Genomic DNA, 72,089 nt, shown 5'->3' on the forward strand with positions numbered 1-72,089 from the left:
GTACACTCTAGCAGGAGAAGTTTAGTACGATATTCGATACATACATTATCGATAGGTGATGTGTACACGCTTTAGAACATAGCTCATCTTTATGCTTTAAGTTCGTGCACAGGGGTTTGGGATACACAAAAGCGATTGCTACATGCTCTAGCGGAAGAAGTCTAGTACGATAGTCGATGCATGTAAAATCGATAGGTTATGCTAAGATAGCAGCACACTTACATGATTTTAGCACAATCTAGTAGAAAAAGTTTAGTATGATAGTCGTTTCGTGCAAAATCATTAGGTAATGTGTAAACGCTTTGAAACAAGGCTATTCTTTGTACTTTAAGTTCATGTGTATGAGTTATGCTAAGATAGCAGCACAACCTAGCGGAAGAAGTTTTGTACGAGAGTCGATACATGCAAAGTCGATAGGTAATGTGTACACGCTTTGAAACATGGCTATTCTTTGTACCTTAAAGTCATACGTATAGGTTATGCTAAGATAGCAGCACAATCTGGCGGAAGAAGTTCAGGGTGATCTCCTTTAGCCCTTTAGCCCATTAGCCCTTTAGCCCATTAGCCCTTTAGCCCTTTAGCCCATTAGCCCTTCAGCCAATTAGCCCTTCAAGGAATGTGCGGTAAGGAGGAGGAAGAGTCCTTTCATCCTTTTTGCCCTTCTGATAAGATGTAACCCCTGGGTTCCATACCCTATCACGATTTTTTTCAGCCATGTTTATGCGATAACTTGTTCGACTGATTTTTACACACAAGACGAATGATGGAAGGTAAATAATTTGAAGTTATACTTTGGCTATATCGTTTACCGAGCGAGTTAGCTGCGCAGTATGGGTACAGTGTGTTTTTGATTTTTACACTATGCAAATCATTGAAGTTGTAGTTTTGCAATATTGCTTACTGAGCGAGTTAGCTACGCGATATGTGCACAGTGTGTTTCCATAGTTTTTGATTTTACACTAAGCAAATCATCAAAATTGTACTTTTGCTCTGAACACATCAAACAATGTTCTGATCATATGTTCAGGTTAACAACATCGATTACAGTGTTCGATTCTAGTCTTGTTATGTTTCATTCTGATCTTCTCAGAACAAGGGTACCCCCTAACATGTTCTAAACACATGTTGTATTGAGTACAGTGTTCGATTCTAGTCTTGATCACTTATTTCGTGTTCTGAACACATCAATCAATGTTCTGATCACATGTTGAAGTTAACAACATCGATTACAGTGTTCTATTCTAGTCTTGTTATGTTTCAATCTGATCTTCTTAGAACAAGCATATCCCCTGACGTATTCTAAACACATGATGTATTGAGTACATTGTTCGATTCTAGTCTTGATCACTTATTTTGTTTTTCTGAACGCATCAATCAATGTTCTGATCACATGTCGTATCGAGTACAGCGTTTGATTCTACTCTTCTTATGTTTCGAAAGTCTAAACATGCACAATAATGTTATCGCTGCACACGCTTGCCTTCGCGATGCAGGTTTAAACTTGTTCGATATAAAGCTATGCCTTGACATAAGAGGCGGAGGAGGAGGAGGAGGAGAATGATAAGACCTTAACAGCCTATGTATAGTCGCCATTGTTTTTAAAGATGATAGCTGTCAAAAGAATTTTTCAAATTATCCACCACCACATTTCAGCTAAAGAGGGCAGCAGGGTGCTCTGTTGATTAAGCACATAGAATTTCAAATTGCCCTCCACCACATGCATAACAGCAGCTGTTATCTTGCGCAGTAGCCTCTAAGCTAGCTTTCTTCATAAGAGTAGCCGCCATCTTGTGCGAGCACCCCTAGGCCGTCTCATAAGGAGCTATGTATAGTCACCATTGTGTGTCTGCCATCTTGCGTAAGCATCCCTAGGACGTCTCAAGGCATCTTGTTTCTCATAAGAGCAGCCACCATCTTGTAGAAATAGATAGCTGCGAATGCCAAAGGGCTTAAGTAGGAATCGAACCGTTGATCTCATCATTAGACTATGTTTTTTCTTGTTCCTGATACTACGAACCTACGTATTAGGCGGAAAAATTTTGTCCGTTTTGCTCTACGATGCATCGTTTTCGAGATATTTAACATTTTGCATTTAAGCCTCCAAATTTAATGAATCGAACCTGCACGGTACGTTATACTCTCTACCATAGCTAGAACTGATCATGTTACGAAGACTCGCTTCAATACAAGCTAAAACAGAGCAAATGCCAAAGGGCCTAAGTAGGAACCGAACCGTTGATCCCATCATTAGACTATGATTTTCTTGTTCCTCATACTGCGAACCTAGGTATTAGGCAGAAAAATTTTGTCCGTTTTGCTCTACGGTGCACCGTTTTCGATATATTTAACATTTTGCATTTAAGCCCTAAATTTAATGAATCGAACTATCACGACACGTTAGCCTCTAAGCTAAGAGTAGCAACTATCTTGCGCAAGCACCCTTAAAGCGTCTCATAAGGAGTTATGTATAGCTGCCATCTTGTGTCCGCCATCTTGCGCAAGCATCCTTAGGGCGTCTCAAGCCATCTTGTCCAAGGACCCTTAAGCCGTCCCATAAGATCAGCCGCTATCTTGCGCAAGCATCCCTAGGGTATCTCATAAGGAGCCATGTTTAACTGTCATCTTGCGCAAGCATCCCAAGGGCGTCTCATAAGAACCTGTGTATAGCAGCCATCTTGCGTAAGCACCCTTAAGGAGTCATGTATAGCCACCATCTTATGCAATTAGCGTCGAGAGAGGGCTGCTGTAGAATTTTTCTTTTTAAATTATCCGCCACCACTTTTCAAAGGTATCTAGCTAAAGATGGCAGCACCGCGGATGACAGGTGACGAATTTACATCTACTACGATAAAGAGGGCAGCACGGTGCTCTCTGTATTAAAGATGGCGGATGACAGCTGTCAAAAAAGCACATGGCTATTTTTACCAAACAAGAGCACGTGGAATTTGCCGCCATCACATAGAGGGCAGCACTATGCTCTGTTGATTAAAGATGGCGGATGGTAGCTGTCGAAAAAGCACGTGAGTTTGTTTCCAAACAAGAGCACGTGGAATTTTTCAATTTGCCGCCACCACATTTCAAAGGTATCTAGCTAAAGATGGCAGCACGGTGCTCTCTTGATTAAAGATGGCGGATGATAGCTAACAGAACTTTTCAAATTGTCCGCTACTACGTGCTTAAGGTAGTAGCCATAAAGAGGGCAGCACGGTGTTCTGTGGATTAAAGATGGCGGATGACAGGTGATGAAATTGCCCGCATGATAGTAGCACAGTGCTCTGTTGATTAAAGATGGCGGATGACAGCTGCACGTGGCTTTGTTTCCAAACAAGAGCACGTGGAATTTACCACCACCACATTTCAAACTAAAGAGGGCAGCACTGTGCTCTATAGATTAAAGATGGCAGATGACAGCTGTCAAAAAAGCACGTGAGTTTGTTTTCAAACAAGAGCATGTGGAATTTTTCAATTTGCCGCCACCACATAGAGGGCAGCACTGTTCTCTCTGGATTAAAGATGGCTGCTTGTCGAAAAGCATTTTTCAAATTATCCGCCACCACATTTCAAAGGTAAGTAGCTAAAGAGGGCAGCACTGTGCTCTATAGATTAAAGATGGCGGATGACAGCTATCAAAAAAGCGCGTAGCTGTCAAAAAGCACGTGGATTTGTTTATCTCGAGCTAGTGAGGTTAAGTTGGTAGCACTAAGGTTTAGGCCCGTCAAGATGGCAGCACTGCCGATGACAGGTGACGAAAGAGGGCAGCACGGTGCTTTGTAGTTTAAAGCTGGCGGATGACAGCTGTCAAAAAAGCACGTGGCTGTCAAAAAGCACGTGGCTTTGTTTTTCTCGCGCTAGTTAGGTTAAGTTGGTACTACTGAGGTTTAGGCCCGTCAAGATGGCAGTACTGGGGTTAGCGATGCGTTGTTGTCGATGACAGCTGTCAAAAAGCACGTGGCTTTGTTTACAAATCTGTCGAAAAGCACGTGGCTGTCAAAAAAACACGTGGCTTTGTTTACCTCATGCTAGTGAGGTTAAGTTGGCACTACTGAGGTTTAGGCCCGTCAAGATGGTAGTACTGAGGTTTGCGATGCGTTGTTGTTGATGAGAGCTGTCAAAAAGCACGTGGCTTTGTTTACAAATCTGTCAAAAAGCACGTGGCTGTCAAAAAGCACGTGGCTTTGTTTACCTCGCGCTAGTTAGGTTAAGTTGGCACTACTGAGGTTTAGGCCCGTCAAGATGGCAGTACTGAGGTTAGCGATGCGTTGTTGTCGATGACAGCTGTCAAAAAGCACGTGGCTTTATTTACAAATTCAAATTTCCCGCGGGAGGTGGAGGAGACCTCTGGGAGGCCTCTGGCTGAGATGGAGGTGGAGGAGGCATCTGGGAGGCCTCTGGCTGAGGTGGAGGTGGAGGTGGCCACTGGGAGCCTGAGGTGGAGGTGGCCGCAGAACCTGCCTATTATACTACTGGCCATGAAGAAACTTGCTACAGCGCTACTTGCTTTGTTTGGGTCATCATAGGCCTGCAAGTAGATATTTTCTACAATGAACGTTGTGAAGACAAGTTATGAACCTAACATAAATAACAAAGCTACTATGTATTTTTTCGGTATTCGCAAAATACGACTATGGAACATGCAATTACATGTATTTGGTATTTTGCATTATATATATGTAATAACATCTTATGAAACGTAAATCGGAATTAGGGATAGAAGTTGGTGATGGCGATGGTGAGTGGGGGAGGGGGTTGTATCCATTGCAAATGAAAATAACAAGTGGCACAGTAGACAGTTGAAAATAATAATCCAGACCTAAAATGGCACACTAGTTGGAAAAGGTTCGCCATCCCTGTACTAGACCTTTTAAAATCTTACATTGCAATTATCTCACAAGTATCATTTTGCACTTGTGGCCCTTTTCTTGCCAAGATGCGGTATATAAAGCAAATTAGATCAGATTTAGGATGTAGTACTTACGTAGGAAAGAAAAGACTAGCACAGGACAGAGTGGCATAGAAGATTACATCAAAATAGTCCATTGGCTCATGACATACACATCAAATTATTATTATTATTATTATTATTATTATTATTATTATTATTATTATTATTATTATTATTATTATTATTATTATTATTATTATTTATTTCTTCGTTAGCCTATGCCCGTTTACAGAGCGGGTTGGAACTTGTTAGCTTGATGAAGGTTTACCTTTCCTCTTGTCCTCCCAAAATATCTTCATGAACTCGCTGTGCTCTTTCTTGCGTTCTTCCGTCCATTGCTTCCCTGTGGTTCTGTTAGCCTTTTCCGTGGACGTGTGCTTTGCAACCAGAAGCCTTGCGATCCCTGATGATATCTTCTGTAAGTCCTGCTTTATTTGTTCTAACAAGCTGATTTTGACCTTCTTTGATTTAATTACACCAAGCAGTTTTTTGCATACCTAATGTCGTGCATTCTACAGATGTGGCCATTGAATTTCAATCGTCTCCTATGTACGGTATCGGTGAACTTGTCGATTGATTTGTACAAATCTACAGTTTTCTTATTCTTATTCTTATTCTTATTTGTATTCTTATTCTTATTCTTATTCTTATTCTTATTCTTATTCTTATTCTTATTCTTATTCTTATTCTTATTCTTATTCTTATTCTTATTCTTATTCTTATTCTTATTCTTATTCTTATTCTTATTCTTATTCTTATTCTTTGTTCACCAAAACTTTCCTATTGTTTAGTTTCAGATATGAGAGGATAGATTTCAGGTTCATAATTTGCTCGGCACATGAGCGCTCTTTGCTGAACCCTCGTTGGTACCCTTCCAACTGTGGATCAAGTTGTTGTTCCGCCGTGATATGGAGAGCTTTTCAGAGAATCTTTTAAGATACCAATAGGAGGGAAATGCCACGGTAACATATTGTTAGCATTCGTTTTGTTCCCTTTCTTATGCAGGGGATAAATTAAAGCAGAAGTCCAGTCATGTGGAAGTTTCTGGGTTTCCCAAATGTCAGTCAATTTATCAATCATTTTGTGATCAGCATGCTTCCACAATGCTGCAGTCATTGTTTCCTTACTTGGTGAGCTGTTATTCTTGAGGGACTGGATAATCTGTTTGATTTTTTCTTTCTTTGGAGGGGATGAATCTGGGTGGACAAGCATGTTATCTTCAAATGAGAAAATGGGTATTCGAATTTCACAATTGAGAAGAGATTCAAAGTATTTCACTAGAATATGGCAATTATTTTTGTCACTGTAAGCTACAGTAGTTTCTATTATTATTGTAGCAAGGGTACACCTTTCCCGGCTATTTAAACCGCGCGCCATCTGATGGCTCTGCCGTCTATTAACTAATGACATCTCATGGACTAAAAACAAACTAATAGCTGAGGAAATTTCATTTTTGTTACTGGCAAATCTTTTTCTGAGGATTGCTTTTTTTAATGTACTGAAGTTTTCAACACTTCTGCTGGTTCCTCCTCTTCTGCAACCTAGCTATCATATGCTTGTAAATATGTTATCTAGCCAATTAAACACTGGGGTGTGTAAGGAAATTCAGCCTATCAGCATAGTGTACTTCAATTTGATATGGAACTTTCCCCTTACGGAACTATATAAGCCCGTCTTGTCTGAATTGCTCCAGTGCCTGAGACTAGGACTTGACGGAAGCCTATGGAGGCAGGGGCGCGGCCTGCTTGAAGAAGATCCAGCGATACAAGGTAATACCTAAACATGTGATAGCTTGAGGGGAAGGTTCCAGCCGTTTATTCCATTTAATGTAATGTTTTAACTTGGTGGTTTAAACGTAGAATTTTGAGCCTAGTCTTAGGACTCTATTTCTATTCCCTACTGGGAAATATGTAATGTAAGGGAACGTGTGTGGCGACGCTCCGTCGTCTCTCATTCAACTTTTCTATTGCGTGACTGAAGTTTCCAACTCTAAATTCTGAAAATCTTGTCTCGGATTTAAATGTTCCTGCTTTAGTCACCATTTTTAGCACGGGATTAGCCTCTGTGTCATTGGACCTTAAGGCCAATTAGGTTTCCTGATATTTCTAGAAGGAATGGTGGTGTTTCGCTGATGGCCTGTTATATGCAACCTTTCCATTTTTTACCTTTCATCCCGTGTATTATGGGTAATTATGTCCCTATTTATTACGTCTAGTTCTTAGGGTAACTGTGTCTTCGTGTTGGTTCTCTTTAGAAACAGTGATCACTACTATTGTGGAGCAATTGATAAGCCCACCATGGGGCAACCATATATGAACACCTTGAAGTGGGGTCACCCGATGGGTTGCCTAGTTTCATAAGAAACTGATTACCTCTTCGAGGCTAGACTCTTGCATTTTGGAGCTCAGACTCCACTGTGAGTCTGGAAACATTTCTCTTTAAAAATATTGTACCCGTCAGGGGCAATTATTCTCTTTCCTATGTAATTTAACGGCCAGGTGTCAATAAAAAGTTTTTTGTACCTGATTCAGATATTGTTATTGTTAGAGCTGACAAGCTCCTTATTAACCTTTTCAATTCTCCTGTTATTCTATTAGACTTTCTATCTCTCAAATATTAGAAAGGAAAGAAATCAGTTTTCCAAACATGCTATGCTAGAACTTGCTCTAAGTAGTCCCTAGCCCAGGCATTCAACGCAGGTATTTCCTATTCCTCTGTGAACCAGGGAAAACCCGTAAAAATTATTATCATTTTTATTACAGTATTTAATATCTGTAAAGAAGTAAATACACGTGAGGTGGTATCTGGGACACAGAGATGAAACCCTTTGAGTAAAATATATTTGAAAGGTGCTGAAAATAATTTCTATGTACAGAGCGTAAAGAATCTGACACTCGCAGGTGGGTACAAAGAACAGAAAGGGATTATTTAAAAAATGTAACGTTTCGACAGAGGTAAAGGAACATGTTAAAAGAGCGTCTGTCTACGGAGAGGAATTACAAATGTGTGATAAATATTAGTCTAAAGCAAGCTCGGTATTAGTTTGTAAAGACTCATTTAGAAGCACATCCAAGGAAGATCTCTCAACGTTCTTAAAATGTGGTTCACATAATTTATTTTGTTTTCAGTTTCTCACTCAAGTCGGAAAAAAGAAGACAGTCTTTCGCACTAGCGATAAAAACAAAAGTGTCGATTAAGGAGAGAGATATTTTGATTGCAAAAGTAGATATACTGAGCGAGAGGGTTACGCGATTTGCGTCAGAACTGAAATCTTGTATTCGGGAGAATGCGTTCCAACCTTACTGTCATTAACCCTAGAAATGTTTTTCGGAGTTTTCTTATCTTTCCCGTCCCATCGTCGCCACAAGATCTGCCTATGTCTACTTCTTCTTTTTGTCATGCCATATTGTTATCGGATGTCAGCTGTCATCACGGGGATTTGCAGTATTTTGTGCAGTTCGGATCAAAGTAAAAGCGCTGATTACGTACCAGTCTCGCAGATTTACAACCTACTAGCTACTTTGTCGGTTTTAGGAGACGGCGAGGTGTCAAAATTCAGTCCCGCAGGAGTTCATTTACGTGCCAGTAAATCTACCGACAGGACGGTGACGTATTTGAGCACCTTCAAATACTACCGGACTGAGCCAGGATTGAACCTGACAAGTTGGGGTCTGAGCCACTCAGCCTGGCTCTCGCAGGGTTAGTAACCAACATATTCGTCTCCTCCTTTTAAATTCGAGTGAAGCATTCCAGGGCATTATGCTACAGAGTATTAGAGAACATGGCTTCAAATGAACATGTATATTTTTTAAAATCTCGGCTGTATTGTAATCGACCCTCAAAGCTGTGTGCTGTGATGTGGGAGAAGATACACAGGTTCGTGACGCGGTATGTAAACACCAACAGCTGGGTGGCGTCATGCAGCGCGGTGGGTGGCTGGATTAGCAGTTAATTTATGAGTAGGATCTGTTCCTCGTGTGGCGTGCGTAGTTATTGATAGAAATGTCAGAGTGACGCGCACACGCCGGATGTAGCCCTCGCTGGCTGTCAAAGGCCGACACATTTGTTCCATTGCGGCTAATAGAGGTGACAGGCATTCTCAATTGCATGAAGAGGTTGTTGTTTCATTTAACGATAGCAGAAGAAATTTATTCTATCAAAGCTCATCACAACAAATGAGTTTGTGAATTCTTTTTGACGGGTAGTCGGTTGGAATGATTTAAAATACACATAGTTCAATAGAGATTCAAGTACTGCCTAAGCTCTGAAGCAAAGGAGAAGTCTTACAGTTTCACGTATCTCTTCAAGTTATTGTTTTGTTTGGGTCATCAGTCCATAGACTGGTTTGATGCAGCTGTCCTTCCCACCCTATCCTGTGCTAACCTACATCTACTCTAATACGTTCATCGTCCAGTCAAGATACCGGACGACAGCAATATCAAAACGTGGGCTCTATTAACATTGGAGGAAAACTGGTCATTACAGTAGAGTGAAATGTAAACGGTAGTAACACACCTTACAGATTGCACCGCTTACACTTGAACAAGTCCTGGGTGTCTTACGACGTGTTCTCTCTTCCTCTGGTCAAATTTCACCAAATCGTTCTCCTCTGACCAATTTGATTTAGTACCTCTTCATTTGTAACTCGATCTGTCCATCTAACATTTGACTGTAACACCACATTTCTAAAGCTTCTATTCTCTTTCTCTCTGGGATAGTTATCGTCTATGTTCCACTTTCATACAATGCCACGTTCCGACGAAAGTCTTCAAAAATATCTTTCTAATACCTATATCAATATTCGAAATGCTAGTCTTCCTTACTTCTGCTACCATTAGTTGTTTTACTATCAAAGTAATAATATTCATCCACTTCCTGGCGGGCTAAGTGGTTCAGATGATCTTTTGACCCCAACTTGGCAGGTTCGATCCTGGCTCAGGCGGGAGGTATATAAGGTGCTCAAATACGTCAGACTCGTATAGGTAGAATTGTCGGCACGTAAAAGAACTTCAGCAGGACTAGATTTCGGCACTTCAGCGTCTCCAGAAACCGTAACAGTAAGCAAATAAAATTACTATTATGATCACCAACACTCCATTTTCTAATCCAGTTCTTCCTGCATCACCTGACTTCGTTCGACTGGACTACATTACTTTTGGAGTACTTTAACTTTAAATAATAATAATAATAATATAATAATATAATAATATATATTATTATTATTATTATTATTATTATTATTATTATTATTATCTGGATCGGACATTGTTTGAGGAGGGGCTGTTTACTGAAAGAAGGAATAGAAGGAATGGTAAAAGGCAAACGAGGAAGAGGAAGGAAAAAATATCAAATGTTGGACAATATCCAAGGAAATAAATATTCGGACATGAAAAACTTTGCGCAGGACAGGCAACAGTGGAAGAGGTTCATCCCATGACAAGACCTGCCATAAGGCAGAATAGCTAGGTGATGATGATAATAATTCCGTATGGGCATTATTGGCCTGGTGCAGACCCTCGGACGAGGCTGGGAGCCATCTGTCATAATGTTGAATTACGTGCTATTGGGGTGCGCGAACTGCAGGAATGTTTGCGACATTTAAGATTAATTCAGCAATTCAGCCAGGAATCTAAACCGGGGCCTTCTGAATCGATGGCACAAGCCAAGAAACCAGACAAAAGCAATATGGAAATATAGACCATATTTACACTGAAGAAAATTTGGTCATTACAATACTGTAAACTGTAGTAACAATACTTTATCCCGTGCTTTCTCAAACGATTACATTTCTATACAATAAATGTAATATTAAACAAGTAGTGTTTCAATTATTATCATCATGCCTTATTACAATTATATTTCAAAAATGTTATTGGCTATACAGAAGAGTACATTTTTAATGTATTTTTTGTGACCTTTTACAAGTTGCTTAACGTCGCACATAAGTTTTACAGCGATTATTGGATACGGAAAGGCTAGGAGTGGGAAATAAGCGACCGAGACCTTAATTAAGTTACATTTTCCTGGTGTACAAATAGGAAACAACGGCAAACCATATTCAGGGTTGCCGACAGTGGTATTCGGACCCGCTATCTCCTGACTGCAAGCTCACAGCTGCACGCTCCTAACCGGATGGGAAACTCGTTCGGTTGTACAAGGTCTCACCACCGAATTCAGTGTCATAATCAATGGTGCTTTGTTTTGTTTTTTGAAAAATATCCACACCGCATGTAGTTATAAGGGCTTAAGTGAAACTCTGCATTGTCTCACATTAGCACTCGTAATGGTGGGAAATAGCAAACTGCTAATCTAATCGACCGGATAACGATAATTAAGAAAAGGATTGTAAAGAATACGAATAAATAAAGAATACATTCTCATTTATTTACCTAAAATTCGTAACTCATATCCGTAGGATATTTTCAACATTGAATTGCTTCCCCGAAGGAGTAGAACTGTGGATTTTTTCGTGTTTACATCGCTCCTTGCAGAACAGTTCTTTGCTAATTGTCTTGTAATCTTGCACAGTTATTCCTTGACATGTTCTGTAATGATTCACAGAGTATTCTAAAGAAAAATGATACAAAAAAGAAAAGGAATTGGTGTCAAACAAACTGCTGGAAAATGCTATTGTATGAGGTGCGAAACTAGCTTGGAAGTATGGAAAGTTTCCCCAGGAGAAGAACTAAGTTCCATATTGATTTGGAGACTACGGTAGTAATGCCCGTTCTATACTTGAATTTGCACACATTACAAACTAGAAAATATTGACCAAAATAGGTCGTATAATAATGAGTGACGGGTTTTCTGCCTGATTGGCATTTCAGGAACGAGAACAGAAGCGTTCTAGTGTACAATTATGTGGGTGAAGTTGGCCGGAAGAGATTGTTTTACGGCTGGACGAACTGTGAAGAGTACATCAATAGATACACGTGTGTGAGCATTTACAATAGAAACAATGCTAACAAGGTACACCCATCTCGGGTGGATGGAAATGCTGCATGACACTAGAGCCTGTTTGTTACACCACCGCTATCCTCTCATCAAGGTCTCGGGTGATCCATAAGTATAATACCACTTATTTGGACATTGATATTGGTCAGGTACTAACAAGAATGAGGGGCTGCCTGGCGGTAAAGGCGTGCTCGGTTCACCCGGAAGTACGTGGGTTCGATTCCCCATCAGGGAATCGAAAAATTTATGAAACTGGATTTTCACGTTCGGAGGTAGACATGGCCCTCAGGTTCACTCAGCCTACAACAAAAATGATTACTAGGTTAATTCCGGGGCAGAGGCGGCCGGACGTAGAGCTAATGACTCTACCCCACAAAGTGCCGAGGTTTTGGATAGTGGAAGCCTTGTCTTCCATCCCACCATGGGCCTTCGTGGCCTGTTCTTGACCTTGCTTGCTTTGCTCTTTACTAACAAGAATGCACCAAATATTTTTATGATTTGTTTCAAACCCTGGAGGAATGTATTCGTTTTAGTCAAAATGTCTGGCAGCAGGTTACGGAGGGTGATTATTATTATTATTATTATTATTATTATTATTATTATTATTATTATTATTATTATTATTATTATTATTATTATTTGTTTGTTTGTCTGATTCGTTATGCCCAACTGAGGAGCGCGTATGAACGTTTCATCTTGTCTTCCCAAAATCTTTTGATCCTTTCGCTCTACTTCCTTTTGCGTTCTTCAGTCCATCCTGCAGCTTGTCTTTTAGGTTGATCAGCAAATTTATGTTTGTTTATGAGATTTCTGATTTTTTTTCTGTCTTGCAAGATTTCTTCATTTATACCAGTTTTCTGAAGATCTTTGTTTATTTCTGTAAGCCAGATGTTGTGATTGATTTGAGATACTGCGAGATTTAGTATTTTCTGTGTTAGCCTATTGTTTATCCATCCTGATCAGATGACCGTAGAGTTTTATTATTTTCTTCCAACGGTGTCTGAGATATTTGCTGTTACTTGATAGATTTCCTGTGATTTTCATTTCATCCAAATACCATTTTCCCTTTTAGGTCCCAGAATTTTCCTGAGAAGTTTCCTATCTTGTTTTTCGATGTTTTTATTTGTGATCTTCCACCAATTATCAGAATTTCTGACTCATAAAAGGCTTCCGGTTTGACAACTGTGCTGTAGTGTCGTAATTTTGAGTTTTGAGATAAAGATTTTTTATCGTATCTGTATGTATGTTCAGTCTTCAGCCCTAAGGCTGGTTGGATCCTCAACAGCTGTCATAGATGGCCTAGGCATCACTGAAGAGGCGTACTAGAGAAATGAGAAGTGAGGTAGTTTCCCGTTGCTTACCTCACCTATCGTATCTGATCCAGACAATTTTGTATGTTTTTTGTAATTTTGTATTATTATTATTATTATTATTATTATTATTATTATTATTATTATTATTGATTTATTTTACTTAACGTGGGTCAGGTAGGTGATGCCAAACTACATTACAAACACTACATAGTACAACTATATAAGTTTTACAGTTTACTTTACGTCGCACCGACGCGGATAGGTTTTACGTCAAAGACGGGCTAGGGAGTTGGAAGGAAGCAGCCGTGGCCTTAATTAATATACAGTCCCAGCATTTGTCTAGTGTAAAAATTGGAAATCATGGAAAATCATCTTGAGGGCTGCCGACAGTGGGGCTCAAATCCACTATCTCCCGGATGCAGGACCCAAACCGCGTAGCCACTTGCTCGGTGAACGTACCGCAGGGATCGACACAGGGCCAGTCATTAGAGTGAATTACTCAGAGAAGAACATCTAATCAGTTAAATTAAAGGCTGTACAATGAGCAACCCCCGAAGTTTATTTATGAACCTGATAACGTGTCTGGAGTAAACGCATTTGTCTTATGGACTTTAACTCTCCATCTCTAGTTATGACTTGACTTTAAACGCTCGGCCATGTAGTCTACGGATAACCTGCTCGCCTCTTATCGGAGTAGCCGGGTTGGATTCCTAGCAGGACACGGATCTTTGCGCTAGTTCGAGGTCCACTCAGCTACATGTGAGTAGCTATCTGACTGTAAGATGGCGGTCCCTGTTAGAAAGCCGGGAATAACGACCGAAAGGATTTGTTGCTCTGACTAGGCTTCACTTCGTAATCTGCAGATCTTCGGGCTGATTAGCGATCGCTTGGTGGGCCAAGTTTCATCAGGGTTTTTATAAATCAGGAACTACTGAAGATAAAAATACGGAGCTTCCACCACTCCGCTCCTAGATCATGTCTGTAGATATTTTACTCCCCACTCTTCAAGTCATATCAGGTAGGTGGGCATGACATTCATAATTATGCTACTCTTTGCAGTGAGACGCAAATATCGTTACAACTGGGTAACTCAACAACATTCCAATTTGTGGATGCTAGGAGGAACATTAAGGACAAAACGCTTACGTTTTGAGGTATTATTATTATTAGTAGTGTTACTGGTAATTAATTCATTGACTACTGCGAAATTACCTGTACCTCGTTTTGGCAGCGCCGACAACGTTAGTGTCCATGGTTCTGTCTGGAATATATCGTTCGGCCGCCATGTTGCCCGTCATTTTCCAGGCATCACGCCATTCGCTACAAGGGAATCCTTGAAGGCGAGTATTCCACTGATTGGCTGGAGAGTGTTGACGAAAAATGGATAACTCCTTTTCCTTTCTGTGGGAAATCCAACAACTTATCAAACTAAACTTCTCTCAACCTGGTTCTAATTTATCGGGAGTCGTCCTTTTTATCAATACGCTGTCATCTTGTGTTAGACGAAGCCTTTTGAAACAGTTGAGGCTTTCCTCCTTTGGTTTCCTTCTACTTATTATGTAAGGATCTCTGGAATTAAAGAGTGTTCTAAGGGCATTAATGCGTTGAAGAAGAACGTACCAACACGAACGGAATAGCCCTAGTCCCTTGAATTACCTAGGACTGTATAGCATGGTGCCCGCAATATCAGAGGGAACTTGTAGGATTTCTTTAAATGTTCACATGATCACTTTATCTGAATCTTCGAGCAATTTTAGAGGAATTTGCTCAGAGGGAATTGCTTGGAACTGATAAATAAGATATGGTCAAGCTGAGATATTTAGAAGAGAGCATTTTTAATTTTCATGCGAATTAATTGAAAAGTATATCAGAATATTGTTCTGAAGAACCGCATTAAATAAAAATAGCGTAAGAAACAATTATTCCTAAGTAATAATAGTTTTATGATAATCATTCTTAAGACACACAATTCGTCCAATATTGGTTGAATATCGCGGATATCTACATCACTCTACTCGGAGTGTACTCGTGGCGATCACAAGGCAGCAGCCGTGATTTAGGTCGGTGTTCGTGTGCTGTGGAAGTGCATGGTTCGAGACTCGAGCAAGCAGAAGGAAGCTATCATTTAATAATGTGACAAGAAAGGGGAGCTTGTTCCTAATGTGGAACACAGTGTAACGGATCGCACGAGTTAGGCAGAACACGGCCGTCTCTAGTTTATGGGCTTGTAAACCACCGCACACCGGCTGTGGTAACATTCCGTCTACGACCTGATAAATAAAGTTTCAATTAAAGAAGGTATGGGCGTGTTAGCAAGCCCGGGAATAAAATTACTGGGTAACTGTGTAGAGACCAAAGTGTGGAATTGGACAAAAGGTCATATCTCCCAATGGTCTTCCTATCCATTATTTTTCCTACACGCCTCCCATCCACATAGGGATATTTAATCCATTAGAACAATATTCATTGTGTTCATTACGGATTCTTACGTGTAAAGCAAAATGAACCTTACCGTACCGCACTCTAGGAATGTATGTTTGCACGACTTCTTTACGTACTCCTACAGTGTAATGTACTCCCTTTACACGTTAGCATACGGAAAAGAACACAAGGAAAGTTGTTGTTATGGACTGGATATCCATATTTTGCTGGAAGGCGTGAAGGAGAATAATGGATGGGAAGAGCATCGTGGGATATAACCTTTTGCCCGAACAGCGACGACATTTTCCTCCAGCTATTATCATAGCAGTCAGAATTTTAAAACCATACTGTAAAAAGACAAAAATGCATTTACACAATAATGTAAACGTTAATTCCACAACAATTTATGTATTACATCATAATGATCCTTATTTAGAAATATTCTCTTTTAAAAGAGGTAAGGGAGTGTCCACCTGTCCAATTGCCTATATTCTCATTAACACCTTTATGACACTAGTTTTTACCTTACGTCAGACGATTCTCAGCAATTACACAGTCAAAATTGCCATAATTAAAAACACTGAAAAATGCAATACATCTAAAAGTGTTGACACTCTAAAAATCACGAGTCTTGGCTGAAAAATATTTTTTTAAAGAGCGACATCAATGTTCATCAGTTGCTGTATAATGTGATGTTATTCAGGAGACAGTTGAATGGCGCTATTTTGTTTAAGCAGTGGCCATAGGAACCAGTCATTATCTTGATTACGCTATGACTTACAATCAGTGGATATATTTACTTGAAAATTGCCCGAGGACGACATCTATGAAACAGAACTGGTTGAATGACACCCATAAACCTGTATGAGAGTGTGTAGGAAGGGGGGTGTGGAGGATGTTTCGTATAATACACTTTCTTTTCTTCAAAGTAACAGCGGTTTGATTCTCTCTTTTTATTTTTCTTATTCCAGACATCTACTCTGGACGGCATCTACTGGACCACTGTGTTCCACACTTCTGTTTCATAGATGTCCCCCTCGCCAGTAATAAAAAGTTCAGCCAGAACATAACAAATATTTTCTTATAAAAATAACATCACATTATACAACAACTGATGGACACTGATGTCGCTCTTCAAAAAACATTGTTCACCTCATGATGTTTTCAAAGTGTCATTGTTTTCAAATAAATTTTCGTTTTTTTCTAATTATGCCGATTTTGACTATGTAATGGAAGAGGACGACCTCAGCCAAGGTTGAAACTAGTCCCTTTAATGTGTTAATGAGAATATAGCCACTTTTGTCAGTGACAATATAGTTATATTGGCTTTAAAAATTACATTTTGGACAGGTTTTGCCTCATTTGGCGTACATAGAACAACTTATGTACAGAATGTCACTTTCTTAAAGGATCATAGTTACATACTGTCTGTAACAAGCTACCAGTTCACATGGTAATCCCAATTTGGCAGGAAAATGGACTCTGAATGTTCTTCCCCGTGGCCCTTCACTTGAGAACGCCTCCTCAGTCTGCTGACCTCAATCGTATTGAACATTTATGGGATTTTTTGAAATGTACGGTCCAGAGAGGAAATGTTTCGTACGAAGAGGAGTGAAAAAGTGTGGTGACTGAAATGTGATTCAGTATCAGTCGTCAAAAGACTTGTGAATTCCATGTAGCGTAGATGTCAATCTGTCATTAGAGCCGAGGGTTACTCCACAGATATTTGGATTGCTGCTATGAGGTATTTTATTCGTATGTTTATTTAAAGTGGCGACATCTGTATCAATAACAATGTGACGTAGGAAAGTACAACTTTTGTTTTATTGTTTATTTTGTATTATACTGTGTTTGTTGAAGAGCTTTATTTTAGTATGGCATTGTAAATATTTTTGTTAAAAGAACATTGCAATGAAATTATTTTGACTACCAAACATGCATCGTTGATTTTACAAAATGGAAGAGTATGTTTAAGAAACTGACATTCTGTACATAAGTACGCCAAATGAGGTAAAGTATGCGTCAAGGGTGTACTTACCTGAAGGACTAGAAGAAGCTAAACTACACAGAATGTTTTTTTCTTTAGAACTTGCTTTACGCCGCACCGACACAGATATGTCTTATGGCGACGATGGGATAGGAAAGGCTAGGAGTGGGAAAGAAGCGGCCGTGGCCTTAATTGAGGTACAGCTCCAGCATTTGCCTGGTGTAGAAAAATGGGAAACAATGGAAAAACAATTTCAGGGCTCCCGAGAGTGAGGTTCGAACCCACCATCCCCCGGATGCCAATTCGCCTGGTTACACAGGATGTATAATAAGTCAAACGAAGAGCACACTCTTGGTTTGACAACTTTCCGTGAATTTTTTGATGGAAACTTCAACATTTCTTTTGGATACCCTCGAAAAGACACGTGAAATTGTTTCGATTTATTGAAATCTGAGATATCAGTGTTAGAAGAAAAGATTATTAAGTCTACCGACAAAGAAACTGAAGCATCATTAGCACAGGAACTACGTAAAAACGAGAAGGCAAAAAAGTACATTTCGACAAAAAGCGCAAAATTTAATCAGTCAAAAGAAACTGTCGTAAAAAAATCCAGAAAACATGAAGACATTGGTACAGTTACCGTTGATTTTTTTTAAAAAAAACATCTGCCTACCCCTAACATAACCACATCTGACTTGCAGTATGGTCGTCAACTGAATTTCATTTCTTTTAATATCCCTGTATTGTCAGAAGCAACCTCAGTATTTTACATTTATGATGAAAGTGTCGCTCGGAATGGGGACAGATGACGTGTGCTCGATGCTTAAACACTTTTCAGAATATTCTCAGCCCAACAGTAAATCACATCATTCCTTTCTACGACTCGTTTGCTGGCCAGAACAATGATTTCACGGTTATGTGTTTTCTGCACTACACAGTCCATACACTGAAACGATTAGCAACCGTAAAAGTTGTTCTTCCTATAAGAGGCTACTCTTATATCGAAGGAGATAAGGATATGTGTCTTGTCAAAGCAAAATTGTACACTGAGACACCCGATGACTGGAGGGACGTCATCAGAAATAGCAGAATCAAACCATCATCTTTCACTGTCCTCGATTGTGCCACAGTCATCAAATTTGAAACTTGGACAGTCATTTTATCTGTGCTTTATTTTTAAAAGTGCCCTATGGCTAAACGGTCAATTAGAATTTTAAAGCTTGAATAATTGGAGGCATGATTTGTGGTTAAAAAGGCAAACTACTTTCGAAGCTATCTGTAACCTGTTTTTCTGATTTGGGGGGGGGGGGAATTTCAAGATACAGAAAACAAGAAATTAAGAAAGTCTATCGTGCAAAGTGACCCAAATGTACTGAAAGAAATACACAATGAAAGACTGCCCATTAAACCCGCAATATTGAAGGATGTACCGGTAATGAATTTAAAACAATCCCTGTCCAGTCCCGATTCTCAAGCACTCAAATCGGTTTAGACAAAGGAACGATGCACCAACTGATGCTTAAACACTTCTTTCAGAATATTCTCAGCCCAACAGTAAATCATGATCAACGTCCTGACTTCTCTACTGTTCGTGTTCCATTTGTTAAATATTATTTTATACCTACTTTTGAGTTATTTAATCGACTTAAAAACTTAATCTTGAAAATCATTTTGTGCGGGACTGTGGTCCTTCAATTGTTATGGAATGCTCCTTGTTTAGAGCAGGGTGTGTTTGAAACATGTAGATCAGCACTTGGTTTAACGCTGTTCTTCATTATACACTACCTTGTCCATTACGAAAATAAAAATCCACAGCCTGTTTGCTGTTTAAACGGGGTCAGGAAAGGAACGAATGACACACCCATCTAGTGGCGAGGATAGGAACTGGACCGCCTACCGAAGCCTGTCACACTGCTCTGGGGTAGTGATTAATGACTCGTTGCTGGAATGAAAGATAACAGGGAAAACCGTACTGCACGGAGACACACCTGTCCCACCCCCATTTTGTCCAGCACAGTGACCGGGATTTGAACCACAGAACCCAGCTATGAGTGGCGGGCGCGCTTCAACCTGAGCCTCGGAGGTTCTACTATGTCTATCGTGTCTTCTATAAATTCAATATTCCCTTCACCTTTAGCTGGCATACACCTCCAAGCCAACTGGGCCAGCTCCATGTTTCGCTGTGGGGACTGCACATGCCACATAATTTCCCGCATTTTTCTTTCTCCAAAACATCTGATCCCAAAATGTAGATTTTACTTTCAGCGGAACAGAACTCGTGACTCTCATGTACAGTAGGTGTTCCTCTGCAGCAGGGTTCTTCTTACCAACAGGGGAATGTTCCCACTTTCTAGTTTGTCCTAAACCAAGAACATTGAATCTCAAAGCTTTCAGCTTTATATGTTGAATGATCCAGGGAGAGCGATCCAAATATTGTAGAAATGATTGTACAACATATCGTGCGACTCCTTTAAACTATTCGTACACTTTCAATAAAATAACACTAACTTTCAACCGTTCATGGAAAGTACAGTAACTACCGTGAACGGTATTTCTATCCTTATTAAATTCTTCAGGCGAAAGAAACGATTTATTTTGATAATTACATCTCAAAATATAGTTCCTGTTTTTAAGGTTGATCCTATTTTTACCGCAACACATAAACGCTGATTGAGGTGTGTTTTGTTTCACCGACATTTTTATCGACTTTTTATGTACATCTCTTCTTATGCAGATGAGCAGGACCAATCACTAACGGTTTAGGCAGCGTAAAAGAAAACGTTCGGTTGATCGTATTTTTTCTTTTTGAATTCATACACTAAAATTGCCACTACTTGACTTCCTTAGCTTTAGATGGCAACCGGGAGGTAGCGGGTTCGAACCCCACTGTCGGCAGCGCTGAGGATGGTTTTCCGTGGTTTTCACACCAGGCAAATTCTGGGCTGTTCCCAAATTAAGGCCACGGCCGATTCCTTCCAACTCCTAGTCCTTTCCTAACCCATCGTTTCCATAAGGCCTATCTGTGTCGGTGCGACGTAAAGCCAATTGTAAAAAAAATGGTAGCTTTAGATGAAAATTCCATACACCAGAAACCTTTCTCAAGAAATTCTCTATAAAGCACTGAAAACAGTATCAAAATCAGTTATGTGGTTCTGGAGATTAACCCTACAAACAGAGACCCTGAACGGGGATTTTATAATACGCACACATCACTTAGTTGACTAAACTATTGACTGCTATCAAACTCGGGCAAAAGCAAAGCAATGTGAATATCCAAGGAAATGAGCAGCGCTCTGTTTTGAAATATATAGGCAATTTCTTTCATGTAGTGCATCCCACAACAGTTCCATTACGAATGTGATGACATTCTGTGAACTTGGCAGCAGAGCAGACCACATCACATCATGTTGACTAATCTATTGCACTATGTCCCCAATCAACATTCAAATATGCATCAAGCCCCAACTCACTCTTTCTTTCGCAAGCTTTGATGTTAATAACAGAACCAAACCACCAGAACGAGTCATCATCAACATCGTTTAAAACAGTTCCATCCCCGACGCAGTCTACTATACCAATAACAATGTACACCCGTTACATACAAAATGAAAATTATTGTTGTTGTTTTATTGTTAAAAATATTTCTTAGCAGACACAGTAGGGATCCACATGCTACGAAAAACGTAAAAGTAAGCAATTTTCTCAATTGTGCCGAAAGTTCAAGGGATAAAGAGCCCGGAAAGGTTTTTAATAATTTTTGCTGGATAGCTCTATCAAACTAAAAAAAAATCGAAAATTACTTCCGGCCTAAATGCAGTTCCGGAAATACCGCCCAAAATCGCTTGTTTCTCTACACGTTTTGTTTCTGAATCAAATCTTAGCCAAATTAACTTATTCACTAAATTGCTCATGTAATGTGTTCCTCGGTTCAATAGCCTCGGTTTTCTTTTTGTTTCTTGAAAAATATCCACGCCGAATGTGGTTATAAGGGTTTAAATGAAACTCTGCATTGGCTCACATTAGCGCTCGTAGTGGAGCTTAAATGAAACAATGCATTGAAGCATAATAGCGCTCGTAGTGGTAGAAAAGGCAAACTGCTAATCTAACAGATCGAATAACGATGATTAACCTTAGGATTGTAATATCTGCGGATAAATAATGAAAATATTGTCATATTATATTTTATCTGCCTAAAATTCGTAGCTGATATCCCTAGCCCAGGAGAACTCGCACTGATATTATTTCGCCAGAACTCGCGCGCGGTCTTTTCGACCGCACAGAATCCATGGCCATTATTTAATGCAAAAATTATTTTTTCGAACACAATACACCGAAATGTCATATCATAGCTTTATTACACAAATGTATGTCTAATCAGGTGAGAAAATATTCTACAAGACACAAAATAAAGATATATTCATTTCATTTGACTACTTTGAACATCTGTCCGTCAGAACTTATGGCTACCGATGTTTAAAAACTGAACTCTGGAAATGTAAAATGCAAACAATAATAAACATTAAAGAATGAAAACCCACTCCAGTCCCAATGCACCAATCATTAGTAATTTTCATCACCTATGGCTGCTTCAAAACAAATCTCGGAACTTAACACTGAGTGCAATACAGGAAAACCGTTCAGAACTTGCCAGATTTCACAAATGCTGAAGAATTTAGTCATCATCCCCCTCCTCCTGTACGATTTCGACACTTTTCTCCGCGCACTAGACACATGATGGCCATGTGTGCTCTTTACATATGAAACGTGAACATGAAGCGCATTTAGTTTTGGTTTTCCGATTCTTCTTTCTGTCACAATAAGCACAGCGACCATTGTCTGTCTGATTTACAGTTTGGTGACGTTGGTCCTCTTTTTCAATACCGAAAATGCTACGCAAACGCATCATTACATCAGGAGCAATGCAGTCATTCGATGCACGATGAATCATGTTACTATTTCGTAGCATCACTGAGAGCTCCTTCAAATATTTCCGGCGATTTATGCCACTTCCGTTAGGCCTGCCTCTAAAAATAATAAAACTGTTGATGGCAGCAATGTTCAAAAGCATGTAGATTAATGTTAGGGGCCAGCGATTGCTGATTCTAGAGACAGAGTATTCAGACTTCATCCTGTCTACGACATCAACGCCCCCTTTGATGAGGTTATAAAAAGTAAGCATCTCGGCTTTGTTCGCTTCTCCTGAAACTGGGTCGTAGAAAGAAGAAGTACATTTTTGTTTTTTCTTTGTACATATGAGAGAAGTGTTTGCTGTCCTCTATACGCAAACAGGCTAGTATTCGCTTTACGAGGCATGGTTTGAACAAAAACTGAAGGAATTTGTGGTTTATTTTTCTTCATTGTTCCCACGATTGTAAGATTGTGATTGTTGAGCAATGATTCGGCTAATGGTACTGAGGTGTACCAATTGTCCATGGTAATATTCCGTCCAGACCCGGAAATTGGTTGAACCAGCCACTGTTGTCAACTTGATAAGGCCCTTCCGGTTGTTTTCCTACGTAAACTTCCATTTTATACGCATAAAATGTTCTGGCATCTACCATGGAAAATACTTTGATGCCGTATTTATCTGGCTTATTTGGATTATACTGCGTGAATGGCCAACGACCACGAAACCCCTGAAACATCTCATCAATTGTGAGATATTCACTAAGTGAATAATATTTCATGCATCTGGTCACAAAGTCCTCAAAGATCTTCCTGATGTGAGTTAATTTATCAACTATCACCAACTATCACCCTATTACCTCGATCATTTATATCATCAAACCTGAGTGCACGTAAGATAAACTGGAATCGTGTTCTGGACATTGTTAGGCGAAAAGCTTCAACACCCGTCCCATCTGTAGCCCATAAGTCCTTCAAGTTCAAATGTCTTGATTTGACTAATCCTGCCAAATAAAGAAGGCCAATCACAGCCTTGAGTTCTACAATATTTGTATTGGCAGCATCACGTGGCCGGCTATAGTTAGTCCGATTTTTGTCAAGCCATACATTAGTATATGCTACAATTTCCTCCAGTTCACCGTCACGGAAATACAACTGCCAGGCTTCTAATGAAGATTGGACATGTCTTACCTCCCTTATTGCACCTGGTAAATGAGAAGGTTTCACTATATTCCGTTTTCTTTTACGGCCTGTTTCACACATTACATGAGCATCCCACTTTGTTTTATTATCCTTACCAAGCAGATGTGGTACTTGATAAGGCTCCACGCTAGGATTGTCTATATCGTCTTCAGATTCGCCAGACTCCTCACTTTCCGTATCATGTTCACTTTCATCAGATGCTGTAGTGTCATCAAACGGTTCAAAATCGCTATCGTCATCTTCATCATCAAGCGCCTTGCAGTACACTGTTGTCATTGAAGAGCTCGGTTCACTGATTCTTCTTTTTCTACGCTTCGCAGAAGTTGATCAATCCTCTCTATTTCCTTCGGATCCATGATTTCTAACATGAAACATAACACTACACGCAGAAAGAACTATTAAGACTCGCAGTACGGAACACAAACAAAACAACGCCAAACGCGCGGTGGAAAAGACCGCAACTTCTGTCGAGGTCAGAGCTCCTTCCTCCCGGTAACAATGGACAACAAATTTAGATTAACTGTTACTGCACTAGCGTTGTCAACTCTCCAGCGGAGGATAAGAGAAGCAAGAGCAAGACGAGATGTAAGTTCATTGCAGATTACAAGTGAATAAATTAATGTGCGGTGGAAAAGACCACGCGGCGAGTCCTCGCGGGCTAGGATGTTTTCAACGCAGAGTCGCTTGAGTAATGGAGCTTTGTTGCATGGATATTGCAGCCGAGTGTAGTGGCCGCGCGACTTAATGTGCTACTCGGGGGACGCGTGGGTTCGAGCCCCAGCGTTGACTATCCTAAGAAGGATTTTCTGTGATTTGCCATTTTCACTTTCAGGCAAATGTCGAGACAACTCCTATTCAAGGGCCACAGCCAAACCCTTCACGTCACCACCCAGTTACATTCACCATAATTAATTTCGTCTTCATTATATCCTCACTTGAAGTTGACGCCAGGAAGGGCATCCAGCCGTAAAACAGGTATGTAGTTTCATTTCACCTTACCCCCGACCCCGTATCAAGAAGCGGGACTGTGGGGTAGAGTTGGTTGCAGTACCGGTCGAGGAGATGTAAGCTTGCTTTTGGGAGATGGTGTGTTTAATCCCCGCCATTGACAAGCCTGAAGGTTGTTTGTCCATGGTTTCCCATTTTCAGTCTCGCAAGTCAACGATATCCCGTACCTTCCGTAAAACGCAAGTAAGGGACCCCCAACGTGGGAGCCTGTGTTGGTGACCACGGTTTCCTTAGCTGAGTCTGGCACTGATTGTACTTACTTGTGTCAGTCTCTTCGTTTTCACCTTTCCTATCTGACCTCCATTCATCAACACTTGTTCTTTTTCTAACTCGACGGTACTGGGAATTACAGGACCTACGGTGTATTTCAGTTCATGGTACTTCGCATTCCGTTGTCAATACCTCCATTTCAGCATGGATACGTTTTGTTGGTGGAGGTCCACCTCGAATTAAGGTGATCAGTTTCACGACAACATTATAAGCAGCTGAGGCCGTGTGCCTAGAGTACACATTTCGAGTCTGACGTGAGAGACTATAGTAGCGTGATAAATAAAATACATTTCAGAGCATTTCTACTGACTCACTCACTGACTGACTGACTGACTGACTTACTTATTTACTTACTTACTTACTTACTTACTTACTTACTATTTTATAGGTTTATTTGATTAATCTAATCCCTTTTAAAAACATTTTCTCTGTAAGGAAAATACAACGGTGTGGGATTGGATTACTTCGTCCCTCAATTCTTCCAGCTAACTCTTTCCATCGCACATACAGTGGTTGATCATATTATTAGGGCCACTAGGTGAAAGTTGTATTTTTCAAACTTGATAAGACATACACAAACTTCACTGATATACATTTAATTAATCTAAAGTGGACTTTTGACAAATATATTACACAGTTTTACATTTGAAATGTTAATGAAAATCATGAAAAACTAAAGAAACTAGGAAAATCTAATATTTGGTGACACCTCCCTTCGCAGCAATTACCGCTTCGACTCTATCTGGCATACTACAAATGCATCTGAGGCAGCTTTTTTAAATTTCATCATCGTGATGCCACACATTGATTAGTCTTTCGATCAGTTGGATCTTATTCGTGACATTATGAGCACAAATTTTCCTCTTCATTAGCCCCCAAAGGTTCTCGATCGGGTTGAGGTCAGGAGAATTGCCAGGCCAGTCCAGAACCTTCACTTTGTTGTCCAGAAGGAACTTTGTCACAGTTTTAGCCTTGTGACAAGGTGCAGAGTCATGCATAAACACCAATTTGCCATCTGGGAACCATTCACGAACTTGGGGAAGTAGCCGTTTCTCCAGAACCTTAATGTACTGGTGTTGGTTCATGATTCCTTCGACAATATACAGGCGGCCGGTTCCATTACTACTGATGACGGACCACACCATGACACTTAACGGGTGCTTAACGGTCTTGACAATGCAGTCACTATTGTATTTCTCACCCTTGCGCCTCCTCACAAATACAGATCTGTTATCAAGTATATGTATTGATGACTCATCCGAGAAGCAAACCTGGAAAAAAATGTAGTTTTGTATTAAAACCTGTTTACGCCAAGTGCGGTTGAGCATAACAGGCAGGAAGTAAACAGCTTACCCTTTCCCATTCATCAGCAGTCCAATTTCGATGTTGTTTTGCCCATAATAGTCGCTTCTTCATCATGGTTGGTGTCAGTGATGGTTTCTTTGCTGGACGATGACAAGCGAAACCCAGCTCTTTGATCCTCCGACGAGCTGTCATTGAAGATACGTTGATCCCCGCTTGTCGAATCTTTGTTTTAATGACTTTCATTGAAGCTTTTCCATGTTTAATGACGATATTTCTTAACAGGCGTTCTTCTCGTGGAGAAGTGATTCTTTTGCGGCCACATTTACCCACCCGTTTAGGTGACAAATTCGTGCCTTGGTCAAGTTTTTCTTAATTCTGTCCACTGTTGACTTTGAAACAGAAGTGATAGACGCTATTTTTCTATGAGAATAATCAGTATTCTTTAAAAGTGTTTTTATTTCCGAAATTTTACTAGGAGAAAGGTCTTTAGCTTTCCCCATGTTTGTTTTCTAAATACCCGTATTTTTAAGTATATACTGAACTATAATTAACTGTATTCTACTCGTGTCACTTCACTGTATCACTTAAAGAGCAAAATTCGCACAAGAGATGCAAGGAAACAAATCTACAATAAATCACGTGTTTTAGTCCAACAACAGTCAGCAAGCAACTGTAACATAATTGGCGACTCTCTCAATTCTTGACCAGAGTTTTCATTATTACGCTTCTTAATGTAGGGCTGATTGTTGAATTTAACTATGGAAATGTGTAATTAATAATATCCAACCATAAAAATAAGCAATAAGTAAACACTTAGAAACGAACAATGATCCAAACATAAATTCTTCAATTTTTACCTAGGGGCCCTAATAATATGATCAACCACTGTACGTCAGCTGTGTTCCATTGATAGTTGAACATTGTGACTTTTCCTGTATCTCTAAATTCCGTTAATACCGCGCTGTCCGTTCGCCAAGTGAAGCGTAACCAAACTTTAATGCAGACTAATAAATTGCTTGTATAAAGTACAAAAGTGCTGCGACTTTCCTATCGATAGCTAGTTATCCAGATTAGTTGAAGAGCACATTCCCGGCAACGCACAGGTATTGTAGAACTAACCTGACATAGATAAAATTACGTCTTATCTCTGGAGTTGAATGAACCAAATTAAGGCCCCACACTTACCTTTTCCGTAAATCAAATGATCTTAAATATGCCTCCGAGTATTGGCCATCCACCAACAGGTGATAATTTCAGATGGTAACCAGATGGTAGAAAACATTGTCTTGCCATCCATCCACACCTTACATCACAGCCTGCACGGTTGCTAGGTAACATTTTCTGACCATCCATCCACATCTTACATCACAGCCTGCACGGTAGCTAGGTAACATTGTGTGACCATCCGTCCACACCTTACATCACAGCCTGCACGGTTGCTAGGTAACATTTTCTGACCATCCGTCCACACCTTACATCACAGCCTGCACGGTAGCTAGGTAACATTTTCTGACCATCCGTCCACATCTTACATCACAGCCTGCACGGTTGCTAGGTAACATTTTCTGACCATCCGTCCACACCTTACATCACAGCCTGCACGGTAGCTAGGTAACATTTTCTGACCATCCGTCCACACCTTACATCACAGCCTACACGGTAGCTAGGTAACATTGTGTGACCATCCGTCCACACCTTACATCACAGCCTGCACGGTAGCTAGGTAACATTGTCTGACCATCCGTCCACACCTTACATCACAGCCTGCACGGTTGCTAGGTAACATTGTCTGACCATCCATCCATACATAAACAGAACGTTGCTAAAATAATCTCGTTGGTCAATGTTAAGTGGGTTATGTGAGTTATGTGTACGATGCATTTTGAGGTTCGTGAATGTAATGTGTCACCTAACATCTCGATGACATCCATGGAGCTATGGCGCCGAGACTTGCTGTACGGCGGTGACGGCACCTTCCCTCTCAGCCTTTCATACAAGGCACACCAACTTGATCCCTACAATTAATCATTACTGTCTTCACCACACTACAAAGTAGCCCAAGGTTTACGCGCAAAGCTCCTCTCTCCAGATCGGAGGTTAACCGCACGCCCTCCTCGCGTGGGAGGATGAGGAAGTAAATACGAAGGTCGATCAAATATAAACGGGATTTTTGTCCTTGAACATCAACAGTTGGTAGGACTGGCTATGGTTAGGCGGGACCGTTAGGAGTGGGGAGAGCGTGCCGTTTCGTCAGTAATGCTCACGATGTCGGAGCAACAGGTGCACCCCTCCACTGCGCAACGCATAATTATATAAAATGTCTTGCTCATGAAGGAGTTAGAGCGGAGGAAATTTGCCAGAGTTTGACTGCACAGTTCGGTGATCAAACATTGTCAAGGATGCGTGTGTGTAAGGAGTGGCGGAGGAAAGGGGAGGCAGCACCAGTGGAAGCCAAGACTCGACTGTGAGCTTGCAAAGTCCTTGCAACAGTTTTCTTCGAACGGCGAAGCAGTTTGCTGATTGATTTTTTGTATGAACGACGCACAATCAATGCTGCTTCCAACTGCGAGTTGTTGAACAAGGCGAGGGTTGCATATCGCCGGAAAAGACGGGACGAACGGATTCGACAATGCGCGGTCCCATACTGCAGCTCTCCAAGCTACAGGAAATGCACTGGACTACACTTGATCATCCTCCTTACAGACCGGACTTGTCACCCTGCGATTTCCACTTGTTCGGGCCACATAAAGAAGTTCTAGGAGGGTAGCTATTTGAAGATTACTGGAGTGTAAGACTTCGTGCGCAACTGGCTGGTGGCGGGAGCCTGTTCGTTTTACGATGAGGGCATCAGAAAGCTGCCCATACGCTGGGACAAATGCATTTCCAATGCAGGAAACTACTGCAAGTGGAAAAATAAATTGTAATTGCCTTGTGTTTTCCAAATAAATAAATTTAAATAAGAAATAAAATCCCGTTTGTATATGATTCCCCCTCGTAGATATTGTATAGAGAAAGGTTAACCTCATGATCTCCGTGGCTCCAGTCTGGGATAGGACATTCCGAGAATCTGTGAGAATGGTGATATTTTCACGAGGAAATCTTATAGCATAGGCATCTTCATCATCGGCTCTCTGCTTATCATCAGGTTTTTACATGAATTTTCCAAGACATCCTTTTAGTCTTCCAGTATCTTCCATAAATTTTCACACTGTCCATAATCTGATACCTCTTCCTTCGTCTCAACCTTCTCCCCGGAACTTTTCCTTCCAGTGCCTGTGTTTCTATCCGATTCTTCTTTCTCTTTTTAATGGTTTCCACTATCGTCGTCATTTCTTCGCCTACTCATTCCTATACTACTTCACTCCTTAATTTGTCTTGCCAGTTGATCTCCATTTTTCTTCATACCCACATTTCAAAAGATTTCATTATTATTTCCCCCTTCTGAAAGTCCAAGTCTCAGACCCATAAAGAGCAACAAAGCTCTTCTTAAGGTCCATTTGCTTCCTTGGCCATTGCGATCTTGCTCTTCGCCTTATCCGAACAGTATAGATCACATCTGATTGTTTTTCCTTAATATCTGGATGCAGATACTCATTCTATTTGTTCACCTGAGAGACCTATCTCTGCTGTTACATCCTTGTTCTTACTCATGATCATTGCGTCGGTCTTCGTTTTGTTAACTTGCATACCAACGTTTACACACGAGCTGCCAAATTTTTCCACCATGATATTCATCACATTCTCAGCTTCTGCTAGGGCCACCATGTCGTCAGAAAATCTGATGCATTCAATTTTCTTTTCTCCCACATTAACACCTTGCTTGCCTCGATAACAACTTCGATTGATATCCTCAAGGTATATATTAAACAAGGTTGGTGAAAGACATACACCTTGTCTAACCCCTTTGCAAATTTTGTTTTCTTCTTTCGAACTCTGTCTTACTCTTAACCGAAGTGTTTGATTTATGTAAAGATTCTCTATCAGTCTTCTTTCTTTCCAATCTACTCCTTTTTTTCTTCAGTATGTCCATCACTTTTTCCCACTGTACTCTGTCAAAGGCTTTTTCAAGATCAATAAAACCCACAAACACCAATCTCATTTTGCAATATATATTTTTCCAATGGTTCTTAATAACCCAATAGCATATCTTGTCATAGTCTTGTCTTGGCATAGCCAAGGAACTGCATTAATGCTGATAACTCCGGCAGAATAGCCTGACGGTTATGGGGAAAATAGATAGCACACCCCACGTCATTCGGTGGAATTTTGGAATCTTTGGTGAAATATTGAAGTACTTGGAGGAAATTTTAACTCGAAATGTGCGTCGAAGGGAAGGGCTCTGCGTTAAGACATACAAACCAAAATCCCTCTTCTAGCAGGTCAAGAGCAGACATTAGCGTACAGCCTATCAATAAACGAATCCTTCGCTAGAATGCCAATTTAAGATGTAGAGAAAAAGAAATAAAGTTCTTAAAGGGATTTCTAGGGACTTAGACCGTTGCTGGAGTCAAGAAAGGAGCACAATAACGAGTCTGAAGGGATATCAGAAAGAGAAGACTAATGTTTTATGGGGACCACCAGACAGCTGAACAAAATTCTCAAGACTAACTACGACACTCGCTTCAAAAAGTGCACTGCGACTGAGAACAACGAATATTGCGAACAAAGGTGTCTGGGACAGTGTAAGTGGGGTAGGCACTTTATATAGACAACCCCCAGTTTTACTACCGCATGCCCTTCCTCACGCCAACCCCATATGCAGGATTTACTCACTGTTGGGTTTCTATGGCGGCTGGTAGGGTGATGTGTAGTGTGGCAAACACAAACAACCGGTCCTCGAACCAGAGGAAGAAGCTAAACGCGGTTTCGCTCGGGAATCGATCCCAAGCCAAGTAACCTGACCATTCAGCCAAGGAACCCGAGTTTTAGGACAGAAATAAACTTAAGTAAACACAGGAGCCCTCGAGTTGTCCTTTATCAGGATTATATTATAATAGTTTACTATCGATACTAAGAAATGTTCGTACTATAGCTACTCGTTAATACTTTACTGTAAGTTGTCGATCTTCTTATTCATATTAATAATAACCTATCGCAGTACAAACTACCAGAGAAACTTGCAGAATTGATCTGAGCATCTTCAAATACCACCGGAATGAGTCAGGATCGAACGAGCCAATTCAGGAGTAGATTGGAAAGGAAGAAGACTGTTAGAGAATCTTCACATAAATCAAACACCTCGGTTAAGAGTAGGACAGAGTTCGTAGAAAGAAAGCAACATTGGTAAAGGGATTACACAAGGTTGTTGTTCGTATAAGTGTAAAGGCTTCAACATTTAAATAATCTTGACCTCTAGAGGGTTCGACAGGAATCGAATAGGTATTGAAATCCTGAAATTAATCAAATTATCAAGTCAGGTGGACGACAAACAAATAGTCCTTTTTCATTTATTTGTTGGCAATTAAATCATACATCATGCTGTTACCCGCAGCTTTGTTCGCGTGGATTTCGTAATTTGATAAAAGTACTAAGATACTACACTAACATATTTTCCGAAAATTCCTTAAGGTTTGAAAACTCACCGAAAGGTTGAGTTTCATTTACCCCAGTACCTCTCTGCAATCGAAATTTGTGAAATTGCCTTCTATTTTTAAGGAGATTCCAAATACCAATTTCCACGTCTGTAATATCTTCAGTTTTTAAGATATAAGTATCCTCATTCTTCACTTCATTTCACCCCCCTTAAGTGGATTTTCCGAAAACAACAAAATATTCGTTTCTTTATTTTTAAAGGATATTCCAAATACCAATTTCCACGTCTGTTACATCTCCAGTTTTTAAGTTATAAGTATCGTAATTAAAGGCATTGAACCCCCTTTTCACCCCCCATGAATGGAAATTTCCGAAAACAAAAAAAAGTATGAGTCTCTTTATTTTTAAAGTATATTCTAAATACCAATTTTCAGGTCTGTGACATGTGAAGTTTTTGAGATATACTGTAGATATACTCATTTTAAAGATTCATCCCCTCTGTCACTCCTGTTCACTGCCACTTAAGTTGATTTTCCAAAAAACCATAGATGTTTCTTTATTTTTAAAGGAAGTTCCAAATGCTACTTTTCATGTCTGTAAGATCTTCAGTTTTTGAGACACAAGTATCCTTATAAAAGGTATTCAACTGCTTTTTGACGCTTTCTCACCCATCCGGAATTCCAAGAAAATGCGGGTTTCTTTATTTTTAAACGAAATTCCAAATACCATTTTATACGTATCTAAACTGCTAAGTTTTCAGATATAATATTTCAAACAATTCACGCCAATGTCACCCCCGTCTAGCTTCATGGCTGAATGGTTAGCGTGTTGGCCTTTGGTCACAGGGGTCCGGGGTTCGATTCCCGGCAGCGTCGGGAATTTTAACGATCACTGGTCAATTCCGCTGACACGTGGCTGGATGTATGTGACGTCTTCAACATCATTTATTTCTCGTCATGACGCGCACGTCGTCAAATCAAACGACATACACTTGACGAGCGGGAGTCCTCAGACACATCCCGGCACTAAAAGCCACTTGCCATTTCATTTTTTCACCCCACTAGGGATGGAATATCAAAAGTCTTCCCTTATGAGGACCGACACTCTAAAATAAATGTATCCCCAAAATTTAATTTCTTTATGTACAGTAGTTTGGGCTCGGCGATGATGAATCCGTCAGTCAGTCAGGACATGTTATTTTATATACAGTATATAGATTTATGTTTCTGAATTTCTATGTACATGACATTGTTTTTCTAGAAGAATCTGGAAAAGAAACATGATGACGATGATGTGTGTTGTTTAAGGGGGTCTAACATCTCAGGACAGTGAATTAGTCTCTTCCTCTAAAAGAAACATCACACCGAAGTTTAACAAATTGTTCAGACAAGTAGCATAACATATCACACATAAAGGAACAATTTATAGCACATTAAATTAGATTTCCAGACTAGTGACTGTGACATACTGGATTATTGCCAGGTAAAATATGTGTCTTGTGAAGCCAGGAGTGTAATTATCGATCTCAGAAACTGCTGCTGAAGTTTGCCTGGTGATTTTACGACAGTCAATTGTTGTTTTCGAAATGCACTGCAGGCATTTTAATTTCTCCAATAATATTCCAAGGAACGAATACTATCAACTGATGTGTAGTGAATGTGGGAATTGAACATGATGCGGCACAACAAGTGGTTTTAAAGAAAGCGCCTAAGTGCAGCCTAGTGTTCCGTGAGGAGGCTAATGGGACGCACTCAGCCGTCTGGAGTTGGCTGATATTGCACGTCCCATTTCTAATTACTGTGCACCATAATTAAAAGATGCAATTGACCAGAAGTTGTTGCTTACACTTCATTGAGCCATTAACCAGGCAATCGGTAATACCCCGCCGCTGTCGCTGCTCAAATCAACGTGGGCGGCACAATCAAACATACACTCGAGCAGATGTTTTAAGAAAGCCCATATCACTCTCAATTTGCCTGTCCTTTTTGCGGATTAGAATAAAGTTCGCTACTACGATATTTTTTAAGGAAGTCAAAAAAATGTCGCACGATTCCACTTCATATCTGTAACGCGCCTGAAAACCCGCGTATCAGACAATGCACTTCCTAACTGTTATTGTCCTTAAGACTGGTCACGCCCCTCTGCCACGTACCGATATACAGCCCATCAGAACAAGTGTCGTTATTTAATTGTATGTGCTTATGTAGGCAAGAGAACAGCTTCTGTGGCTCAGGCGGTAGCGCGCCGGCCTCTCACCGCTGGGTTCCGTGGTTCAAATCCCGGTCACTCCATGTCAGATTTATGCTGGACAAATCTGAGGCGGGACAGGTTTTCTCCGGGTACTCCGCGTTGTATACAAGAAGCACGATATACATAACACAACTTAAAAGTTTATTTACTTGCAATCTTTTGTACAGTACACAAAATAAAGAAACTTGAGGCTTGCTTCTTATTGTGGAGCACACGCAAAATAATACCGTGAATAAGTTTGCTGTCTGAATAAGACGTATTTACATTTATACAACTTTTGCCCTATGTGTACAATTATGTCTATACTGACGATGTAGAGTGTCACTAACATGTGAAAGTCTCTGATAGCTGATGGCTATGTAAGATCTGGAAGTTTGGCTTGAACGTAATGAACTTCATTCTAGCAGAATGTTATATGGTATAGGCTAAGTTATAAGGAAGGCTGGAATCTTGAGGCGGTAGTTAGTCCGGAGGTGAGACCTCTCAATCAGAGTTCATTCCGTCTATTCAGTCCATATTTTCAAGAGGGGTACCTCCGTGTCTGACTTACGGCGTAGAACTGATCGCTGGACACAGCTGACTGCCTACAGTGGCGGAAACGACGCTCCAATTTATACTGGCTGGCCGACGTCACAAGTCATGAGTGAGCGCTCTAGCTGGACACACTCGTACCTTCCAGGCGCTAAGAAGAGAGAGCGGATTGCATAGCTGCAAGGCTGTCAACTTTTATTCCAGCAACACTCCCCAATATCATTTCATTTCATCTATCAGTCATTAATCATTGCCCCAGAGGAGTGCGACAGGCTTCGGCAGCCGGCACAATTCCTATCCTCGCCGCTGAATGGGGGCTTCATTCATCGCTTGTCTGACCCGGTCGAATGACTGGAAACAGGCTGTGGATGTTCATGTATACAGGAGACTGAACCTTGCATATACTGTACCGTAGGCCTGCTGCATGACTCAGGCGCACAGTGCAATGTACTGTTGCGAATAAAACTCCGTCTGTTTTGTTACTCTGAATTTATTTCAGGTTGCCCCATTAATGCACACACACATACAATTCTAATCAGCAATGAATGGTCGCACCCACTTATTACTGTCTATTTACTAGTGTCTCTCTTCCTTACGGCGCAGCAGGCGGCCCGTCAGAATTAAAGTCAATCCCACCTGTTGTCCGGCATTGTATTCCATGTTACACCTATCGTCACTCGGTACAATTCTGTCGAAATCCTCATTTCAGCACTCAACCTTCCTCTTCGCTTGCACGACTACAAGTGAAAACACGTAAGAGCAAAGCCCACGACTTCACTATACTTAAGTCTCATGATATCTATCAGTTCCTTCATCACTCCTTTGGACTTGCTCAGACAATTCCCGTGGAAGTTTTGATAACCTTTTTCCTAGTTCGCAAACAGTGTCGAACCACTGTGGATGTGGATTCATTAGGCCTCCTCTAGATAAAGCGGAGATCTAGTCCGAGTTCCTAATATTGGTGTGTTGTGATTCCATTTTTCGTAACTCGGTATGCAATATACCCCGCCATCATTTTCAAAAAATCTTATTTTCATCACGTAGGCAATCAGAGATTGTGATGCTCAGTAAACGGATACATTAATGAGTCAACAATACAATTAAAGTCTTCATATCCTGAATCAAAAATGAATCGTCGCCATAAGACCTATCTGTGTCGCCGCGACGTAAAGCCCCTAGCAAAAAAAAAAAAATCAAAAATGTCCAAGTTAGTTTCGTCTGATTCTATTGTGCCTTTAGTAACACCACAGTCTACTCGGTCGAGGACATTTACAGTTAACGTTTCACACTCTTCCCTATTGCAGTTTGCAGTTTGCAGTTATGTCATATGCATTTTTGCTCAGTAATAGGGTCTTCATCCTCTAGGTAACTGATGTGAGCAGGGGGTGGTCATAAAATACCCTGATCATAGAATAATATAACTCTAAAACATTTTCGATGCTAGCAGATATTAATATCCTTCTTTCGAAAGAATCCCTGCGAACTACGGATGGAAACCATACAGCCTATTTGAAAAAAGTAGTAAGTCAGTCTTTCCTATAACTCTTGCTGATGAAACCATTTTATTCAGGATAAAATCCTGTTCCTCTAAATTTGTTCCGTAAGCACTTTTGAACTTGTTTGTTGGATGATGACGAATTCTGTTATTAAGAAAATCAAATCCATCATGAACATTTTGTGCTTTGTGTTATCAGAAGAAAATCTCGACTGTCCACAAGAAAGGCTTCTTAAACAATGACTTCTTGAAATTCAGTCGTTATCATACAAGTGGAAATGGTACGTTCATTCGTCACCAGATGGCTCCCCGGACGTGGCAGAGCGCTAGCGTTCGAAGCGGAAGCTGATCGAACCATCAAAATCAGTATAAGAGTGTCTAAGAGGGTTGACTTTTGATCGCATTATTGCAAGTAGGCAGTTCACCTTCACTTCTTCTTTCTGTGAGCTTTGCTTGGTCGTTTCTTTGGAATGCAGGGCTCTATGAATCTGCAGATCGCTGTAACCATTACCCTTGAACGTGACTTTGAGCGTGCCCATCTCCATCTGGATATTTGATGGCTCACAAATTCTTCTCGCCCACTTGGCGAGTGTCGTGAGAATGCCTCGATTTTGTGCTGGGTGGTGGTGAGAATATGCATGGAGATGGTGATTTGTGTGGGTAGGCATGGTCACTCCAACCTTGTGTCAATGTTATACACCTGTGAATGTCATTTGTTACATACACATGTTATGTGACCCTGTTAGACTGATTCTGATGATTCAGTCAGCTTCCGCTTCGAACGCTAGCGCTGTGCCACGTCCTGGGAGCCATCTGGTGACGAATGAACGTACCATTTTCACTTCTATTATAACGTCTAAATTTCTAAATGTCCCGTGAACAGTCGAGATTTCCTTCTGATGACGTAGAGCACAGTTCTCTGCGAAACATAAAGAATTTTACCTTATTTTCTTGACACGGCATAAGCCCAAAAGCCCATACAATATCAGGTCTGTATTGCATGTTCATTCCCAGGAAAAATGTACTATATAGCCTTAGCCACAGTGGCAGAGAGAAGTTCAGCAGCTTTTCTTACGTTTTGTTGTTCAATACCAGTTACTAGCAAATGTTTTTCGGTTATTTTGTGAGTGAATTTTAAGTCCCCAGTAATCTGGTACTGTACTAAGTCTGCAAAGATATATTTTGTAACCGTTTCTCCATATGCAAGCGTGTATCCTTCGTCTAATTGATTCGTTTCTTATTAACTGAAGGATGCGAGGAACATCACAAGACGCCCAAATCACGCGTTCATTATTAGATGGATTATTTATGGAAGATATCTCTGGATATAATACCAGGTCGATGCTTAACGTACGTTTGAAACCACCTATATCACTCACAAAAGCGCTTAGGCGAAATCCCGTTCCGTCAACAAATTTTATCGTTGTATAAAATAACTCAGTAGTGACGGTCTGGTCACACTGACAGTAAACAGGCTGTTTCCATTAGACTTCTTATTATAATAACCTGCACATTTACACGGGGCGCTCTAAATACATCTTTGACACTATCGTAGCATATATTAGATTTAAATTTCATCTTCTCGAAGCTCATAACTGCATTATTTTTAAGTTATCTTTCATAATATTTGCTTGACCCTTTAGTAGGTTAAAACTGATATCCAAAAACCCAGGTGGATTTGAAAATTCTGACAACTACCGTGTTATTGTTGATTCACTGGAAAGGGGATATTTTTGAGTTTCCCTAACATATGACAGAGCTGTTTTGGAGATACCCCGACTTGTAACTGCTTTGGCTACATCTTCGCGTGAGCAGCTTGTGCAATTTCCCTTTAGTAAACATTGTTTTTGACATTTAATGAAACATTTCCTCACAGTTCTTTAACATTGCTTCCATTTTCGTTATTTGGGTTTGGGCTAATTTTAGATCTACAGTAAGTAATTTTATTCTTTTTCTCAAATCCAAATTTTCGACTATCACATCAACTAGTTCACACTTCAAGGGCAAGTTGTCTTTCTTTTGGCGTAACTGTTCGTTAATTAGTTCTCCCTGAGAAAGGTCATTAAGCTCACTTGATTTCTCTACAGATTTGCTTATTTGCGCTTCTAGAACTCTTTACAATCCCGTCTTTCGGCGCGTGTATATCTCTCTGATTTGTCTATTGATGCAGAAAGCATGGGAATGGTTTGGGAAGGAACTGTTCCTTTTTCCAACAAGCGCTTAGGGGGGAGGCCTAACAGTTCAGATTGTAAATCTCTTTCAAAATCAGAGGACAGATAATGCTCGGAGCATATACGTGCGATTTTAGAGTTAAAAGCATCTTTTCTCTTACACAAAGGTACCCATTGTTTGAATAGAATAAGGTCTTTTGCGACTCTATATAAGGACAACTTAGATTCTTTACGTGGTTTTTACAGCCTGCCACCGCACAGCACGGCATTTTAACAGCACAAAAACGACATACACTGGAATTGACTTCACTCAAGAACGATAAGCACAAGTTCACGACTTTCAAAACATTCGCAAGCCTCAAAAATAAGTAGACAACTAAACAAACAATGTGTAGACCGGAGACGAACAGCAGTGCACCGAACTTCACTGCTTGAGTTAAATCACCAACACCAAAGAGTGTATAAACTGATATTAGCACGCCAGTCAATGCATAGTGTAATGGGACGGACGGTCCAGTGACGTCACCACGGCAGTCTACTGCGTATCCCTCTCATGACACCTACCGTCGCTCGTCAACCGCCCTACCGTCAACTGTCCTGAGAATGGTCTCCCGTGGTTTTCAATTCTGCACTAAGGCGAATGCCGGGACAGTTCCTGGTATAGGCCAAGCCCCTAACCCTCTCACCTTCTCCGCACATCTCCGGGCTTGAGAGACGGCGTTACCATCTAGGAGGCCCGCCTCCCCCTTCAGGGGAATTATAAAAACAATTTAGCAGTAGTAGTTGTGGTAGTAAGAAGAACAAGTGACTAGTAGGGGGTGATCTCGGAGACATTCGCCTTGGGGCCATGGAGTCCACGATTAGCGGTCGATATGCACATCTCCCCTGCCACTCTCACCGCTGTATGCTAGAAGTGTAAGAGCCAATTTTTTTGAGAGAAGTAGCGTTCCTGATGATGGATTTGTAAAAATCTTAAATCTATGACCGCTTGTTCAATATAATGAAAGTGTTAATTTTGTGGACTCCACGTACTCAAAATTTTATTAACTTTATATGAACTATTCGTCCCTGATCGTTCATAGAGCACTAACCACTCATTACTCTGAAAGCTGTGGTGAAGTGTATGATTTTACGTTTATTGTTGTGGTTATTGAGGTTCTCTCAGGAGACTAAACAACGCACTAGTAATTGATCTGTCAAAGGATAAACTTTAAATTACCACGGGTATGCGCGAGCTGCAGCAATGTGCAGCGTATTGTCAGTAGTTTGCTCACATTTTACGGTAAACCTCACCTTGTCGGACATGACATGGTTCATATATCGGGGAGTGTAAACTAATAAAATACAGCAAGTGATCATCGCCTCGTAATCCATGAAAAGCCGTTGTGTGCTGTGTCATGTCCACTCTCTAGGAACTAATACTTTATGGAAATCACTCTGAATATCAACTGAAAGTTGGAAATCGTTACATAGTTCTTGGATCACTTAGAATGTCATCAACTTTCAGATGACAACTACCGACTTATCTATCCCATGCTTAATCTCCAAACATATCGTAAATTTTCAAGACTCTAATAAATTACAAAGTCGACCTGATTGCTATGATCATTATACCGTTGTTAATCGGTTCTTATCCGTTAGTGGACACAATTTCACCACCAGAATGTTCACCGGCAGGTCAAGGGAGTAGTGATATTCACTTGAATCAACAGGGTGCTTTATATAAATGTCATTTTAATAATCGCTTTTAACTCTGGAAGCAGGTAGGAAGGTGCAACTATGTTCGAAATACGAAGAATCTGTGTGATTTATACATACCAGCCCATCAGATGATGGAAACTCCATCTACCTGCAGACAGACCTGTTACTCCATCCTTCCGGCTGTTGGATGCAAAATTTGCTCATCTATAACATTGATTTTGGTCATGATGTTGGTCTTCGAATCTCCAATTGTTCGTGATCGATTTCGATACTCTTTATCCTTGAGATGTCGCCGCAGGAAATAATCTCTTTCGGTGAATCCAGTGATCTTGGTGGCCACAAAAACTTACAGATTACTCTGTCGTCACAGAAGTTTCAAGAGAGTCAGCCTTGTTGAAAATAACCTTGTGGATGCGCCTGGCCGAGACACATATATATGATTTTAGCAAAGAAAAGCGGTTTTTCTAAATGTTTATAGGGCAGATTTTATTTATTTGCCATGTGTGTTTTGGCGCCGGGAGTGTCTGAGGACAAGTTTCAGCTCGCCTAGTGCAGGCATTTCTATTTGACTTCCATGGGCGACCTGTGCGTCTGGATGCCGTGGTAGTATTGAGGTAGGGAGGAGGTGAAATCGGGTGTCCACACATGGCCTACTTTTGTCTAATAATACCTAGAGGACTAATACAGACTTAACGTCTCTATCTAGTGATTATACCAGCACCTGTCCTACCCTGCAACCAGCGGCTGGCCACAACGTCATACCATATAGACTTGATCATGGCCACCTAGCAGGCGAGATGTCCGTGGATGCAGGATAAAAGGTGGGAGGGGTAAGCGGTGCTGCGGGGCAAGCGCCCATCTCAAGTCTCAAGGGCTGACAGTAAACATCGGATCCGTCCGCGGAGATTCTTGCGAACTCAGGTGCTGTCGTGAAGTTTTAAAGTGGTTTTTTGCATTGTGCTTTAGTTACGATATTACCGCATGGCTGCAGAACGAACAGTTTGATAGTGAATATGTCTCTCAGGACAGATGTTTGTAGCTAAGAGTACTTACAGGCTGCCGCGACTTCTCGTGAGACACAGGTAGTATCTGTGGTCAGATAGAGGGCGAAAAACACACTTCTCTTAAAACGTAAACGTTATTTACATTAATGTTTATAATTATATCAGTATACATACATCATCATTATAGACCTTTCAGCGTTCAGTCTGCCAGCCTCCGTGAATCTATATAAATAAAGTTGTAGGGGGCCACTGTCTGTAATTTCATTTGTCTTGCCATTTTAGGTCAACTCAATGCTGAATATGTCGTTTTTAATTTTCGTGTCTGTTTATTCCACCATCACGGCGAAATGGCTGAATAGATCTCGACCAAACGTCATATTTAGAGTATACTCGTCCCGAGAAAGGCTTTGATATGCATATGATTTTAAAATATTTGCATAGACCGGGGGCTTATAGGGAAAAAACAACAGTTTTCCTCCATTTTCTCTTATACTATTAATTTTTCTGTAAAATTCGTGGACTTTATGTGAAACGCCTCTTTATTATAAACATTTTTTTATGTTCATAATTTAGCTTACTTTTCAAATGACGGACACAATTACTATTTTCTGCGGGTATCATGCTCTGCATTGGGTAAATGAAATGGCGTATGGCTTTTAGTGCCGGGAGTGTCCGAGAACAAGTTCTGCTCGCCAGATGCAGGTCTTTCGATTTGACACCCGTAGGTGACCTGCGAGTAGTGATGAGGGTGAAATGATGATGAGGACGACACATACACCCAGCCCCCGTGCCAGCGAAATTAACCAATTAAGGTTAAAATTCCCGACCCTGCCGGGAATCGAACCCGGGACCCCTGTGAACAAAGGCCAGCACGCTAACCATTTAGCCATGGATCCGGACTCTGCATTGGGTGACCGACAAGGAACCTGCAGGTTACTATGGCAACGTCTCTGACTGCTAGCCAGCAGGGAAGTAACGTTATGCGATTTTCGTCATCATTCCTGTAAATTCGTGGTTGTTCCTTGGATAGAAAGCAAGAGAGACGTCAGTCGGCCATTCTGCGGGATATTGGCGGAATATCGTTAGAGGCTATAACCGTCCTCGAATAGCTTATGTAATAACACCATAAGTCGTCTTCTTATCTGCTTACCTAAGAATCCCTGCGCCTAAATTTCTCCTCTACTACCACTTTCCTATAACTCTAGCTCACACCTTATTGAGGGGCGTTTCATTTTCCAACACACCCACTTTGTCCTGTCCAGCTGCCATCAGTTATAATCCTATTTTCTATTAATTTTAACTGTATTTATTTGTTATTTTGCCTTACGTCACACCGACACAGAGAGATCTCATGGTGACGATGGGATAGGGAAAGACTTAGGAATGGGAAGGAAGCGGCCGTGGCCTTAATTAAGGGACAGCCCCAGAATTTGCCTGGTGTAAAAATTGGAAACCACCGAAAACCCTCTTCAGGGCTGCCGACATTGGGATTCGAACCCACTATCTCCCGGATATAAGCTCACAGTTGCGCGCTCCTAACTGCACGGCCAACTCGCCCAGTCTTAACTGTATTACTTTCTTCCATAATTACTCCGTACGTATGCGAGCACTAATCCCGAAACTTGGCAACTTTTCTTTGAGGAAAAATTGCAACCTACACAAATGCACAACTTTCGGCCCCGGAAAATATCGAAATATGGATGCAATTTTAATGACAGTGCAGACCTTAGTTTCGGGATAATTGGTGGCTAAACGGCAAGTCGCAGTACAGAACAGGTAGCACAATCGCCGTTCTATTGTTGATACAATTGCTGATACATTAGACAGCGCTGCATTTATCAATTATAATCAAATCTGTCAAACTCGATTGTGACTTGCATTAGAAAATATGGCCCGTCTTATTGTAGTTGACAGTTGCCAAGTGAGCCTGCCGTTACAGTAGAAACTCCCGACCTCGTTTGTGATTGGCAGTAGGAAATGTTGCCTGCCATTATCCTCAAAACTTCCCCATCCTACATCGGAAACAACGTATTCTGTCCTCCCTGCTTTGTCTCTAGGATAGCGCTAAGAGGCATTCTATTCAATATAATCTTACTCACTGCCTTTACAGTAATTTACGGAGAAATCCGTCTACGATGTAGAATACCGTAGCGAAACAGTGGTACGTTTGCTAGTATATCATACAGGTACAGGTTTTACAGGAAACCCCCATTTTTCATTTTGAAAAAGAGTAACCCTACTAAATGGTCTAATAATTCTACTCTAACTATTCCAAACCCTGGTTGGAGAGGTTACACTTGTGTCTATCTTTATGAACTAAGCTGATGTCGTAGGTGTGTGTGTATATGCTGAACTGATTATTGACACAAATCTCAGATAAAAATACCGTGCTTGGTATCACGACAAATTTTACTGTGAATGGGACTCTGTAGTGATGTTCACCAGCCTGGTATTTTGCTATGGATAGCTGCAGGAAGTGGTAGTGGTGGTGGTGGTGATTGTTGTTTTGATAGGAAGTACAACTGGGCAATCATCCTCTATTAACAATAATCTGAGACAAAAGTGGAGAAGGTCCGGCACTTGGAACAAAGGAGTTGAACTTTTACGTAGGTCACTGAAAATACCGTCACATGATACCGTGAATCACTGGCACAAGTACAATATAACAGTCCTGATACCGTTGTTATGTACGAGAAATGAAATAGGAATTTTATTCAAGTTTTTAAAAACGACAGAAAACTCTCCTCTGCCATTTTTTTCATTTCGTAAGCTCTTTGCAGCATTCTGAATTCCTATTATCTATTTGCTGTAAATGCAGTGCGGTACTAAAATACACTAGTGAATGCGCTTTGTAGGTTAATTCCAGTTTAGAGTCCTGAACAGTGACTTGACGCTTTGGTGCGATATTATCACGTGTGAATGCGCACATTTCATTACTCAGGATTATAAAGTACCTTTACAAACAGAGTGGGATGTCCATTACTTCATCATCGACATCGTGAAATATTCTATGGTGTTAACTGAGCGTTCCGAATAATTCCAAAGTGTATCTGTAAGAGTTAATTTCAAATGATGGTTGAGTTAAAAGGACGGATGATGATGATGATGCTTGTTGTTTAAAGGGGCTTAACATCGAGGTCATCGGCCCCGAGTTAAAAGGACGGTCAATGAGAATGAAAACACGAGTCACCTGGGATGAGTGACAGTTCTGTTCGCCATACTGTATGCAGATTACACCGTCATACTTGCTAGAAATTTATTTCCTTTCGAACATCACTGAAGTACGTAAGTAAGTAAGTAAGTAAGTAAGTAAGTAAGTAAGTAAGTAAGTAAGTAAGTAATTCTTCTTTATTCGTGGCGAAGTTAGGGTTCAACGACCTTTCTTACACTTAACCATAACATTTAAAGATATCGATGGCCACGAATGTTGTGAAAATGAAATACTCCCTAGGCCTCGAATAGCTAATTCCGTCGTGGTCGGAAGATAATAAGAGCTGATCAAAAGTGGTTTAATAGAAAAAATAAATATAAAGAGTAAGTGAAAGAAATGACAGACAAAGCTATAAGAATCGAGCGTCGGTGGAAGGTTCGGCATTGACGATACGGAAACACAAAATAGAGTAGAGTGAGAATTGAATTGAATTGAATTGAATTGAATTGAATTGAATTGAATTGAATTGAATTGAATTGAATTGAATTGAATTGAATTGAATTGAATTGAATTGAATTGAATTTATTGATGATGATTTACATGCCATTGAGGCCCCTTTATGTAGCGTCTCCTTATAACAAAATACAGGTTTATCAACACACTAACTACATATTAAATTAAACATTAAACTTAAAAATTAAAATATAGATACCAATTCCAAAAAATTAAAACATATTTTATATAAGAAGTAATAAAGTATATCATTCAGATGATTTAATATTTTAGACTACAATAATCCGGGATAGAGAGAGAGAGAGAGAGATTTATAAAAGAAAGAAGAAAGAACGAAAGGAGAGAAAGAAATCCAATTAGGGTGACCATTCGGATCCGAAATACAGTCACGCTACAAATTCAATAGAATTTACAAACATCACAACTGAAAATTTGATCCTTCATCATGGTGGCCAGAATTCAGTGAGCAAGCCGTGAACTATTACAACCTGAAATCCATTGAGTTCTAACTAAGAAAGTCTTAGAGTTATTGCACTTAGATTTCATTCAAAATTTGTATGCTGGCAGCTGAGTAGAGGGCACCCGAAGGAGCCATGAACCGAGGACCTAAAATCACAGATATAATGCTACTTTGAGAAGGGAAATTTATTATCAATAGCTATCAATATCCTGGCAGGAAATAAAACAACCCTATACAATTTATTCTAAAACCTTCCTTTATTTATGATTTGTTTCGCAAGCTTTTCTTTGTCTAGCGGCAGGCTAGCGGGAGATTGAAGCTTGTGACGCCACGCGTGGGGTCGAGTCCAGGAACCATCAGGATGGAAGTTAGGAGGAGTCCCCCACCTCATGCTGTAGCCGAGTGGGAGAGGTAAACTTCTTCTAATCGAAATATGGGAGCTATCTTAAATAAACATGACCAATCTGATTATCCACCCCGAATGAATTAGTGAAATTCATATTCCAGCATTCATCTAGAAGAGCTGGTTGTAACTGAAGCATTCATTTAGAGTGCGTGATGTCCTTTCTGATGACAATCTACTACTAAAGAACGAATACTTGGTTACATAACCATGGCAAAGTACTGGAGGCCATCTGGCTTATCTTCACACCTCATCGACAAGGGGATTCACCCGAGGAGGGGAGAAATCGAGGAGAGATATTTATTAACTACGAGAGATCCGTCGATCGGATTTCGCACGGATATGTCTCATTTACACTAGGTGGATACTGGTCAGCTAATTATTGCACTATTTTTCCTCTGTTAGGCCGCGAACAGGCTGAATGCGAGTTTTGAGAGGGGGTAGCCTGTTAGTTGTTAAACGGTGGTAGAAGCGTCACCCCACTCACTTGGACCTTTCTTCACGCGACGGGTGGACCTATGCTAGGCGAGCTCCCAGTGCCCCTACGTTTAGTGAACTTTTTTGTGAAAATCGCTAAACATTGTTTAATTCAAATGAACTGTGCGCTGTATTAACATACGCGACCTTAATAAGTGAGTGAACAAACCGTGTCGGGTTTTGAAAACATTGTGTAACTCGTAAACATTTTATTATTGTTATTACTACTCAACGCTTACCCGAGGTAACTGGGGGGACGCGTAGGAATAATTGCACTGTTCCAGTGAGATACAGGGTAACTCAGTGTTGTGCGGCTCGTATCGAAATACCTTGTATCAATATTCTTTGATTCGGGACTTGCTAATCAAAGAACGCCAAGGGTTGTGCGCGGTGAAGCTGACTTGCATCTTGTGCATATTCTGTGTCTAGATGACTGAAGAGTCATCACTCGCCAAGGACAATGGAGATTCGATCCAGCAGTCAAGAGGTGCAAGCAGCGACCGTCTCAGTCGTGATCGTTCAGCACTAAACCTGAGCTGACCAAGGTGTATCAAGGGATATAAGGCTGAGTAACCCATTTATTATTATGCATGGCTTTGGGATACGGGAATTATTTTTTGTAAAACTGTAGCTATAAATGTTAGACATTCAGTTTTATTTAAACGGAAATGTGCGGGAGCAACGCACAGAGCCTTTCCTTTGTAACAAGTCTGAGTGGCTTTAAATGTAAATATGGAAAATTTTATTTATGGAAAAGGGAATTTTATTTTCCATTTCATTTGGGGATTTTACGTTTCCTTAATCGTTTTATAACGTCAATAGTTTGATAGATTCTAGGTTTGGTAGTGTAGGATAAGCTGGTATTTAGTTAGTATGCATGTGTAGTTGTATTATGGTAGATTAAGTTATGTGAGAAGAGATGCAACTATGAGAGTCGCCCAGAGGAGGGAACCAAAACCCTCCAATTATATACTTAGTTAGGGACTATTTCATTTTATTTGTGTTGTTTTTAATGCCGCGTGTGTTGGTTTATTTAATGCGTGTGTGATAGGCAAGTCAGGTGGAGTGTAGGCTCATGTGAAAGGATCCATAATAATAATAATAATAATAATAATAATAATAATAATAATAATAATAGTAACAAGATTAATGTTACAAGCCGGTGTCTTAATGTTCAGAGGTACGTATTTAATTGATTACCATCGGATCAGCTCGGTATGAAATTATGTGCGGAGATGTGGTCTACGAATTTAGGATGATTCGAAGTCAGGACTCACGGTGTGAGATATTGTTGTCAGACTGTAATTGCACATGTAGAGGCTCTTAATTTTACAAATGAATGAGGAATGATCTCATGATCATAGCGATATACTGTGGTATAATGAGATGTGTATTTTGAAAGGATGTTTGTGTTCTTTCTTTAACGAGCGATTTGATGTTCGAAGTCTAGCCCGCTGCGAGAGGTGGATGGCCGGGATCCGAATTTTTTTGTGCAAGACTCGTGTGCTGTACGTTTTGGGTCAACCCTAACGAGAATCTTTTGCCTGACTGGTGAGCGTGTTGACTGATTTATTGCTACAGTTGATATAAGTCTACTCCAGCAATAAACGACCCGCTGATCTGTATTTAATATTTACTTTATTATTGTTCTTGCATATTTAAATGGATAGTAAGATTGCAGAATACCTGGAGACATAGTGGACTGGAGTTCGGTCCTGGTCATGTGTGCAGCTATTCCACAGTGCTGGGATAAATGATGAGCATCTCACATGCTTTGTGTACATAAAGATGTGTGTTTCTCATGTGTTAAATTTGTGTTCAGCGTCAACAATGGTTGTTACCCATTGGTGGAGCGAAATCATTTATTTAGTGAAGGTTCGATCCGAACCCATGATTTTGATCCCTGTATATTAGGTATTCAGCCCGAAAGCTGGTTGAATCTCAACAGGTTCATCATTAGCTGTCATAGATGGCCTAAGAAGCGTACTAGGGAAATGAGCAGTGAGGAAGTTTCCCGGCAAATAGTTTTCAGGCAAATTCATAAAGAAGCAGAAAACGAACGTGAAAACTTACGTTGAATATAATAGCACCCTACGTAACATAACATGCGCTTCAATCCCAGCATCGATATTTATTTCTATTTATACAAGTACATAATACGTTACCTTTCACCTAACGTTGATTTTGAACAGTCATCCGATACTTTGCAGCGGCTAAATAATATCTTCTCTGGAATGCCAACAGCTCCTCTCATCGCGATTTCAGCACCAACAGCTAGAACTGCCGCAAGAAACCGAGACCATTTTCAAAACGCAACTGATTACTGTTTCCAGAATTTGAAAGTTCTTTGTATTAAATGCAAAAAGGTCAGCTATTATATGTGCTTTGACACTTTTTGTGGACTATCACTACTGCAGTGTCTAAATTCGTGATTAACCCCAGTTGGACACGTCTTATGGAACACAACGAAACATAAATTCAGTTAAGACTTTAGATTACTTCTCATTAACAAACAATTACCCTTAATCTCGTCACACTATTTTTAAGTCCGTGTATCTCTAGACGTTATAGCGCTTAAGTGGCCAAAATTTATATGAATATATAATGATATATTGTAAATGCGGAGAAATAAAAGTAACTACTTCTTTTATCTGCCCCTATTTGAAAGTTTGCTTCTTAGTTAATTCAAGCCACCGCGCGGAGCTGCTGTACAGCGGTGGCCTTCCGTCCGAATGACGTATATTACCACGACGATAAAGCTTGTTGTAACATACATTCAATTTCAAACTTACATGATCATGACGTAAATAATATAGCAAAACTGGCCATTGGAAGTCATATGGAGAAAGCATTTCTTCTTGAATATTTGATAAATACTTACAATTTCTCACTAGCGATCACATTTAACATAAAAACGAGATCTATCTTGTTGTAGCATACTGCAAAAGAGTTGGAGGCTATCGGTCACAAGCTGTATTCTTATGTACTCTAAAAGTAATCATTGCTTAAAGCTTTACAATATAGGAACATCTAAAGTTATCCTTCCTCTGGTACTGCTGCTACCGCACAAGAAATGAACTACTCCAGGGGAGGGGCTTGAACAATGACCTCCCTGCTGATAGGCTTGGCCCATAGCAAGTGACTGAAACCCACGGTGTGTTAGTGTTTGATGCTCATCTCTCGGCCTGATTCTCAAGCCTGGGAAAGCCATGTGCAGATTTACCAACACTGCCTCGTACACACCATTTGAATTCACCGTAAAGCGATCTGATTGGTTAAGTTCAGCAGCTGATTCAAAGACAACGCTGCGAGATATCGACGTAATTATTTTAAATTCATTATCAGTATGACCAACCCTCTAGTTCACGTTGTTTCCCACCACCCTGTATGTATCATTTTCTTTTTTGTATATATCTTTAAGATGATGCTTGTTGTTTAACGAGGCCAAACTTTTAGCTCAGCGGCCCTACAACATAAGAATACATTATAAAATACGTCACTAAGCAGATTTCAGAGAAAATAATAATGAATAACAATAATTGTGATAATAAAACAAAGGTGGTAATATATGTTTGTATTTTATTTCACGTACAATAGGGGTTGTAATTTATGTTTCTTAATCTTGATATTATTATTATTATTATTATTATTAGTATTATTATTAGGGTATTTATTTACATCATATGCCTAAATTTACATTATACTAGCTTTCCTATTTTATCTCGTTGTCGTTCATTAGTTAACAGCCTCCATGAAAACGTCATTCCTACAAGACGTGTTTTTATCATAATGAAACGCATCTAACGTGTGAATGAACAGTTTTATTCATAACATTGTATTGGAAGATTTCACTCAGAAAAACTTGGACTTATCCCGCACATCTGCCACGAAGATATTAAGGTCGGACGTCATTGTGTCAGTAATATTGCATAACAGTGCCTTTGTAATTATTGCTGCAGCCATGAACTTTAGGCAGTAACAAGTATACAATAACCTGCACAACGGTTATGCTATGAATTTTGTACAAACATTAGGCACACGATACATTGGAACCCCTAGAATTATGTTAGAATTGCTACATTACGGAAGAACGGGTTGAATGACACTTCCTAATAACCAAATTAGCTCGCATTCTAACCTATTACTGGCTAAAATGCCGGAGTCTGATTATTACCTACTTATTCTAAGAGAATTATTGTTTGTTGTTATGACAATGTTGAAAGTGCTCACGCTCTCGTGTTAACTCAACAATGGTTGATGGTAACGATGACAACATCAGAGGACACATATTCGCTCTATGGCTGCTAGTAAAGATGTCGCTGTGCCGCTTCTGACGAAGCATGTCCTTTTAAAATAGCATTCTAAGTTAAAAGATATTTGGAAGGGAATGAAGGTTTTCATTCGGACATAGCCATCTGGTGGGCAAAATAAACCGGCCTCGACTTACTCCATTGAACTGTACGCGTTCTGTTTGCATGTATGCTTGCAAAACCTGACTGGTACTCACGAGCGTGTTAGTTTCCTTGCTGGCCTGCCGTATGAGGCGACTGAAACACTTGGGAACCTAGATCACGGTTCCACTAGCTGAATCTGGCATTGATTTCCCTTACTTCTGCTAGTTCTCCCGCTTTAATCTTTCCTATTCCACCACCCTTGGTCAATTCTTGTTATTTTCCGATCCCAACAACATTTACTTTGGGAGTGCTAAAGTGTCCTTCACTATTATGCATTCTATATCTTCTAGTGATACCTTCATTGTCGGAGTGTCAGACCGCCTTCATTTTAACATGGATATGTTTATGGACTGAGTTGACACTTGAAATTGATGTCAACAATTTCTCAACACGATTTTAATTATGACAACCAGTGTTGGTCTAGGAAAGTAGAGTCATCTTCTCACTGTGCCCTTCTTCCCTGTAACTAGCATCTTGTGAAAACCTCGTACCAAGCGAACACTGTTCTATTTCTCACTTCAGAATTAAAATCCTTCAACTGGTCGGAAAACGAACTCAGGGACTTGGAATAAGAGAAACACTTACTACATCATCACCACCGGGCAGGCTAATAATAACAATAATAATAATAATAATAATAATGATAATAATAATGGTAATTCTACTAGTGTTATATTTACGAGGCCTAGAATATCTTTCATCATATCGCAATTTATGAACCTTGCTTTTCTTATGGAAGCACTAACTTTACTTACATTTTATCGGAAATATTTTTCTCCCCTGCACGTCGTAAGAGGCTATGAAGAGGGCAACATCCAAATAATCTGTGCCTGGCTATCGTCTTCTCTGCCCCAGAATTTAGCCATAATTGTATGCTTCTCCTTGCAGCACAAATGAAGTGGCGTATGGCTTTTACTGTCGGGAGTGTCCGAGGATATGTTCGGCTCCCCGGGTGCAAGTCCTTTGATGTGACTCCAGTAGGCGACCTGCGGGTCATGATGAGGATTAAATGATGATGATGAAGACGACATATACACAGAGCCACCGTGCCAGCAGAATTACCCAGTGATGGGAATCGAACCCGGGACCTCCGTGACCAAAGGCCAGCATGCTAACCATTTAACCATAGATCCGAACTCATTGTAACGGAGAAAATATACGTTAAGGAGGTATTTATCCCTCTGATTAGTGTTATATAGATGATGGTTGCCCAGATATACTTCCTCGTAAAACAATAACCACCACCAACACAAGCATGCTGGATATGAATACTGACCACTTTACATGTCGTTTCCACTCCAATCCACCATTTGCCACAATAAGAGAGTGACGGTGAACTCTGTCATGGGGTAAAAGCCTTGTCGTGGGAATTAAATGTCGAGTGGTCCGAGATACACAGACAGTATTAATGGGGAGGATTCTTCCACTTAATGTTTGAAATTGAAACCACAGTGTGATATAAACATTCTCGTCACGGTCGACTGCAGTAATATGCAGATCGCCGGGATTACAGCGCTGGTGTTGTTAAATGTGGCGCTACCCGAACACAGCGGGGAGCTTTACGCTTGTGGCGAGCAGTGCGTGCAACATACAGGCACTGTTATTCTTAACACAGATTTTCCTTTAGTCCTCCAAGAACGTAGGATATGGCTGTGCCATTGCGAAAGTGTTTGTGACTTGAGTAATTTTGAAATCCTTGAAGCTTTATAACAAGTATTGCTTTAAGCGAAGTCAGTTTCCTACCCAAATTTGTGCTGACGAGGGAAGTATTTGTGATGGGAGACTCCGAATTACATGATAATTGGAAGGAATGTTCAAATATGGTCTTTGAAGACGGCTTAGCGGTTATTTTCGTTGATTATACGTGTAATTTTATGTAGTTCCTCTTCAATTGTATGTCCACTAAACGGACATTTCGAATTGTCACCGGATTTCCACTTTTCACTACATCACTGGACGACTGCGGATGAAAAGCATACTCATAGTAATTTACTTATCAGCTGAGTCGCTAGCGTAACTGGTGTCATGTTTGCTTACTCACGGAACCCGTGATGCACACCTGGCCACCAGGAAGGTTGGTAAACCAATTGCAATCGCGTGGGGGTTGGTTTGCATGTTGTGCATGGCCTCTGAAATGCGATGCGATGTGTGCACTGACTTTCGGACGAGTTTATTTGTCCCCAAACCGACGCATCTGCGTAATTCTTGATATCACCCGATCATGAGTTCCATGGCCGTTCAACCTTCTCCTTCTTCTTCTCACTTCTCGTACCTCTTTGATGACTAGAGATGGGAATTTTAGGCACGAATAAGTTCGAATTAAAAGTGTCTTCTACCCGCAAAACAGTTCTGCAGTTTGATTTGCATAAACATTAGCGATCTGAACTATCAGAACACCTAAAGTGACTTGTACTCTCACAACGGTTCTGTAGTGAGATTCGCATAAACAGTAGCAATCTGAACCATCAGAACCTCTAAAGTGACTTCTACCCACATAACGGTTATGCTGTGCGATTTGCATAATCATTAGCAATCTGAGCTATCAGGACCCCTAAAGTATCTTCTACCCGCACAACGGTTCTGCAGTTTGATTTGCATAAACATTAGCGATCTGAACTATCAGAAAACCTAAAGTGACTTCTACCCTCACAACGGTTCTGCTGTGAGATTTGCATTAACATTAGCGATCTGAACCATCAGAACCTCTAATGTGACTTCTACCCACATAACGGTTATGCTGTGCGATTTGCATATACATTAGCGATCTGAACTATCAGGACCCCTAAAGTATCTTCTACCCGCACAACGGTTATGCTGTGCGATTTACATAAACATTAGTGATCTGAACTATCAGAACCCCTATAGTGACTTCTACCTGCACAACGGTTATGCTGTGAGATTTACATAGACATTCGTGATCTGAACTATCACAACCCCCAAATTGACTTGTACCCGCACAACAGTTATGCCCTGCGATTTGCATAAATATTAGTGATCTGAACTATCAGAACCCGTAAAGTGACTTCTACCTGTGTGATGGTTATGCTTGCGATTTGCATAAACATTAGCGATCTGATCTATCAGAACCCCTAAAATGGCATCTTCCTGCACAACAGTTATGCTGTGCGGTTTGCATAAATGTTAGTGATCTGAACTATCAGAACCCCTAAAGTGACTACTACCAGCACAACGGTTGTGCTGTGAGATTTGCATAAGTATTATCGATCTGAACTATCGGAACCTCGTAAGTGACTACTATCAGCACAACGGTTGTGCTGTGAGAATTGCATAAATATTAGCGATCTGAGCTATTAGAACCCCTAAGGTGTCTTCTACCCGCACGATGGTCCCGTGGTGAGATTTGCATAAATATTAGCGATCTGGACTATCCTAACCCCTAAAGTTTATGCAACTCACCGGTACAACTTCAGAGTGTGTAAATTACAGTTGCGCCTTTTTCAAGTACGTTTGTATCCTAACCTATTCGTACCTGTAACCCTTACAGACCTGGTACTCACTTTCGTGAGTGTCGTTTCTGCTTTGTATTTACACTAGAGTTTAGTTGTAGTGGATTTGGGATCAATCTGGCATGATTGTGAGGATTCTGAGGATCGAGTAGGCGGTGCCTTTTCTTAATGTTTTCTTGTAGGGGGATTGTCAATTCTGAAGGAGTTGGGCGTTGTTCTTGGTAAATGGCAGCATGACGACACCTCATCACTTTTTTGTTTCTTAACCGAGGAATAAATAGTGATATTAACTGGTCATATCTTGAATTGCAGTTTCAAATGTTTTGGTTTGAAATCTACATTCATTTCATTACGACTGAATAGAGTGAAAAAGGAAGCAAAAGAGAAATATATGAATGTCATACTTCAAGAGGGTGATGACCACAAAGGGAAATGGAAAAAGATGTATTCATATATTAGGAATCAAAAAGGAAAAGGAATCCAAATTCCTACAATGGTGGGAGAAGAGGGTGAACACTATTCAACAGATACTGAGATACTTAGTAGGGAATTCAGAGATTCAGTAGAAGATTGTCAGGAGTTGGAAACAGTAACAGAAGATAGAAAGGGAGAGACACATAGGGAAACAAGAAGCTTCTCATTCACAAATGAAGATATTTTCAGAGAAATTCAACTGCTTCAGCAAGGAAAAGCAGCAGGAAGTGATCAAATTACTGGGGAGGTATTAAAGACAATGGGGTGGTACATAGTGCCCTGTTTAAAATTTCTCTTTGACTATGTCATAAATAATAATGTAATACCAAAAGAATGGAAGGAATCTATAATAATACCAATTTATAAAGGAAAGGGTGATAAAAGGAAACCAGAGAACTACAGACCAATCAGCCTGACCAGTATAGTTTGTAAAATACTGGAGAGTTTAATAGCAAAGTATATCAGAGGGATATGTGATGATAAAAATTGGTTCATGAGGAGCCAGTATGGATTTAGAAAGAAATTTTCTTGTGAGGCACAACTGGTGGGATTTCAGCGGGACATATCAGATCAGTTGGATTCAGGAGGCCAGTTAGATTGCATAGCCATAGATCTTTCCAAAGCCTTTGATAGAGTGGAACATGGAATATTATTAAAGAAATTGGAGGGAATAGGATTGGACGTAAGGGTTATACATTGGATAAGAACATTTCTAAATTCAAGGGTTCAGAAAGTCAAAGTAGGAAATAATATATCACAGGAAGAGAAAGTTTGGAAGGGAATCGCACAGGGTAGTATAATCGGTCCGTTACTTTTCTTAATATACACAAATGATTTAGGGAACAATATAACATCAAAAATAAGATTGTATGCAGATGATATAATTGTTTATAGGGAAATAAATAACATTGAGGACTGTTCAGTATTACAAAGGGAACTTGAAAGTATCCAACAGTGGGTTGAAGAAAATAATATGAAGGTTAATGCAGGCAAATCAACTGTTACAACATTTACAAACAGGAGCTTTAAAACTGAATTTGAATATACTTTAGATGAGGTAGTCATTAGTGTCGTGCATTGTTCGAACTTGAGACGGGTAACCAAGACAAAACATCATGCGCCTTACTACATATGCAACCAATATCACGCATGAGTGGAGCGTGTAAGCTAAAATGCTCGAGTCTGCTCCAATTCGTTCGACAGGGCATGTTCGAAGCGAAGCTTGCTGACTAGAAAGGATGGCCTTGATTGCTTTACTGACGTTGCAAGCAATGTGGTTTTTCCAGATATAGGGAGTTCCTTATTTACATACAGCAAAGCCCGGTAATTCGGAGGTATAAAAGGGCGAAGGAATGGTTGAGTTACCCGTTAGTTTTTAGCTGAAGTTCACCATGTCACGTGAATCGACGGACAGCGCTATGGCTAAAATTCAAAGCAGTGAATGTAAACTAATCAAGAGAGAGATGGGCTTTGTTCTGATGTTCGGAAGAAGTTTCTGCTTGTGGTCACTGCAGATAGTCAGCAGACAGGGTATGTTTCCTGTAAAATGTACAATGCACTGTTAACATATAAATCCGGTACAACTCATTTAAAAAAGCACGTTTGCAAATTTAATGCTGACTTTTCTCGCCAAGTATTGCCTGGCACTACAAAGCAAGCCATAACTAGCGCGTGTGTTTTCATTTGTGACAAAGATTTCCGACCGTTTAACACTGTTGCCGGAGAAGGCTTTAAAGAATTAGGGCAAGAACTGATTAATATCGGTGCTAATTTTGGAAAAGTAGATATTGTTGATGTGTTACCGCATCCTTCCACCATCAGTAGAAACGTCCAAGCAGAGACAGATGAAATACGAAGCGAAATAATGCCGCTGATTATTTCTGCTATGCACGACAATTGTTGCTCGGCTACTGTTGATATGTGGACTGACCAACACAACCAAACCCATTATCTGACGCTTACTACGCAGCGTATAGACAGAGAGTGGAAGCTGATCGGTAATATGCTTTTTACTACAACATTTCCAAATACAAAGAAAACAAGTGCAAGTATAATTGAGAAAGTTCACGAAAGAATGTCCGAGTTAAACATTCCTCAGTGTGATTATGAAGACATGTTTTTTGTAACAGATCAGGGTTCAAACATAAAGAGAGCTTTCGAAGAACATAGACGTCTTCCTTGTGCTGCTCACTGCATAAATACAGCACGTGCGCACGTATTCGATGACACGAGATTTCTTGTGGAAGATGTTCCAGTATCTGCAAACACAATAAACGCTGCAAAGGCAGTAGTGAGATACCTGAAAAAAAATCTGTCTTGCTGCCCAGCTTCAAACAGCCGTACAGAAAGAAGTAATGACGAGGTGGAACAGTCTCTATACAATGCTGCAGTCTCTTTTTAAACAGTATGATCAAATTGTTGCGCTGTTGCGAAATCATAATGCCTTCCAAAAGTTAGATGGCTTCAGTTATGAGGCTGCAGAAGAGATGGTAGCTTTCCTTAAACCATTCAAAGAAGCAACCGATGATCTGGAACATGACACAGCACCAACAATTCACTTAGTACTTTTGTGGTTACATAAACAGCGGCAGCACTGCTCAGTCAGTGAATCAGACAGTGAGGTATTTGTTAATGATTTACTTCTTTTTATGTCACATAAGTAATATGCATATAGCCATACATTAACATTATGTTGAACCTTGAGTTTGCTTTCAGGAAATCCTTAAAATAAAAATCAGAGCTCACAAGCTCTTAAGTGAAAATGTACAGGTCTCAACTGTACACAAAATAGCCACATTTCTATGGCCTCCGTTTCGCCACCTGAAAGTGTTAGAAGAAGAAAGGAAGGACGTAATGCACGAAGTAAGACGTCTGTATAACATCTGATACATCAGGTTCGTAATATAATTTGCTGTGTGCAATTACTTAAGTGATTGTATTATAACGTCCATCAAACATCTCGTTAAGTTTCTTTATTTCTAATTTTATATTTCTCTCTCTCTATAGATCCTTCACCTCGCACTGTGCGTGCATCTACCAGCCTACAAGAGCCTCCGAAGAACAAATTCAGTGACAGCTCAGCTGCTGGCTATGAAGTAGGGATGTACTGCAATGTGAATGCTGGTGAAGAGATGATGACCTACTGCGATGGTGGAAGGAACACGAAACCAGTCCTCCTACTTTGTCAATATTTGCCAGACATTCATTGTGCATCCCAGCAACCAGTGCAAGTTGCGAAAGAAACTTAGTAAAGCTGGAATGCTTTTAACGAGTCGTAGGAGTCAACTAGACCCAGACCAAGTCAACGACTTGTTATTAATTCATAACAATCAGAAGAATAAGTAATTAGTTTGCAATTAATTCCCAGTTAGGAGCTAGAGTTTGTGCACTAGCCATAGAAAACCTTGAACAAAGAGGACTTTGTAAATTACTTTTGAGGTTTATATTTAACTTTATGTGTTAACGTGAACAGTTGATATAAAATGTCTTTGGTATGGTTAGTAGTAAAATATATACCTCACGCATTGATAATGTGTATTTAGTTTCCGTATAAAAGCAGTAAAGTATGCCAGCCAGGAGGAATACACGTGGCAGCACGTGGAATTCATTAGCCATTTCTCCGACAGGAGCGATGTTTACTAAGTTTTGATTAATATCGTAAATGTGATGTACATTAAATATTAAAATGATAGACAAGGTGAGGAATGAATAGATAGTGAAATATAATTCTCAGTATTTTCAGTATTGCTTACCTATATATACGAGGCCGCCTGAGTTCAGTATGTTGTAGAATCACAGTCTAAAAATACGAGTTTAACTACTGACAGTTACATGCCCAGTCATAAGTCCACCAATGAGGCAAAAGCGAATGTTTCGATAGATAAAGGTGCTCGAGACAAACGGCAGAGTACGGCTAAGGAAGAACGAGGGGAAGCGAGCACTTCCACCTATGCCTGAGACAGCGCGTGAAAGAGCGAATATGAAGGGGCAAGTTCGAACGAACACAGCTCGCCTCGCCTGTGAGAAGCGAGGTTCGGTCATAGCCATACTCGCCAAATATGAACCGAGCATAGAGCGTGTTTTGCACGACACTAGTAGTCATCCCAAAAGATGGCAAGTGCAAATACTTAGGTGTGAGATTTGAAAGTAATTTGCACTGGAAGGGTCATGTTGATGACATTGTTGGGAAAGCATACGGGTCGTTACATGTCATAATGAGGCTACTTAAAGGATGCAACAAAGAATTAAAAGAAAAGAGTTACTTAAGTATGGTTCGTCCATTATTGAAATATGCGAACAGTGTTTGGGATCCTCACCAAGAATACCTAATAAAAGAAATAGATAGTGTGCAGAGGAAAGCAGCAAGATTTGTAACAGGGGATTTCAGGAGAAACAGTAGTGTACCAGAAATGTTAGAGGAACTTGGGTGGGAAACTTTAAGTAAGAGAAGGGAGAAAACTAGACTTATAGGATTATATAGAGCCTATACAGGAGAAGAAGCATGGGGAGAAATCCGTGAGAGGCTTCAGTTGGAAAATAATTATATTGGCAGAACTGACCACAAGTATAAAATTAGAAAGAATTTTAGCAGAAGCGACTGGGGTAAATTTTCATTCATTGGGAAGGGCGTGATGGAGTGGAACAGTTTACCAGGGGTAGTGTTTGATCCTTTCCCAAAATCTGTACAGGTATTCAAGAAGAGAATAAACAGCAACAGGGAAAATAAATGAAATGTTAGAGGGCATTCGACCAGTGCAGGCTATTGTAAATAAAAAATGTGTGTTTAAAAAAATTATTCCATCCCCTATTCCATGGAGTTTGGACAGCCAAAGTAGGGGACTGCCTGTGGGGGTGAAGTACACTGGGGACTTCGAGGGCCCTGCGACCGCTACGGTAGCTGTGAAGGCCCTTCAGGAACTCTGAAAAGTGGTGGCAAAAGGGGGCTCTGGTTAAGACGCAGCAGGTCGTTATGCTACTTAGGTTCCAAAATGGGTAAAAAAAAAAGAAAGTAAATAAATGTAATGTAAATGTTAATCTTATACCAGTTGCATAGTATTATTTGAAGTAATTCCACATACTGTATATGAGTTGACTATGTTTTTAAGTATAGAAGATATTATAAGTAGAATTTTGTAAACAATATAAATTTATTGATCTGTTTGTTTAATAGAAAAAATTGTTAGCATAAATTGTATATTATTGTATTCTAGAAAAAAAATTCTTCTCTTGTTAATTTAAAATTTAGTGCTTGTCAATAATGTATTTTAGTGTACCATTTGCCACCGAGGTAGACACCTCATTTGCAAATAAAGAGATTTTGATTTTTGATTTGACATATATTTCTTTGACATTATTATTCATACGAGATTGTACACCATCATGAATGTCAGTGTTTGGTCTTAATTGATGATATTTAATTTTAGGTTGAGGATGACGAATCAACCTTTCTGAGATGGACAAGTCGGATTTATCGAATGATCCAGACTGCACATTGTAGTTAATTGAAGGGAACTCTTCGAACCTCGATTTAAGTGACGGTGATCTTGATGACTGGGATAAATTCAGAGAAATGAATATTGCTGTTGATCACGAAAGCAGTGAATTCGATGTAAATGTAGGAAGTGACACCGAGGACAGTAGCAATGACAGCGAGCTGGCATGGGCTAATACACCATTCCATTCGAAATATCCTCCTAGAGTTCACAACACCGGTATTGAGTTCCATCAACCTCAGACTCCAGCAATGTACTTCCGGTAGTACATCCCAGAAGACTTTTATGAGATAGCAGCACAGTGTACTACTTTCAAGAGGAAAACGAACAACTACAATCGCGTCTGATGATTCGAGGTTTAGGAGCGATCCCATAGCCAGCGCAGTAACGAGGAATAAGGTTTTGCTACTGCGTGTTAACTTACGGATATGTACCAGATTTCACATGAAGTCAACAAAGACAACAAACTTTGGAAAGTTCACCCGGTGATTGATAATGTTAGGAACAGATGCTTGAAAATTGAAAGGAAAGATGGATCTTACAGTATCGATGAACAGATGATACCCTTTGCGGGAAAATTTGGTATGAAGAAGTACGTCCAGGGGAAACACAGGCTAGTGGGTCTGAAGACTTCAAGACCGTGAAATGTGAAGACAGAGATGTAATTTTAACTGTATGAATTTCAACTTGACGGTCGCAATAAATGGAAAATAAATTCTGTTTACCCTTATGCAAGTGATTTTTTTGTAACAGTTGAGATATAACCCCCACAATTGTGAGGGGGCATTTTCGCGGAAACTCTTGATTTTTGTTTTCAGAAATAATTGAGAAGTGCTCTTCTTAGATGAAGACCAGGCCTACACATAGAATTTAGAAATTACATTAAAATATGTATTAGTTTCTACCTGGGTCTGTAAGGGATGATTCCCATTTCTGTTGATGACATAAGCTAGGTATACAAAATCACGGAATACCTCCAAGTCCTGTAAGTTGAATGTGAGCTCGTCGATCACCTACTAGCGGCTTGATCCTGGCCTTGATCTTCTATTCCAACAAATGAATCCTCCAGGCTAAGATTTATCTCTCTACCTATGTTTTAGTGTTGAGGTCCAACCGTAGAATATTTATTGCAATGAGATTCACAACCTGTCTCCAGATTGAACCGGGTCAGGAATGAAGTGAGAAGAGGATATGTATTGTGCCGGTTGCTGAAGCCAGTCGCACACCTCTCGGGCAATGATTAATGACTAACAGGTGAAATGAAATGATATTGGAAAGTGTTGCTGGAATGAAATGTGACAGGAAAAACCGGAGTACCCGGAGAAAGAGCTGCTCACCCCCGCTTTGTCCACTACAAATCTCATATGGACTGACCGGAATTTGAACCACGGCACCAGCGATAAGAGCCTGGCACGCTGCAGCCTGAGCCACGGAGGTTCTTCGATTATTTATTATTGGAATGAATGTTATCAGAATTTTAGACACACTGATGGATATATCATATTTTTAGAAAGGTCTTATGGTAACGATGGGATAGGAAAGGGGTTAAATTTGGAAAGAAGTGGTCATGGCCTTAATTAAGATACAGCCCCAGCATTTGCCGGGTATGACCATGGGAAACCACGGATAAACATCTTCAAGGCTGCCGACAACGGAGTCAGCATCCACTATCTCCCGAATAACAGTTCACAGCTGCGCGGCCAACTCGCTCGGTAATAGTAATGACATTAGTTTTACATTTGTGGTTTGCGGGGACGCCAAGGTGTCTGAATTCTGTCCCGTTGGAGTTCTTTTACGTGGTGGTGCGCATAAAACGTCTTCGGTGGTGTGATCATGTGAGACGAATGGAAGAGGATGGATTACCTTGGAGAATAATGGACTCTGTTACGGACGGTAAGAGAAGTAGCGGGAGATCAAGACGACGATGGTTAGGCTCAGTTTATAACGACAGACGATGTAGAACTAAACGAGGTCACATAGTTCGTTAGAAATGGAGGATTGTGGCGGCGTTTATTACGTAAATTCACAGACGCTTGCAGACTGAACGCTGAAAAGCATAATCATGTGTAATGTAGATGAATGTATGTTATTATCATTATTATTATTATTTAATTATTATTAATTTTGCAATTGTATGATTTCTTAGTAATTAGGAGCCAAATCTAAAAAAATTCTACCTTATACTTTGTTATGGAGTATTCAAAAGATATGTAAAACTCTCTCCGCCCAAGATAACCGAATTTTATTCAGATTTTCTTTCCTAGCAGCGCTCATCAATTATTATTAGTATCGTTGCTTTTATATTGAATTACAAAACATAGATATTCCATTAAAGGATTTTAATTCCCTCGTCTGTGCAGTTAAAAGTTTCTAGCAGCGCCACGTGAAGAAAAAAGAGAGAGTACGAAGCTCGAGAACACGTCGAACATTGTTTCTTAGAAGTGAACTCATTGAAACTACAACTGTTTGACGCGTTATGACGCCCGTACGTGATTCAGTAAGCCAACAGCAACAAACCGTCCTTACTCACTCCTTTTCTCTGTCAATTAAAAACTAATAGACATGACTTGTAGCTGACCTGCTGCCTGGAACTTGTGTCCTCACTCCCGGATTAACCTTTCAGCAGCTACTCTCGTAAATAGTGGAACGTAGATAAAGAATACGAAGCCTATGGAGTATACACGCTCGTAAGAGTAAACGAATCTCCACTGTCGAAGACCTCTACGTATGGTATTGCAGAGGTAAGTTAGGAAGTGAATAATTGTTTTCTTTACGATCTGCTGAACGTAACACCGACACATCTGGCGACGATGGGATAGGAATGGGCGAGGAGTGGGAAGGAAGTGTCCGTGGCCGTGCCAACCTATTTTTTATTTCATTGTATACTAACGGGGGTGGGGTACTTTGTGACTACCACTTGTCAAGTTCTGAGAAGCTGTGATGTTTATTACTGGACATATTTAAAGAAACAGCATTCAACAACTCATTCTACACTCCTTACCATCAACTAAAGAGAACTTTCAACAATGACAGAGCTTACTTCAACTTGGTCACGCTATCAGCTATCAACCTTACAAATACTATTCTCCAAATAAACAGATGAATGATCTATTGTTAAAATAAAAATATTTTCAATGTTTTACTTTTAATCTAGTCACTCGAGGTGGTTTTGTAGTAAAAACCTTGCCAGTTTTTGTCACGTGCCTAAGACTAGAAATGTCGCTGACTGATGAACGATCATTCTCATTTGACAAAGTATCTTCACTTTGTGAGTAGGAACTATTACCTGTCTTCATTCAAGCAATTGATATCCTAAGTTTCATCTTCACTTTTATTTACAGTAATATCACTGTCATCATCTTCAGACCATTTAGCTTTCTCGGAGAATATTTCAGCATCCGTCAGGTGCAAATTACTCATTGTGAATGCTTTTGGAGACGACACAGAACGCTGCACTTCATATCCAGTTAATAATGCCTGGTAGCAGTCAGCAATCCGTTCCACAGCAAAGAAACTATTTAAATTTTTCTGTGTGACCAACAATACTGTAAGTAAAGAAAAAAGCTACCAATACAAAATAAGATATTTGTTACGTCAAATGCCGACGGGGGCAAACTGTATAAAGAAAGGAAAGGGTGGAATATTGAAAAGAAGAATGTGAAGAAGAATGTGAAGCAGACCTGTCAATTGACGAATTATGTAAAGATAATGAAAGTAACTGATTTTCCCCGGGTACTTCGGTTTGCCTTGTGATCTTTCACTCCAGCAACATTCCATTCTCATTTCATAGCATCTATCAGACATTAATAAATCACTTTGGGAGTGGCGACTCCATCGTACTAATCGTACTAATGATTCATTTATTACATCCCTGACCCGGTCAATGACTTAAAACAGGTTGTAGTTTTTCAGTTTCAATATAACTGAGTCATTTCTTAAATGTCAGGAGAGAAATTTGCTATAAACTAGCTGTTACCCAGAGCTTTGCTCGCGAGGATTTCGTAAGTTGATAAAAATTACTTGTTCCTCGGTACTGCACTATGACATTATCTGAAAATCCCTAAAGTATAACAACTCGCCGAAAAATTGTATTTCATTTACGCCAGAACCTCTTTGTAAACCATCTTTGTGGCATTGCCTGTTGGGGCTAAGATGACCAGGCTACTGGCAGAGCTAAATCTGGAACTTGCGACATGGAACTATACATGTGAGAAACAGTCAAAGAACGGGTTTCTTTATTTCTAAAGGAGATTACAAATACCAATTTTCAGGCCTGTAACATGTTAAGTTTATGAGAAATACTAATTTTTTTAAATGCCTCACTCCTTGGCTGAGAGTTCATGTTGAGGCCTTCGGTGCACAGAGTTCCGGTTTCGATTCCGGGCTGCGTCGGATATTTTAATCGCGTGTGATTAATTCCCCTGGCTCGAGGACAGGTTGTTTGTGTTTGACCCAACACTCTCCTCTTCATATTCACTCAGCACAGCACATTACCAACCACAACAGGAACACGCAATAGTAATTACATCCCTACACATAGGGTTGGCGTCAGGAAGAGCATCCAGTTGTAAAACAGCGTCAAATCCACATGCGCGACACAGTTCGCACCCCCGACCCCACAGGTGTGGGGTGAAATTCTGGAAAGGAACGTAGTGGAGAGGTAAACTACTGCTGGGCTGTTAAGAGTGACAGGAAGTCTTGTCACGCTAACGTAGTTGCCAGGAACCGATGTGACCACTTCCCTAGCAACCAGCGAAGTGAACGTCCCTCCCTTCTCACCCACGCTGCAGTACATGGAAGCGCCAGAATACACATTTAATGCGGAACTAAGGTATTCTGCATTCTACACGCTAAGGGGCGAGTCCCCACTACTTGCTGTGGTACTGTACAGATCGGTTAAGTGCGTTAAACGACTTTTTGTGCGTATTTCTACTAAATAATTGTTTTGATACTTAAATAAATTACAGGCAACAATTAGGTGATAAGAGAAAAGGGTTTGTACAGGTGGATGGTTTTTTATAACCCCAAAATTTAGGTGACTTAAATAGAATTAAAGATGTTTTTCTCCAGGAGTTCGCAGGGGAACGGATGAGGCAAGCACCGTCCCTCACCTCCTTAATCGCCACCTTTATTTCCAAGGATCCCATCCACTGGTAATTAAGTCTATGTGCGTAAAATTGCCTTGAAAATACTGCCACGTCCAAGAGACATTCACATTTAAATTGCTATACAGTTGAATCCCCCAGGAAGACGGGAAAGTACAGCTGTTCAACACACAACATCGAATAATTAACATTAAACTGGATGGTGCGCGTATTGGCAAATTTAAATTGTTAGGAGTGTTGATGGGATTGTGTGCGTGGTTTAAAATTCTCTCTGCAATCTACGCAGACCAGAACTTGACATTAAAACAATCCTATAACCCCGTTAACGCTCTTCGACGACTCCGCGGGGGTTGGCGTCGGTACACCGACGTTATAATTAAACACTCGTATGATATGGTCCAACGAGAATTGAACTTGTCAATACGCACACAGTTCTGTGCCACATAGAATGAACTTGATGATGAGATACCGTGCGAGTGAGGTCGATGTAACAGTCGACTAAACAGTAATAGTCAACTTGGGAACGTATCCTGTTGACCACGGGTCTCCTACCTGAGTCAGTTGTTACTTCCACGTACTTGTGTTAGGTTCCTCAGTATCATTTTCCTATCCGACCTCCCTTGGTCAATACTTGCTCTCTTCCGACCTCGATGATATTAGGTTTGCGAGTCCTACAAAGTCTTTCATTTTGACGCTCCTAGAAACCCTTCGCCTATGCAGCAAACTCACGATTATGCCGGCCAACCGCACGGATAACACGATTTTGTACGTTTCAATGCACAACGAGACTTTTAATAATACAGAGCGTACAGAGGTTTAAGAAGGCAACAACGTCAAAAATGAACACAATCAAGAAGCACTTGTATCAGTAAAGTATAAGAATTACTTTAAACGTCTATAGATGTGATAAAATTGGTCATAGTCTGAGTAAGACCAAGGACAAATTGTCCTCAGTTTTACATCCTGGGGTATACGAAAGTCCCTGTACTTGCGGTAAGGTATACATCGGCCAAACATGCCGGTCCATTGGTACCCGTATCAAAGAACATGAACTTTAATATTCATCTCAACCAGCCAAACAAATCGGCAATAGCTGAGCACGCTCTATCGTCGGGTCATGATGTCATGTTCCAAGATGCTCGAGCTCTTACCCACACTACACACTACAGGTCCAGGAATATACGGGAAGATGTGGAAAAACGTAGAAATCCTAACAATTTCAACAGGGACACTGGCTATCAATTAAGTAATACCTGGTTGCCAGCCATTAAGAATTTACGTAGGTAGTTCCCATTCTCTCTTCCTTCAGTATTGTTATTTCCTCTCGGTGTTTTCCAAATTCGTACGTTCCTTATCGCCAGATGTTTCATTCTAGGCTTGTGTCAATGTCATATGTTACGTACACATGTTATGTGAAACTGTTAGACTGATTCTGATGGTTCGGTGAGCTTCCGCTCCGAACGCTAGCGCTGTGTGACGTCCTGGGAGCCATCTGGTGACGAATGAACGTTCCATTTCCACTTACATTATAACGTATAAATTCAAAGCTCATTGTTTATGAAGCCTTTCTCGTGGACAGTCGATATTTCTTCTGATGAAACGTAATGAATTTAGCCTTATTTTCTTGACACTGCATAAGCCCATACATATCATGTCTATAAGTACGGGCCGTGAAAGCATCAGTGGCAACATTAAAACGTCTACTGTTTATAAAACACTTGAGGTACAGAAAATATACACCCATCCCATTATCATTCGCTACTTTTTTACTGATTCTCTGGACATTTTTAATCAAGCTTTTTAAAAAGTTCAAAGCACTTTCTTTCGTTTCGTAGCCATGACTGCTATCACAGAACACCAACAGAGAAATGGTACTCGGTATATTGTTTAGTGTTTAGTTCTCGAACAAAGCACTTGCAGTTGAGAGTGCGCTCGAATTTCAGTGTACACGTATTCAAAATGCCGTGACAAGAATCAAAATACAATAAACCTCGGATGTACACGGATAATCCGGAAACCGAATAATCGGGAATTTGCTGTACATTAATTCCTCGAAGGGTGACACGTATTCCAAATTTATCTATTACTAGCGAATGTACCCGTGCTTCGCTACGGTATTCTACATTGTATTCGGTTATCGAAGTAAATAGTGTACATGCAGTAAATAAGATTGTTTTAAAATTGCATGTCTCTTAGCGTTATCCGAGAAAGAGCATGGGGAGTTCCCCGTACGTTGTTTCCAATGTAAAGTATTTGTTACGGATTTGTGATATAGCGGCAGACTCACTTGCCTACTGCCATTCACAATCGAGTTGGGATGATTACGTAATAATTGCAGGCCCCATTGCCTACTACGCGGACTGAATCGATTTGGGGAGTTTTCGTTAATATGGCAGCCCCCTTCCTACTTCCAGACAGATTTCAGGTGAGGAGTTTTTATTATAATGGCAGGCAATTACCCTACTATCACTCGAAATTGAGTTGTGCAGTTATCATTATAATGCCAGGCCCATTTTCCTACTGCCAGCCAGCTTACTGCCAGTCACACCAAGTTGGTGAGTTTCCATCAAAATAGCAGGCCACTATGCCTAATGCCAGTCACATTTTAGATGAGGACATTTCTTTATAATGATAGGCACCCTTGCCTACTGCCAAACACAATCGGGTAGGGGAGTTTTAAACAAAACTGCATGCTCACTTGCCTTCTGCAAGTCAAATCGAGAAGGGAACTATTCATTATAATTGTAGGCTTTCCTTACTAATGACAGTTACACAGGAGTTGGAGAAGGAACCCTTTCCTACTGCCAGTCAAAGTCGGTGTGGGGAGTACTTATTACAATAGCAGACCCACCCTTTCTCGATCGCTAAAAATCGACATCAGTGAATATATATAGATCGACATACGAAAGTATATGCGTATTTACAATATTGAAGACCTTCATTTACAGATTAACTGCTACTAAACGTACGTCATATCGACAAAGGATTATACCATAAGACACGCCGGATTTAGTGGCCTAAATGGCTGGTCCTATGATATGTCATCTATTCTTGGGTCAGATTGAGTTAGAAACGTGGAACAGGGTAAAGGTTTTGTAAGATTATCTCACATTACATTACTTTTCGGATACATACATAGCATTTGGCTCACATATGGCTACTGGGTGGGCCAATTTTCGTGAAGAGTTTAATGATTCTGTATTTCATATAAGTAATTGAAAGTATGAATTATGCATGTGAAAATTCCAAATTGACTTAACATCGATTAAAGAGAAAAATCAAACGTAAAAGGGATACAGATACGGCAAAAAGTCATAAGACCACGGTTGTAGATCATTCCAAATTGAACGGAGATTGTGCAATCCGTTATAGGATAGGAATTTCCGAAGGTCTGCACCATCATTAAAATTGCCTGCGTATTTCGATATTCTTCGGGGATTCAAAGTGAAAAATTTAATGATCTAGGAAGTTTTCCGTTCGTTACAACCTTAAACGTATAATTTTGTCAAATTTCAATTATCTTCTTTTTCTTCTGGCAGATTATGGCGCAATTTGGATTTTGGGCGAGGCGGGTAAAAATTAGTACTTTCAGGAAACTAAACCAAAAATTATGGAGATGGTCATTATTACCCTTTAAACGGAAAGCTGTACGAAAATGTCGCCAAAATAGTCAGTGTAGAGGCACACAGTCGTTACGATTTGATTTATATAGATAAGGAATCTGCTCCATGTAAAACACCTTTTGGGCTATGTCCGCTGGACTTAACCTGCAAAAGTGACCATTCATGATATCTCCCTTAGTAATCCTCCTGACGAAAGAATGCACATGAAAAAAAGGTTTAGAGGTGGAATTCCATCACGTTTGGTCGATTTCCAGTCAGGTTGGTCTTTTTCTGTATATGTTGTGGAAGAGTAAAATCACCATTTCGGTTCCCTATAAACCGCCAGTCCATTCCGGAACATGAAATGTTATTTACGTTTAAAACCTACCTTTGGACAGGTGGATGCTAAATATAAATTTTGTTTCGAATGTCTTCAGTAGTTTTCAAATTGTAAGGAGTACGCTTTACACGCACCCGCTCGGGAGTTAAGTCCGATGGGACTTGTACAGAAAAACGGTCCGTTAATGATATCTCCCTTATTAATCCTCGTATCGAAATGATGCACATGAGAAAAAAGGTTTAGAAATTATTATCTACCAAGGTAGGTAGATTTCCATTAAGTTTGGTTGTGTATATTTTGTGGAAGTGCAAAATCACTGTTTCGGTTTCGTATAAACCCCCAGTCAGTTCAGGGATTTAGAAACAATATTTGCCCAAAACCTATCAAGGACAGGTGTATTCTAAATATGAGTCTTGATGGAAATACATCCAGTAGTTTGTAGCACTCGCGTACATACGGCGTAATTAAGGAAGAAATAATACAGTTAAGAAAGTTGAAAGTAATAGAAAATGGATTATAACTGCGGACAGCCGGATAACGACAAATATGTAAATGCCAAGTGAATGTACTGGAAAATCAAATGCCCCTCAATAAATTATGCTAGTGTGAGTAATGGATATAATAAAGCGGTAACAGAGGAGAAATTTAGGTCAGTGATTCTTAGGTAAACAAATAATAAGAAGATGACTAATGGTGTTATTACTTAATCTATTCAAGGGCGGTTATAATATCCAACGATATTCCGCCAATATCCCGCAGATAGGCCGATTGACGCCTCTCTTGCCTTCTACCCAAGGAACAACCACGAATTTAAAAGCATGATGAGGAAAATGGCAATACGTTACTTCCCTGCTGGCATGCAGTCAGAGACGTTGCCATGGTAACCTGTAGTTTCGTTGTCGGTCTGTCGGTCACTCAATGCAGAGCATGATACCAGCGGAAAATTGTAAATTTCTCCGTCATGTGAAGAGTAAGGTAAATTATGAACATAACGAAAGTTGTTTATAATGAAGAGACGTTTCACGTACGGTAAACGAAGTTTACAGAATATCAGTAGTATAAGAGAAAATGGAGGAAACCCATTCTGGTTTTCCTATAAACCACCCGTCTATTCGACGATTGTAAAATAATATGTATATAGAAACCTTTCCCGAGATGAGTATTCTCTAAATATGAAGTTTGGTTGAGATCTATCCAGCCGTTTCGAAGTGATGTGGAAAAACCATTCAGGTTTTCCTATAAACCCCCGTCTATTGAAAGATTTTAAAATGATATGCATATCGAAACCTTCCCCGGTTTGAGTATACTCTAAATATGAAGTTTGGTTGAGATCTATCCAGCCGTTTCGAAGTGATGGTGGAAAAACCATTCTGGTTTTCCTATAAACCCCCGGTCTATTCAAAGATTTTAAAATAATATGCATATCGAAACCTTCCCCGAGATGAGTATACTCCAGATATGAAGTTTAGTTGAGATCTATCCAGCCGTTTCAACGTGATGGTGGAAAAACCATTCTGGTTTTCCTATAAACCCCCCGAGTATTGAAAGATTTTAAAATGATATGCATATCGAAACCATCCCCGGGATGAGTTTACTCTAAATATGAAGTTTGGTTGAGATCTATCCAGCCGTTTCGACGTGATGGTGGAACAGACAAACAAACAGACAGACAAACAAACAGACAAACAAACAGACACGAAACGTAAAAACCACCGATTCGGTCTTGAGTTGACCTAAAACGGATAAATATCTGAAAAATTGGCAAAACAAAAGAAATTACAGACAGCGGACCCCCTACAATTTTATTTATATAGATGATTAGGGTTAAGTGAGGATGGTTGTTCAAATGTTTCTTCTCTCAAACCATTAGTCACCACCACCATCACAACCAACACTAACACCGAATTCCTGAAGAGCTAAACATCCAACCCCCTCTCTGTCTCTAAAATCAATGGATGTACTTAGGGGCACATGAAACCATAGTAGTATATTACCTATATGAAATGTGGGAAATTATTTATTTATTTATTTATTTATTTATTTATTTATTTATTTATTTATTTATTTATTTATTTATTTATTTATTTATTTATTTATTTATTTATTTATTTATTTATTATTTAAATTAATTCTAAGTGTGTTGCTTTCATTGTTCTGTCCAGTTTTAGCCTTTGCTTCCACAACAAAAGCAACTGAGGTACGAGCTATGCTATCAACGCTGTTTCCAACGCAGTCAGTTGGCGTGTTGAACGGTATGAGTATGTAGGATCTGTTGGTATGTACGTCTCAGCAGGCTCTCATGTTGGTATGTAACACTACATTTTGTATCGGTATGGAAAGCAACATGAAACAACCTAACTCCTCACTTTTGTGGTATGCAGACTCATTCAAACCTAGGCTATCTATGACAAACTGGTGGTAGATCATTTGAGTATTCAATCAGCCTTTGGGCTGAGGAATCAACGTATGTACATCTATGACAGAGAATATCTCAAATTGCGATACACAGCTTGTCTATGTTCTAACACAACACTCGCGTAGTTTCGTCTAGTGTCACTGTGTGGCACTACGGCGGAGAGTTTGCACGAAACAATGTTGCCGTGAGAGTTCTTTGCTAGTCCCAAGAGAACATACAGTATGAAAAGACCTACGGTCTCTGTTGCGAATGGTAGTTGAATTCACTGGCGGAACTTGAGACTGTCGTACTTTGAAAATCGCACAAATTTTAAGTTCTGCCAAAAATTAGGCAAATCCTCTAGTGCAAGGCTTGAGATGACCAAGACGAAATCGCCCGGATCTCCACGACAGGAAAAAGACGCGAAAAGGTAGATCAGAAGACTATAGGATACTTGAACTGTTAGCTCCAGTGATTGAACATATTGAATATTGTACGTACATAGGATTACACTGTGTTCCTTACTTTGTAAACGCCAGTCCAAGAAATTATTGACAAGTATGTGCGTCGTATTGCCTACACTGTAGGCGTCAGTTCACGGAAGCATTGACTGTAGAAATAATTTAGTTCAAAATAATGTGAAGAGAAAACTGAAATATGTATAAGAAAATATAAGTTAGTTACTGAAAAAACTGTATTTATAAAGTATACAATATCCTCAAGTATACCTGGCAGTCGAATGAATACAGATCACCTGGCAGAAA

This window comes from Anabrus simplex, chromosome 7 (assembly GCF_040414725.1).
Source record: "Anabrus simplex isolate iqAnaSimp1 chromosome 7, ASM4041472v1, whole genome shotgun sequence".
In the NCBI taxonomy this organism is placed as follows: Eukaryota; Metazoa; Arthropoda; class Insecta; order Orthoptera; family Tettigoniidae; genus Anabrus; species Anabrus simplex.